The sequence below is a fragment of the Prunus dulcis genome, chromosome 2, assembly GCF_902201215.1.
Source record: "Prunus dulcis chromosome 2, ALMONDv2, whole genome shotgun sequence".
Lineage (NCBI taxonomy): Eukaryota > Viridiplantae > Streptophyta > Magnoliopsida > Rosales > Rosaceae > Prunus > Prunus dulcis.
The window spans coordinates 3701562-3760651 of record NC_047651.1 but is presented as its reverse complement, the minus strand read 5'-3'; the positions used below and the strand labels follow the sequence as shown (position 1 = coordinate 3760651).

Below are 59090 nucleotides of genomic sequence, written 5' to 3'. Positions count from 1 at the left end.
AGGGATATTTAAAAAAATATAAAATAAAAACATTTCACATTAATGTGTAGTCAAGCTCAAGCTCAGCTATGATAAGAGTCAACCAATAAATGTTTGATTTTTGTCTATTTGCTCATATATAACATTCATGTAAGGCAATTGCATGTGATTTTTTTTGTCTATTTCCTTATCAAACCCAATCCAAATTCTAACTTGGGGTATGGGTTCATCCTGTTTTTATCTCTACGATTCCAAATTCTAACTTGTGGCCGAGGTTTCTTATTGACTAGACTTGTCATCATGCTCAAACGCCAAAATAACTCTTCGAATAATGCAGTTTGGTAACGCATTCAAAAGAGATATTTAGGACTTCGAGTGTAAAAACAAATACTCGTAAAAGCATAAGAGCATTTTAATAATAAGAAGGATATCACAAATTCGGGACCCCATTTCCCATAAATCAAAAAAAAAAAACTAAATCTTATGTGGCACATTTAACGGGTAAAAAACCTAGCCGAAATTTACTACAACGGAAATGCTACATTTATGTGAAAAAGCATCTGAAACCTCTGCTGTCAAATTTAACGTAAGATGCTGGAGATGTCAATTGATTTTTTGATTTTTGATACGGTATGTGATTATTTGATTATTTCTTTGCAGATCATGTTTTTGCTTTTTCTTTTTGTTTAATACTTTTCTCTATTTTGTTTTTTTTTTCTTCATGTCACTTCACTTCATTTGGTTTCGTTTATTGTTTTTCTCTTTTCTTCTTCTTTCTTCATGTCACTTCACTTCATTATGGTGCTCTTTTTAAATGTCCTTTTCAGCCTTTTTTCCTTCTATTCACATTCAATTTTTGTTTATACATATATCTCTCTAATTGTAGTTTCTTAAATAAATAAAAAATTGTGCTCGAACAAAATTCCTAAATTTTTATTTTATTTTAACATAAGTCTAACCAACGTGGAGATGGATTGTTTTTAAATATATTATATGTGTGTGTACATTTTATAATTAATTTATAAGTATTTTTAAAAAGGTTGGTATTTGACATCTTCCTTTGAAGATGCTCTGAAATGATGTCATCTATGTTTAAAGAAAAAGTTGATGTGATATGGGTTAATTTTAAACACATTGGACTCCCTTTCAGAGATAAAGGGTCCTTGTATTGCTTATCCAAATCCTTTTCTCGGATTGTCTAGAAATCATTATGTATGGTTTAGTTCTCGTGAATCATGAAATATTTGTGTAAACACAGGAATAGTACTATTTTGCTATTCTGTCCGGTCATGACATACCACGCATAATAACTTTTTTATATGTTAGTTTATGATTGATTGAAGATAGCAAAACAGTGCTATTCCATTTTATGCGAGTTTTCTGATTGTGGATTAATTCATGATTCTATCACTTGGCAAAGGAAAAATTATAAACTCATTTAATAATAATTGATTATTAATTAAATGGTAAAGAGATAGTTTGATCCAACCAGGACTGACCATCAAACTATGGTTACTTCTTTCCTTTCTGTAATGCACTAACAATAAGTGACTAACAACGTGTGATGTTTTGAAAGAAAGTTAGCATATTGAGGCAAAACTTATTATAATTACAGATTCTTTCCTCTATTTTCTGTTTTTTTTTTTTTTCAAGTTTAAGAAACAACCATGTTCTCAATGAGGGAGAAGAATTTACATAACATATAAACCCCGTAGAACAAACAATAACCAAACAAAAAAAGGGACAAAAACTCTCCTTTTTCCTTATTTTCTTTTGCAGCTATTTTGTTTTTAATATATATGTTTTAAAACTTGTTCTTTATTTCCAGAAAGAAGGACAAACACTACCTAGAGCAATAATTTCCAGGAGAATTGGGAAAAGTGTGTGCAGAAATTTAAACAAGAAAAAAAAAAAAAAAAAAAAAAGCAGTACAGAATTCCCTAGCTCTGAAATTGAAGGTAAATGCCGAAGTGTTGGGGGGGGTGGTCCAGTGTAGGGTAAACAGCACAGCACTGTAGTAAATTAAGGTAAAAGCCAAAATCATAAGAAAATAAATACCACCAACTTCTGCAGAATTGCAGAGGCCCTTCTTTTTCTTCTTTCCCTTTGAGTATGTCACATTGTCACGGGCCTTCCTTCTTTTTTGCCGACACCGAGGGTGGAACTGGGTCGGGTCAACCAACTTTTAACCTGATTGAGCGGATTAAAATTAGGTAAAAAGTCGCTCGGGCAGATAAAAACTCACTCGAATTCAACCCAATTTCAATTCACAAGAAACTTGTAGCTCAAATGATTAAGAGTATTTATCTATGCATTTAAGGTCTTAAGTTTGATTCTCCCCAATTTCTAATATATTATATTTATATGGATATATGTACATTCTACACATATTTAATTCACTTCATAGAAGGAATAAGAATCTGTGAATGTGTATGGGGCTGTTGCTACTAGCAACGTTGTTTTAAGTGGTTGTCCATTTGTGTTTTCAATGTTTTTGAATTGGACTTTTAGGGCTCATTCGCTAACCTTTTTGGATAATGTTTTCTTAGAATATTTTTAGAGAATGAAAATAAGAAAATGAATTTGCATTTTTAGGATTTGAAAATACGTCTAATAGATTAATTAGAAAACAGATTCAGAAAACAAAGACAATGAAAATGTATATGGTAGTACAATTTGATAATAATAATATGTGAGTTATTTTTCAAGTGTATTTTAGCTAATTTATGTTCTAAAAAGACCACCATCATCACAGTCATGTGAACTATGATAATTGACTGTGATGGTTGATAATCGTTGTCTCTCTGCGCATGGCTTTTTTTTCAATCACGCCCGCTACGCTCGACTTACAAAGTTTCGTAAATATTTTTTCACAATTGTATTTATATAGATGTATGTTTCAACAGTTTCATATTTTAATCGCGCGTATGTGATAAATCGTCGTCTTAAAAATTTTCCTTTATCGCCCGTATTTTTCTAGACGTCCTTCTTAACAGTTTACACGCTATAAAAGAAAAAAAGAAACTGCTAAGATGGACTTCTAGAAAAATACGGGCGACAAAGGAAAACTTCTAAGACGACGATTTATCACACTCGCTCGATTAAAATATGAAACTGTTGAAACGGACATCTATATAAATACAATTGCCAAAAAAAATTTGCGAAACCTTGTAAGTCTCACGTAGCGCGCGTGATTAAAAAGAAGTCTCTCACATACACGAAAGCGCGTGCAAGAAGGCTAGTCTAATGAACTTTAAGAGCTAAGGGGATTCTTATTCAATTAATGACCAACACGTTAATATTATCCAAAGCAAATCCAACATTAATAGGAAAATCTCAAATAATTTAAGTAACATAATATTATCATCTACAGAACATCGCATGATTAGATTCTGGACATAAATATTTACATAATATGCACAAAGGAGGAAGATATGGAACGATCAAGACCACTTGCGCCACCCGTTCCTCTCTAAATGATCTTTCACTTTTTTATTGTCAATCTATACATAAATAACATGAGATGAGACCAAGTTTAAACACTCCCCTTTAAATTTGTAATTGACAAATTTTAGCATAATTTGGGAACACGTATACTCACCTTCACTTTTGATAGTTTATTCTTCGCTACATGCCTACTCCAATTATCGGAAGAAAATTGTACCAAAAATAGTGTCAATTTCAAAAGTCAAGAGACAAAGGGAAAATCCTTTCGTTTCTATATAAGAAGCCAAGTTTAACAATAAAACAATGAATAAGAAATTGGTAGAGGATTAACGGAACAGTTTCATGATTTGCTACCTTAATTTTCTAATTTCTCCACATAGCAACGGGTACGGTGTTTGTAAAACTGGTACAAAAATGAGTATAAAAATAAATTAAAGTGTAAACTCATTCACTTGAGATGCTAAAGTGATATAAAGTACCTGGCGTAGAAAGTCTTTATGTCTTTGATTAAGTTTTCTCCTATACAAAAAGAAAAATGTTGTTACAAAATTAGAGTATCATCATAAAAGTTATGATTTTTTTCTTTCTAATTTTAAATAAAAACAATACCTAATCCGACAAACTGTTTTGTAGGTCCAAATGATATGACGAATATTTGCATGTCTGAGCTGCTCAAGTGCACGATTTTAACGCCACCTATATTTGTCACTTGTCATCATTAACTTATAGGTAGGTAAAGTAAATATTTCTCCAATAAAACAATATTCACTGCTCTGTTTTCATTTTCATTTTTTTCCATTCTTTCAAAATTAGAAGACCAAGATCACTGTTGTTCATTGTAATTGAATAACTCCAACCCGGAGAGACAACTGAAACATGCCTATTACACTCTGCATCCTGGTATGAGATTTTGTCAAATACACTATTTTCATGTACAATCATATGCAATAGGAAGGTTACATACTCTTAAATAAAGATTTAAATAAATTACAGAAACATAATTTTTAATGTTGTATGTTTATACCGGAAATAAACGGCCTATGACCACCGAACAAGTGGACAGGATCGATATTTATCACAGAAACCCTTCGGCACATTGCCTACCGAAGCCGTCCATTTTGACCCTTTTGCTACAGGTCACGTGTCATGCTCACAATCCGCTTCTACAGTCCCACATCGGAAATATGAGCATAGTGCATGCCTCCCAAGGCCTATATAAGAAGACCCCTGTCCTCAAAAGGGGGAAGAAAAGAAACCAACGGTACGCTACCGCTTGATCTGTAATCTAATATTACTAAAATCGTACTTACTAAAGCATCGGAGAGCCTTCGACCGGTACCACACCGGTACCCCAAGGTCTTACCGAACGTGTCCTTCTTGCAGGTACTTACCCTTCCAAGGGTAGACACCTACCGAAGGTATAATATCACTAAGTTGGGCGAAACACGTGCCGAACCACTTTTTCGCATCAACAGTTTGGCGCCGTCTGTGGGAATCGAATAAAAACCATCAACCCACTATCCCCAAGACACATGGGGACCACCTCAGTACCCACGTTCCTATCGGAAGAAGGGGTACCGTTCGGAAGGCAAATCGGAGCTAGCCCAGCGCTACCCCCATGCACTCCCTTCGGAAACGCCCTCTCAACCCAAACAACTGCCGAAGCCGAGCTGGTAGTCCAAATCACGTCCCTACGGAAGGACATGGCGAGGCTTCAGGAACACAACCACCTTCTTTCGTCCAAAGTGGACGAAACCCAGCAGCTGCTGCACCAGCAGCACACGCAGAACATCTAGACAACTCACTCTTCCCAGAGCTTGCAGACCCCCCCATAGGAAGAGGAAATACGGAAAGGTAGCGAGGGCAACGCCCGCGCCTTCCAAACAATTGGTGGTGCCGACACCCAGGGATCAACCACACATCCCAAAGAAAGTCTACTCCGATTGCCGACATCAGATCAACGATCGGGAAGCAGAAAGGCGGAGGTCACCGATCAGGATTAACGCTCGACTAAGGGAATCACGGATGAACGTCTTAGGAAGTAAGTCGCCTATTCGGAGGGTCATAGAGCTGGACTCCTGTGGGGGTCTTTTTTCTCCCGGCAGCTGTAAATGGGCTGGGCTGCCAGAAGAGGGAAATCACTGAAATTGCCCCCTGTGCTGGAGTTCGAAGATTAAGCCCCAAAAGCACTTCGAAAGGGCAGCAAGACCTTAGGAAGTGTTCTGGTTACCTTCACCAATGAAAATGAGAGCTGCTTACAGGTGTTGTGTGCTTGATTTCAGATAAGATTTTGGCTTAGCATGAAGAGCTTGTGGCATGGGAGCAGGGTCAGCATGAGTTGAGCACCAAAGAGGGAAATAAGGCTTCTTAAGGAGAAATGTGAGTGTTTAAAATGAGGGAGACAAGGTTTGCAGGATGATCTTGGCTAAAAGGGGGCTAAAGGAAAGGCATTACCTCTTCCGGCAGCTTGACAGATTCTGAAAATAGTCTGTTAACAGAGACGAACGAAGAAGAAGAGTGAATAGGGCTACTGGACTTTGCTAGTAAGAGAGGAAGCTTGCTCTCTCAGCCTGGGTTGGTTCTTGCTAGGTGGAGGGGACCTCCTTTTATAGCTGCGGGAAACCATCCTTTCCCAAGAAACCCTAATGGTTTCTTCCCAATCTTGGCAAGTCTGTCCATCCCTTTTCTTCTCTTCTCTTGACTTTCCTATCTGGGTGAGATTTCCCCTCATCCATTTGCATAAAATCAGGAGTTTTGGAGCTCAAGACCCCCCTTTCCCGCGGCTGTTTCAGTAGGAAGCTCCACTCTTGGCTACCCTCTTCCTTCTCTTTCCTGGAGCAGTACTAATAAAGGAAAACAACTGGGTGTATATGCTGGTTTGAAAGGATACTCCCCCTTCCTGACAACTTATATGCTAATATCCATTGGTCTCTTTGGTGTTTTGTTTTGGAACTTGGTCCATTTCCATGTGCTGATATTTTCCAGCGGCTCTGTTTAGTGATTCTACAGACCTCTCCTTCATGGCTTCTATTTTTCTAGCAAAGGGCTGGGGCTTTTGTGGATTATTGTGAAATTTTGTATGGGCTAAGGTACTCTACTAAATAAGTGGGCTATTTAAACATTGGGCTTTTGGTTGGGCTATCCTTTGACTAGGCTAATTTTGGTTGAGTTATTTTTCCCTTTTTTGCTCACCCATATATTTGGGCCTAAGAAATGGGCTTGGGTCCCGAGGCTCCCAAGCAACCCGGAACCTCCATTTCTCGTCCCATCAATGGGCCTCATGACGACCTATTACCATCCATACCACAACCCACTCAAGCAAGCCCCGGGCATCTTGCGTGGCTTGGGCCCACTTAAGCTTGTAGCATGGCATGTTGTTTATTTGCTTGGCGTGGCATGTGTATAAGCGCATATGGCGAACTTTCGCGTGCCCAAATTGGGTTTCTTCTCGGTAAGATATCGCATTGGGCTGAGAATTTATTTGGGCCGAAGCGTGGATTTTTTGGGCCTCAACATTAGCCCCCTTGATTATTGGGGCCATGAATGTGTGTTGAAATGGTCCAAATAATCAATTTCCAGCCCAACAAAATGAGCAATTGACCAGTTAAGGAAATTGGCAATGGTCCTGCTTAAAACCCAATCCTTCTTAGACACCGAGGGTGTTGCCTTGAAGAACTTTCCTAGACACTGTAATTTTGGAGATTACTTACTAGAGTTACCAAGAGTTGACCTATTTTGTGGCATGATATAGGAGAAAATGCTTGGTGGATTAGCTCAAAATAACTTAGCTTGCATGATTTATTTCCTTGAGTGACTAGAGAGACTTGATTTTGCATGGTTGTGATTTGCAAGAGTTGTATTGATTTGCACGCTTGATGTTGGCATGTATTCTTGGTATCTGGCTTAACGCTTGGCATTGACATATATGCTTGGCTTTGACTTGTATGCTTGGATACTTGGCATTGGCATGTATGCTTGGATGCTTGGCATTGGCATGTATGCTTGATTTTTGCCTGTATGCTTGGTATTGCTTGGCTTTGGCTTGTGTTGAGTTTACAGCACCAGCCCTAGAACACTTGAATTTGGCAGACAAAACCTTAGTGAACGTGATAGTGTGCGACATGATGGCTAGATATTGGAAGAATGCTTGAAGTAGAGCATGTGCTGGGAGGGTATTTGGAATAGGGCATGTGCTAGAAGGATATTTGAAACAGGGCAGGTGCTGAAAAATATTTTAAATAGGGCATGTGTTGGAAGGATGTTTGAAGTAAGGCATGTGCTGGAAGGATGTTTGAAATAGAGCAGGTGCTGAAAAACGTTTTGTTTGAAATGGGATAGGGCATGTGCCTGAAGCACGTGACTTGTCTTGCCATGATTTATCTTCTGGTTTTCCCTCATTCTCTTCTTTCTTCTTCTTCTTCAGGACCCAAACCCGTGGGTATTGTGCATCAGTACATAAGTCATATTTCGGAAGCTCGGATCAGAAAACTTCCTTGATGAAAGTTGCTCATCTGCTCGAGTACTATGGCCTGTAAAATTTGTAGAATTTGTAGAATTGTTCTGATACCTCAAAGCTGGTCTGTAACTTCTGCATTCATCCATGGCTGGTGAGTTTTTGCAGATTCTGTTTTTGCATGTGTCTTTAACTTAAGATGCTTGGATGATTGCACTTGCTTCACAAAATTTGCTCGAAATTATGTTGTTTATAACATATCCAAAATTGAGAATCATCCACCCATCCTAGTGCTTTCTGCCTCCATTTTTCTGAAGCATGTTCATGAGTTGATGTTGATGCCTTTGTTGCATGCTTGTCTTCTATGCTTGAATGCTTGATGTTGATGCCTCTGTTGCATGCTTGTCTTCTATGTTGATGCCTTTGTGAACTAGAAATCGAATTCAGAGGTTGAGCTTTTGATTTAGGATTCTAGCTTGGTGATAAACAAGAGGCATACGAGTTCACTTGGCTATGCATGCCAAGTGTTTGTCAAAATATCTCAAAGTAGCTTGCTGGTTGTTTTTTGAACTTTTGAAATGTTTCTTTTCAAATCTGAGTTGGAGCTTTTGAGACATGAAAATGGACTTCTCAATGGTTATGTTGGAATTGGTTTTGCGTCACTTGAAGAAAAAATGAATTTTCGGTGGAATTTCAAAGTAAGGGTTAAGTTGCTGGAGCTGTACAGTTTCTGCTGCATGGGCTGTTTTAGAAATCTGTTTGACATGCTTTCCTAGCTCGAAATGCAGCAAAATTTTGGAAAAATGAAGCTTGATATGTCTAGTTCTAAGCTGGAAAGTCTGGGATTTGTTGGTTGTAAGCTTGATTTATAGTGATTTTCGAAAGGTGGGATGTTCTAGCTAGGATGGTTGGAAAGCTTGTGTATAAGTTTTGCTTGGCATGTTGCTTTTGCTTGGGAATTTAGCATGTCCTTTCTGTTGGCATTGAGTGGTGATCTGAGTATTGCTAGAGCATGTTCTTGAGCATGATGTTGAAAGGTATTGTCGTAAGAGCATGAGTTCTTCAAATTGCTTGAAATGCCCGAATTGCTTGGAATGCTTGAATGAAATGAAATTTTTTTTTTTTTTTAGCATGTGGATTGGTATCACGCCTTCTGAATTTAGTCAAATGCTTGATAGATGAGTTTGCTTGCACTTTGAGAAAATTATGCTTCCAGCGCCTCCCTTTGCGTATGAGTTCCTTTCCGGCGTCTGATTTTGGCTAACATATTCTCTTGTTTAGAATCTCCAAAGCATGAGAAAGCATGAGAAGTCTAATTTTCTAGGATTTTGATAGCATGAAAGTGAGTTTTGGTCTCTTGCAACTTGTCTTTGGAAAAATTTATGCTTCAACTGCGTATACCGTTCTATACCGGAACCGAGGACCCTTTAACCCACCTTCACTCATTTCAGTCCGCCATTGGATGCAAGGGCCTGAGCGATGAAGGGCAGTGTCTATTGTTCCCGTCTTCCCTAACCTAACCGAAGCAGCCCTGAACTGGTTATACCGGTTGGAGCCGAAAACGGTAGATTCCTTCAGATTCCTTCGACGAGCTGAAGTAAATTTTTCTTAATCACTTCATGATCCAAACGGACCGTCTGTACTCTGCCGATGATCTATACACGATTCGGCAATGAGAGGACGAACCGTTGAGAGAATACGCGGCCCGCTTCAGTCACGAATACTCAAGGTGTCCGAAAACAGACGATAGGGCAGCTTACGGCGCCTTCAAGAGTGGCCTTCGGTCCTCGCACTTCCGATACCTAGTACACAGCAGCAACTGGCGCACGTACGACGAACTGATGAAGCAGGCAGCAGTCCACGCTAAAGCCGAATACTTTAACTCGAAACCCAGTGTTCCGGCACGCCGAGAAGATACAGAACCAAGTGCTTATCCGGCAAAGACGCCATTCTACGAGGGGGTCGACTCATATTCGGCAGGTCATAAGAGGAAAGACAATCGTGCCGATCGAAGAGACCAGCCGAAGAAGGGAAAAGGGCGGTACGATCGCAACGACAACCGAGCTCCCCTGCCTAATCGTGACCACGGCAACAAGGTCTTTACCCTATTGAATACCACCTATGAGGCCGTTCTGATGAACGAACAAGAAATAATACCAAAACCGAATCTGCGAAGACCCAATGGGCAAGACAACCGGGATACCGGTAAATTCTGCCGATACCATCAGCACAACAGCCATAATACGGAAGACTGTATAAGCCTGAGAAAGATTGTCGAACGGTTGATCAGAGAGGGGAGGCTAGATCAGTATATCCCCCGGCAGCCACCGGCGTTGGTGCCGAACTAAACTCGGCAGATAAACATGATAAGCACTATCAGCAGTGGCCCCACCGTTGAGGGAATGAGCAACCGTTCAATGAAGCAATACATGCACGCCGCACAGTTTCCTCAGGTATTTGGCATAGAGGTGAATCGGCACCATGAAGTACCAAAAGTTCATTGGGAACCGATCACATTTTGCGAAGAGGAGGAAGAGGGAGTCCTCTATCCCCACGACGACCCGATGATCATCCGAGCAGAAATTGCCGACTACGATGTAGGACGAGTACTGATCGATACCGGGAGTTCCGTAAGCGTGATTTTTGCCGAAGCTTTCCGAGAAATGGGAATAAACTACAACTAGGTCAACCGGCAGTTGACACCTTTGTTAAGTTTCTCTGGGGACCTGGTCCAACCGATCGGCAGTGTAAAACTGCCAATTACCTTCGGTACCGCACCAAGGAAAACAACGGTATACGATCAGTTCCTCATCGTTGATTGCCCGACAGCGTACAACGTCATAGTTGGACGAACGGCACTCACCAGGGTTAAGGCACATCTTTCCCCTCACATGCTATTGATGAAGTTCCCGACCCCCAACGGCACAGGAGCTGTCCGGGGAAATCAGCTAAGTGCGCGGACTTGCTACGCCACGGCTCTCAAGGCAACCTCTTTCAAACTCCCCGACGAGACCATGTCTGTGCAGGGGTTACTGAACGGTACGGGACCAGTTGACTACCCAAGAGACGAGTCCCCGACTCCTCACGCACAACCCGCCGAGGAACTGGAGACGGTAACCTTGAGCGATGAACAGCCGGATCGTCAGGTTAGAATCGGCACAAGACTCACTCCTGCCCTCCGAACGCAATTCATAAATTTCTTGCGGCACCATTCGAAAGTGTTCGCATGGTCGTATGAAGATATGCCCGGCATCGCCCCGGAGGTCATCAGCCATAAACTCAGCATTTCCCCCGCTTATAAGCCCGTAAGGAAGAAGCGCCGATCGTACGATGCCGAACGATACGAAGCCATGCGTACAGAGGTCGACAAACTTCAAACCATCGGCTTCATCAGAGAAGCTACGTATCCGGTATGGCTGACAAATTCCGTGATGGTGAGAAAGGCTACAGGCGGGTGGCGAATGTGCCAAGACTATACCGATCTCAACAAGGCCTGTCCGAAGGACAGCTTTCCGTTGCCACGGATAGACCAGCTTGTGGACGCTACTGCCGGCCACGAACTACTCAGCTTCATGGACGCCTATTCCGGCTACAATCAGATATTCATGCACCCTTCCGACAGCGAACACACCGCATTCATAACGGACAAAGGGCTGTACTGTTACAATGTCATGCCGTTCGGCTTGAAGAACGCCGGGGCAACATATCAGAGGCTTGTCAACAAAATCTTCGCTGGATACATCGGCAACATCATGGAGGTTTACGTTGACGACATGTTGGTAAAAAGCAGAACTGCCGAAGAACACCTGCACAATTTATCAATCATGTTCGGCATACTGAAAGACTACCGGATGAGACTGAACCCGACGAAATGCGCCTTCGGTGTATCTTCCAGAAATTCCTCGGATTCATGATTAGTCAGAGGGGGATCGAAGCGAATCCCTAAAAAATAAAAGCAATCATCGACATGGAGAGGCCGAAGACGACGAAGGACATTCAAAGCCTTACCGGACGCATGGCCGCCTTGACCCGCTTCATATCGAAAGCTACCGATAAATGTGTACCGTTCTTTAAAGCCTTGAAAGGGGGCAAACAGAATATCATATGGACTGCCGAATGTGATAAAGCATTTCAAGACTTAAAGAACTACATGAGCAAAGCCCCCCTGTTATCAAAACCTCTGCCTGGGGAAATTCTCTCCCTATACCGTTCGGTATCTAGCACTGCTGTGAGTTCGGTATTGATACGAGTACCGGAGAAAGCAGAGTTATCGATTTTCTATGGCAGTAAGGCACTCCAAAATGCTGAACTTCGGTATCCCCCATTGGAGCAGCTTGCACTAGCCCTTGTTGTCTCGGTACGAAGACTTCGGACATACTTTCAAGCGCACGGAATCAAAGTCCTGACCAACCAACCGCTCCGGCAAGTGCTCCAAAAATCAGAAATTTCTGGCCGATTAATCAAGTGGGCGATCGAACTCAGAGAATTCGACATACAGTTCGTTCCGAGGCCCGCCGAAAAGGGCCAGGCTGTTGCCGATTTCATCTCCGAACTTACCCCATCAACAGCACGGTCGACGCCCGAGACGGTGACCGAGACTGGATTACCGGCGGAGTTAGACGCCGAACGCTTTGACACCTCAACTCCCGTATGGATTCTGCACGTCGACGGTTCGGCAAACCAACAAGGATGCGGAGCAGGCTTGGTACTGACAACACCGGACGGACTCCAGATTGAGTACGCCCTCCGATTCGACTTCCAAACCTCCAACAATGAAGCAGAATATGAAGCTCTCCTGGCCGGCCTCCGGTTAGCCAAGAGCATGAATGCAAAACAAATAAGAATTCACAGCGACTTCCAGCTCATCGTGAACCAGGTAACGGCAGACTTCGCCGCCAAGGATGCCTCCATGTACGCCTACCTTTTGACCGCCCAACAGCTGCTCCAAAGCTTCCGAGCCTACGAGATCAAGCAGATCCCCAGAAGCGAAAACAGCCACGCCGATGCCTTGGCGCGTCTGGCTTCGGCAATCAACGACAAAGTCGGACGAAAGGTGCCGGTGAAAATTCTTGCCCAACCGAGCACGGTAGCATCCGAAACGTGTACCGTACGGTATGAGGATACATGGATGTCTCCTATTTACTTGTACCTGACCAACGGCACCCTTCTTGAAGACAAGGCCCAGGCCTGGAAGCTTAGATACCGATCAGCAAGGTACACCGTCATCAACAATGTGCTTTACAAGCGTGGCTACACCACTCCATATCTCAATTGTCTTACGGCAGAACAGGGGGACTACGTCCTTCGAGAGATCCATAACGGTGTGTGTGGCGACTATTCCGGGTCCCGGTCCCTCGCCTACAAAGCCTTTCGGCAGGGATACTTTTGGCCGACCATGCATCAGGAGGCTAATTCACTTGTGAAAAGATGTGATAAATGCCAGCGCTTCGGTAACGTTCCGCATATCCCTGTCGAATCTCTGACACCGATTGTAAGCCCTTGGCCTTTCGCACAATGGGGACTAGACCTGATCGGTCCGATGCCGCAAGGTAAAGGGCAGGTAAAATATGCAGTGGTCGCCGTCGACTACTTCACCAAATGGGTAGAAGCCGAACCTCTGGCAACCATAAAGGCAGCAAAGATGGAGGATTTCGTCTGGACTCACATTTGTTGCAGGTTCGGCATCCTATATGCGATCATTACCGATAACGGCAGGCAGTTCGATTCAGAACTCTTCAGGCAATTTTGCACCCGCCTGAAAATCAACTTGTTTTTCGCATCACCAGCCCATCCCCAATCAAACGGTCAAGTCGAAGCAATAAAAAAAGTCATCAAGAAATTACTGAAACGGAAGTTGGACAAGGCCAAAGGTGCTTGGCCGGAGAAGCTTCCCGAAGCTCTATGGGCCATTCAGACATCTTACCGAACGTCCACTGGAGAAACCCCTTTTTCCCTGGCTTTCGGTTCGGAGGCTGTGGTGCCTGTAAAAATTGGTGAACCTTCCTACCGAACGGAAAACTTCGCACCGAAGCCTAATGAAGAAGCGATTTCTCTAAGCCTCGACCTACTTGAAGAGCACCGGGCACATGCCAACCTTCGAAACGAAGCCTACAAACAACGTGTCTCTCGGTATTACGACTCTAGGATCAGACACCGCTCATTCCGAATCGGAGACTGGGTCATGCGTAAGGTATCGCTAGCAACCAAGGATGCCACGGAAGGAACCCTCAGACCTTCCTGGGAAGGACCCTATGAGATCATCGGTATTCTTCGATCAGGAACCTACCAACTAAGAGACTTCAACGGCAAAACCCTCGGTCACCCTTGGAACGTGGAGCATCTCAAATACAATTTTAAGTAACCTAGCCTACGGCAGGACCAATTGTAACCGCTTAGTATTCGCCCTTTGGCAGAAATGAATAAAAAGCCATCGGCACTATTACTTCGGAAAACCTTTTAATTACTCCATTAGCCCATGGCTACCAATAGTATTTAAGCTAACGTTCTACGGCGTCTTTATTAGCCTACGGCAATAAACAATGGTCGAAATTTTTTACGCTACAGATTCCATCGGAACTTGTATCAATTTCAAATTATCCCTTTAACGTTATAAGACGCATAATCCAATCGGCAACAAAAGGCATGTTCAGATTGTTCAAACAGTAGATAAAAACATGCATTTGAATTAAAGATGCCCTCGGCATCAATACGTTCGGTACACAAAATAAAAATAGAAAATATAATTCCACTATTACAAATAAACGGCAAGGAGCCTCAAGTTTCATCGGCTGCGGCAGCCTCTGCAGATCCGGAGCCCTCGGCGGCATCTTCTCCCTCGTATTGTTCGATCATGTCCTCCGTCAGCCCTTCCGATAGTGGGGGGGATCAGCGTTGAAATTCAGATTCAGCTTCTTCCTGGGGTTGTACCGTTTAAACCGGTACAACAGGTCCGCCATCTCTGAGCCCACTTCCCTATCCAGGAGAACAGTGAACTCTTCAGACGAGCGGTATCCCCGGATGGCTGACCCTACGACAGCCTCGATCTCCGCAGCCTTGGTCCGCTCCGACTCCTCCAAAGCCACCTGCACCCCCTCTTTGGCCGTCTCGGCATCCATCGCTGCCGCCAGCGATGCCTCCAGGAGACCATTCATCTCATCCACCTTAGCCTCCGAAGCAATTGCCTGCCGTTCGACAGCCTCTTTCTCCTTGAGCAGGTGGGCGTGGTCCTGGAGCGTCTTGCCCGCCTCGGCAACCTTGGCCCTGCTGTCCTCATAGGCTTTCTTAGCGCGCTCGGCAGCAGTAATGGCTCGCTTGACGCAAAGCCACATATCCATGGACGCCTGTGTGGAAAGAAGACGGTCAGGTGGTGGCCCCGACAACAAAAAAAAAAAAAAGAGCTTACCGAGGCTTGAAGATGGAAGGCGCGTCCGGCCTGCTCCCGAAGAAGCTTCTTCCGTAGCTCGTCGATCTCCGGCAGCTCCATTTGGGAGGCGAGGATCATGTGGTTGACGAATTGGACAGTCTTCGAGGGGCAGGCGATGGTGACGGCTTCGGTAGGCCCCTCCTCATCCTCCACCGCCAAGACGGCCCTCGGAACCTCCGACTGGCCGCACCGCTTGGAAGCCGGCGAGGCTTCCAGATCCACCGTCACTGGCCGCTTCCCGGCAGCCCTGGAAGCGGCGACTTCGGTATCCGATGGGCTCGGTGCCCAGCTGTCGTAGGCGCTCCGCGAGGGTCACGTCCTCTGGATCCGACGCCTGCCTAACGGAAAGCGCCTCGGGCTGTTTCTTCTTCTTTTTACCCTCCAGGCCCATCATGAGGCGCCTCCGGGAGAATTCGTTCATTTTCCTCGCCTCGGCAGCCTTCTTTGCTTCTGTCACTAGTCAAAACCATTCAGTCAGTCGAATAATAAAAATAATATGCAAAAAGTAGAGGGAGAAAGATATACACTTACTCTCGGCAAGGTTGACGAGGCCGGCTCTGACGAGGTTGTCGGTGAAGAGGAAGCGTGGATAAACTCGCTCGGCAACAGGTACTCTTAGCCTCACTTTGTCGAGCTGCTGGATCTCACTCTGCTTGGGGCTCGGCTGCTTGAGTTTACCTGTCAGAAGAGGGAAAATTAGTAAAGTAAAACAAGAAAAAGAAGAAAGAGGAGAAGCCCAGCCTATCAATGGGTATGTTAGAAACTTACCGGCAATCTGAAATGTCATGGGGACGGGGAATCTGGGGGGTGTTCCCGATGGCGATTCCCAATCGCCGAAGAGTAGCACCCGCCGATTCCTCCACGACTTCTGAGAAGTCGGCACCGACTTAATGAAGTGCCCCCGATCGGAAGCCTTTAGGCAGTTCGCCTGAACCCAGCCGCCGTGATCGGCGCTCTTGGACTTGGTGATGCTGTATAGGTACGAGAACTGCTCGTAGGAAGGCTCCCTCTCCTCAGCAATCCCGAACGCAGCAATCACCCCCATCAAGGCCACCCAGAAGTTGGGATTGTACTGGCCAGGAGCGTACCCGATCTGGGCAAGGATCTTCTGCACGGCAGGTTGCAACGGCAACTGAACCCCTTGCAGAAGCACGTCGGTGAAGAAGGTGACTTCACCATTCCTTGGGTCGCTGAGGGACTCGGTAGGACCCGGAATCCTCATCTTCACCGAGTCTGGAATGAGATACTCGGCCCTAATCCTCTCTAGCTCTCGTTCGGTAATCTTGTTGGGCTCCAAGTAGTCGACCCCAGAACAGAGTCTTCTTGGGCACACCCACCGGTATCCTAGACTGCTCCCGGTGGATGATCGTCACCCTCGGCCTAGAGGAACCGGCAATGCCCTCACCACGACCGGAGGTGGAGGCCTCCGGCTGATGCTCAAAGGTGCCGGTGCGGGTACCGTCCTTATAAACCACGGCCAAGGGAAGCGGTTGCCCCGTCATAAGCCCCTTCCCAATACCATGGATGGAAATGGAGTTCACCTCCTCACCGAGTCTCAACATCGGTGTCCTCTCCACCCTCGGCATCGAGGCTCGCAGCCCCGCTGGACGTGTCCCAGTCCGATGACTCCCCATCGAACGCGTTGGGCTCATTGCCGAACACCGACTCGCTATCGGACATCTACAAAACAAAGGAAGGGAAGCTAAGGCCGTGTCACAAACTACCCTACCGATGCCTACAGCACTACCTATGGCCACTAGACTACCGAAAGAAAATCCTACCTACCGTTCGGCTAGCCTATGCCATGAGAAGACGTACAATTAAATAAAGAGAAAGTATTTTGGGGGTACCGAACGGTATCTTACCTTGAGTAGTGTGGGATGATTTGATTGCTGAATAGAGACTTCGGAAATTGCCTTGTATGCCGAGAACTGCTGTGAAAATCGCCTGGATTGCCGTTCACTCTCTTCGGAAATCGCCCACACAGAGCTCTCGCGTCAACTCACAATTGCAAAGTGAGCTTTGCGTCCGGAGCAACCTCTATTTATAGGGAGAGAGCTGCAACGGTACGCCTCGGGAAACCAAACGGCTCATAAATGCGACCGTCGGGCGTGGCTTCGCAAGCCACGTGTCGCCCGGTGAATGGCGATGTTGACTGCACGCCAGGCACGGAAGACGAAGCGTCTCCGCACGTCAGGCACGGAAGACGAAGCGTCTCTCTGCCCTCACACCTCTTAGCATCGGCGACCCCTCGGGTCCCAGGGGAACCTTTTCCGAACGATGGTTCCCGAAAGGATCAACATAAGCATCTCTCTCCCCCCGAAACGATCTCACCGAACGGTAGGGCATCTTCGAACTGCCATAGAGAACGAAATTCCCTTCCGAAGGACCTTCGGAAGAGAACTTGGGGGACTACTGTTTATACCGGAAATAAACGGCCTATGACCACCGAACACGTGGACAGGATCGATATTTATCACAGAAACCCTTCGGCACATTGCCTACCGAAGCCGTCCATTTTGACCCTTTTGCTACAGGTCACGTGTCATGCTCACAATCCGCTTCTACAGTCCCACATCGGAAATATGAGCATAGTGCACGCCTCCCAAGGCCTGTATAAGAAGACCCCTGTCCTCAAAAGGGGGAAGAAAAGAAGCCAACGGTACGCTACCGCTTGATCTGTAATCTAATATTACTAAAATCGTACTTACTAAAGCATCGGAGAGCCTTCGGCCGGTACCACACCGGTACCCCAAGGTCTTACCGAACGTGTCCTTCTTGCAGGTACTTACCCTTCCAAGGACAGACACCTACCGAAGGTATAATATCACTAAGTTGGGCGAAACACGTGCCGAACCACTTTTTCGCATCAACGTTGTACTAGCTGAAAAGTAAAAAAAAGGTTTACCTTGTTATCATCATTTGTTGTATTAACACGCTGAACCAAACCACCACGAACTCTATTTATAAGCCCATGACGCTCCCCTTTTCCTATCAATATTGGAATACAAAATGACTTATGTACATGAAAATTAAAATTAAATAAATTTAACGACCAAAGCATGCACAAACCATCACATTTATCTTAAGGTTCTAAACAAGAAGGGCCTTATGTGCATTGTACTTTCTTTTTCTTTTTTCTCATCTTCCTTTCTTTCTTCCTCTTCTCTCCGTTCTCTTTTCTTCTTCCTTCCTCGCCTGATATTTTTTTTTATCTCTCTCTCTCTCACCCCCACCCCCCCAGGAGTTTCCTAAGTGGGTGGTAGGGTTGATTGGGTTCGACTGGGTGGTGGTGCAATTAGCAGGTGACTGGTCTATTGTGGTGATTGTGGTTTGATTGGCCTGTAGTGGCTATTGGGTGGTGGCTGATGGGTCGAGAAAAGGGGAGAGAAGAGAATGGTGAGCGAGGGGGAGAGAAGATTTTTATTTTTTGGTCAGATGAGGAGAGAAGATTGAGCGAGAGATTGACGATAGTGAGCAGCGGCAACTGTTCTTTTTCAACCTCCCCTGTTTTGAGCATTTCTCGTGAGAATGAAAACATCTTTTGTCTGTTTTCTACAAGTACACGTGAACTTGTTTTCATTTTATGAAAACATTCTCAGTGCTTTCTGCTTTTGGCCCACCAAACAGGTTCTTGCTGTGTTTTTTTTCTATGAAAATGAAAACAACCCCTTAAAACTTAACTGAACGAGCCCTTAAGTTTTGTATACATAATTTCATTTGTCATTGTAGTAGATTATTATCAATTTTTTAAAACAAAAATATTTACAAAACAAGCTATGTAAATATTGTAAAATATGTCAATATGGAGTTAGAATCAACCCCATAAAATTGGGCAGCCTAGACCTAGTCCAAATTAACCCGAATTCATGATGAATTTGATTGGACTAACATTTTTTTCCGCTAAAACCTGAGCCCAAATTATAAAGGATGAGTTATGATTGGGTTGACCATCCTGCTTTCTGTTATTAAATAGAAATTAAAATCGAAAAGGTGTGACTATCCAAGTTTGAAACAATACATCTTTTAAGTGAAGAGATGCATTACTTGCCTCTTCAAATTAAGTCACATACTTTGGGGAATGGCTCTTCATCATCTATAAATAGAAAAGCCCATTACATCAGTTTGGATTCAATCAATTCATTGATATCTAGTTTTCTAGAGCATTTTATACATTAGTTTCTTAGAATTTTAAGAGTGATTTAAGAGAAAGTTCAAACACACGTTCGTTATTCTTGTGGTTTGGAGTGCTACTACCACAAGGAGGCTAATGTATCATGGGAGACATTTGCCATTGGAACCTTGAAGCACGAGTGAGGAGCAATTTTGTCTTAAAGAGATAGAACGAAGTTCTAGACTAGACCGTGTTCTAGTTTTTCTAAACTTTTATTTCTATTTCATTTTGATGATTTTATGCTTTAAATTGTGTCATTAATAGGATGACTAAATTTTGATTTTCTATAAACCCTAAATCCCAAATGCTAGAATTCTAAAATCTCCATGAAAGTCCTTCCAAATTTTTTTGCACCTTGTCTAAACCCAAAGCAATGAGCTTATAGTTCAAGTGGTTAAGAGTATTCACCCTGCATTTTAGGCTCTAGGTTCGATTCCGTCCTTCAATATCACTTGTATATAAAATAAAAAGAGTGCTATTAAACGAACCCTAAAATTAACTAAGTATACCATACTACCAAACTATTTATTGAATTACTAATTTACCCTAATATAAAATGACCAAAAAGGATATATTGAATTGTTAAACACATATAATTTTAGTAAGTACACCCTATTCACCATATTCAAATCTAATCAAATGTAGAGAAATTTTCGTATTACTTGGTGTTCACGAACAACGCAGCTAGCACTGATGGAGACGCAATGAGGTGTCGTTGAATGTCTGAAGGTGCAAGGAAGTGGGTTGTAATACCGATGCTCATTTCAAGGCCACAAAAAAGAACAAAACCCGCTGAGGTTGACTTCCGATTCCTATGCTCTGAGATTCTTATAGTTTCAAGTTTTGTTAGTTATAACATCTTCAATAATAGTAATAATCTGATTAATCTGTTTACTCATGGGATGACGAAACAGTCATCCAAGATTTCAATCTGTAAAAGACAAATATTCTTTTGGAGTTTTGACCACAAAGCTTTACAAACAATCAATGGATGGTTTCTTGCTTTGTAAAAGAAGTGCGAAACACTTTCATTTTACCCAGAAAAAAGAAAAGGAACTCATAAAACTTTCATAAGATGATAGAACATATTTGGAGGGCAATAAGTTCAATCCAAAAATAAGAAATAAATAAAGAAAATCACAAGGATTTATAAGAATCAAGCTTTGAATTGAAGGAGCTAGCAAATCTACTGTACACGAGCTTACAAAATTAAAGATTTTGATACAAACTCAAAATCTAAAAAAAGGGCACGAATTCATGTTAAAAGAGAAACCTGTTTTAAGATTGGTATTAAGGTGTTATGTGATAGAACTTGTATTAGGGTGTACCAGAGGTATTTTTGGTAATTAAATAAGATGTATTTAGTTAATTTTATATTTTGATTACAATATTTGGATATACTTAAATCATAGAGTGTACTCAATTAATTTTAAAGTTTGTTTAGCAGCTAACGGTGCTCAAACTTTAACAGGGTATAAATGGCCCAAGATATTATATATTGTGGTGCAAAGTGTGAAATTCCCAACATGGGAATTTTAATATGTTGTGTAAAACATAGTATTAGCCACTGAGTGGCAAAGTATCTTCTACATCATTTACAAAATCATTCCGTATTTAACTACACACTGTAAATAATGTACACAACACTGTGATGTAGCCTTCATCAATCTTTCCATCCAATAGATCATGCAGAATGCCTACGCTGTCCATACGTCAACATTAACACACCTGAATTTGGAAATTGTAAAGTAAATGTATGAGAGTCTATACGTAGACTACAATTTATTATTCTACAGTATGCTGTAAATTGGACAAAAAATACTGTTGAAGTAATAACTCTGACAAATGTGGATAACATGATTGAAGAATGCCAATACAACCTCAAACCTCCAAATGAACAGCAGACTCAAGCTTCACACGGTTGAGTCGAACAGTCCCAAGAATATACTCAGGCAACTCTGCTTCCTCCTTTGCCTCTATCAAAATTGCAAGGTCAACCACTATGTTCGTGACATATCCAAGAACAAGTCCGATGATACTCCTCGCCACGGATGAGGATCCAATATCCACATCAATTTCTAGAAAATTATCTTGTCTGAGATATTTGCAGGATACAGCTTTCCCCAGTAGGCAAGCTTTTGTTCCAACAGCTCGCTTGACCATCCAATATCCTTCAGCAATACTTGGAATTAATTTTAATCTTGCATCGCGAAACATGTCACTCCCATCCACAAACTTAGCAAACAAAGAATTTGGATTGGGAGGTCTGTCAGCAGCATAGTAAAGTACCAAACTATAGTTTGGTTTTGCTGGAACCTGGAGATTAAAGATTAGCACAAAAGGAAGCTTCTTTCCAGCTTCTGACTGAATAAGGCACCTGGGATGCAGTGCAAACCTATCTATGGCTTTATCAACTTTGAACCAATCTACTGCTATGAGCTTGAGAAGTGGATCTCCTCCCTTTACCTTCGAATTGTCCTCTAGGTAAGTCTTTCCTCTGATCATAAATCCCATACCACTTGGAGATGTCCAACAGTTTGTGTCGGCCTCATCATTCCCTTTGCAGAAGGAACCATGGAACTGCTTTGTGTCAATTGTGATAGGAGCTGCTTTGGGATCCAGTTCTTTATTAGCATTTGCAATTGAAGCTCGCTTCAAAGCTAAGCTCGAGATGGCCCATGCAACATTCTTCAGTTTCACTTTTGCATCCTTCTGGTCAAGCTCATCACTCTCACTTTCTTCATCAGAAGATGAAGAGCCCGCTGAAATTGCATCATAAAACTCATCCTGCACTGCCTCAGCCTCATATTCAGCATTGGAAACGGGACCGTCAGGTACTTTTGATTTGATAACAGAAGCAGCAGATTTGAATTTGAGTGCAGGATTTGCTCCAATATAATCCTTCAGACCTGCCACTTGGCACAACAATGCATAAGGTACACTCTTTTCAAAGTTTGAGAAGTGATTTTTCTTCCATCTCCACCAGCCCTTAGAAGGTATCTCCACCATTTGTGTGACAAGACATCGTGGAGTATTTGAACCCATGGATGCGTTCAAATTTCTAATCTCCCAACTAGATGGATTTATTTTTGTACGATGATATCCAGACCTCTTAGGCTTCTTCTTATGAATTGCTGGGAATTGCAAGATTGTATACGTTCCATCTTGTCCTCGGAACCATTGCCTAGAAAACAGAAAATCTTTCTTGGAATGCCACCGAGAAAGATACATAGGATCAAATGTCCCATAGACAACATCAAAGTATCCATCATAAGAATCTATCAGCTCTAAGTCACCCGTCAGCGTATCCCACTCATATCTCTGATGTCGAGCAGTGTTCAAAATCACTTCAAAAGCAGTATCTGCAGTTGCTTCAATAACACCAACAGCCTTGACGATAACACCTTTACCACTCTCAGTGTTAGCAACATCTTGAAATATTCTAACACCATTAACTGTTCTCACGCATTTCCACTCATACGCCTCAACTGCATCTCCAAAGTCCGTTTGAAAGTACCCCTCTGAGCTATTTGGGCCCAAGCTTGAGGATTGACGCAAGAGCGTCTCCGGGCCTTGCCCAATTTTTATTAGCCTTTTCAATCCATGTGCATAGTGCCTAACTCTAGGTCGATGCCCTTCAAGATCAATCTCCTCTTCCATGTTCAGTTTGTTTCTGGCACTAGCTCCTCTTGCAAGCTCATACTCAGCCTGTTGCTTGGCCTGATCAAATGCCTCCATCCATTTTTGGGCTTCTCCAGCCGTAGCACAAGCAATTTCTCCCTTTTTTGTTTCATCCAATCGATTGTAAAACCGAAGAACATAAATATCCCCACCCTTGCCTCCATGCTGGACCTTTCGGCGCCCGAGCTCCTCTACCATCAGTGTAGGCCCAACAGCACCCCGCCGGATGGGTCTAATGCCGGGGTTCTCGTGAGGATCACGCTTGTACATCTCCACATACTTGCCCCGGATGAAGAGAAACCGGAGGTGACAATACTCATGCCCTAACTTATTCAAACCCAGATGATACACCCACCCAAAATACTCAAACATCCCTCCTCCAACTCCACTTCTGCAGGAGCTGTGCTCCGACCCATCCCCCTCAGACCGTTGTTCACTCCCCACGTTATTAAAAAACGCCGCATCCATCTGCAAAAATCTAAGATGTTCTAATTCGGAGCTAAATAATCACAAGGCCTCAAAATAAGTAGCAAATTCAACAAATTGAGCTGCGTGCGATATGCTTATTCCGAGCTATAATGATGCAAAGAGATCTAATCCAAATCCAATTCCAATTCTACAATAACAACCTACCCAAATTCAATAACATAATCGGCATTCAGAATTTAATGCACACAAAGAAAACGGTCAAAGAAAACAACTTTCAAGAGAAACATAACGGTACATTAAGATCAAAGTTCCATTCCTATTTTCTTCAAAGAAATAAACAAACTTACTTCAATTTTCCGAGAAACCAAACAGAGCATAATAGAACGAAATGTTAGCGTACCTGATCTTCTCGTCTGGTCGTCTTGGAGTTGATTGACAGACTGTATTTACTGTAAGTCCACTGGAGTCTGGACAACTGGAGCCACGCGTTTACCGACAGCGCCCTTTTATACTTACGTATGGTTCATCAAGTAATTATTTCCGAACAGTAGGGTTGATTCCGTCAATTTAAAAACAATAAACTTTTCTTCTTTCTTCTTTGTTCGTCTGAAAGCAAAACAAGGGTTTATGAGGGGCTTTGAGACACAAAAATGGCGGTTTCGTTAAATTGAAGTTCCGATTTTTAACGACAGTCTCAATCCATTTGCTGCCTTAAGCAAATGCTGAAGCTTCTCTCGTCTTCCTCGTCGTCATGCCTTCATGGCAAGCTCTACAGCCTCCGCCCCGGGCCCACCGTGCTGGCCTCGCCGGTTCTCCGTGTTCTCGGCTCGCTCACTGGGTTGACTCGGCCGAGCCCTAACTCGGCTCGCCGAGCTTTTTTTTGCTCGGACGCCAGCGACGGGTCTGATCAGGTGGTGGAAATTGAGTTCAAGGGGGCGGGGGCCGAGGCCGAGGCCGAAGCAGAGTCCAAGTCTTCGTCAGCCATTGTGTCCACTAATCCTAGACCCGAAGATTATCTTACGGTTGGTTGGCTTTGGAATCTGGTTTTGCTAAGTGGTCTGTTCGGATTCCGAGAAAACATAAGAAAATGTCTTGGCTTTTTTCTATGTATAAATTGCGTGATGGTTTCTTCCATAGCCATCGTGCTAACATGTTTGTTTTTTGGCTATTGTTATATGGGGCAGGTTTTAGCTTTGCCATTGCCGCATAGACCACTCTTTCCTGGGTTCTACATGCCAATTTATGTGAAGGTATATGAGATTCTCGAGTAAAGTGAAAATCAGATTGTTCTTTTGGTTATCTCATTGTTGGGTCAATTTTTTAGCTACTGTTACTTCAAGGTTTATGCACTTATAAATTACTTAAGTATATCAATAACCACCTTTGACCATGCACTCGTAGAAATAACTCTGAGGTAATATGAAGGGGATTGAAAATAAATAATGTAAAATAGTGAATTGCTTTTCATGTAGGATCCTAAATTGTTAGCAGCTTTACAAGAAAGTCGAAAGCGACAAGCTCCTTATGCAGGTGCGTTTCTTCTCAAGGATGAACCGGGGACTGATCCTAGTTTGGTGTCAGGTTCCGAAACAGATAAAAACATACATGACTTGAAAGGAAAAGAGTTGTTCAATCGTCTGCATGAAGTTGGCACGCTTGCCCAGGTATCTAACTTTGCTTTCATGTTTCGTGCATCTTTAGTTTTGTGGTTTAACTTGACATACATCTGTTAGAATTTCCTTTCAATTTTTTATGTTGTAGTTACTTGTATCTTCGTGTCTCAGATTTCAAGCATCCAAGGAGACCAAGTAGTCCTTATTGGTCATAGAAGACTTCGAATTACAGAGATGGTGAGTGGAAATAATCAGTAATCTTGAAAATCCATCTTAAGGCACCATTTTCCATGACCTTCCTCATATTCATTTACAGATTTTTCCCTGAACTGATTAAAACAGTTGGCTCTTGTAGACATTTTAGAATTGAATGCCTCAAGATTTATGACACTCAATTACATGTATATTAATACAAATTAGTATAAACATTTTGGGATAAAGATTGTTAAACTGAGAAAAGTTATGGTTCCTCTACAGGTTGACGAGGATCCCCTGACTGTAAAAGTTGACCATCTGAAGGCATGTTTATTTTATCTTATCCCATATAAAATATTAATTTTTGAAGGTTCCACATATATTTTTCTTTCTTATTTTTGGGCCATATACTTATATTGCAGGATAAACCATATAACAAAGATGATGATGTCATAAAGGCAACATCATTTGAGGTTATATCAACCTTAAGAGATGTCCTCAAGACTAGTTCCCTTTGGAGAGATCATGTTCAAACATACACACAGGTTTGTTCTGTTTGTGTGCTTATTTGCTTCATCACCAATCTCTTTCCTTGCAACTTCTGTGAAACTTTCTGTCCATTCTAATTGGTTTTCCCTATTTTTAAATGAGTTGATGAAGTTATAGCATGTGATGATAGCTTTATGATAACAGTTGGCCTAGTGAGAAAAAAAAGTGTTTTACATACATCTCTGTGTATTGAAATCACTTGGATATATAATTTTGTTCATGATAAACTTTTCATTTTATTCCATTTTTGCAGCATATAGGTGATTTTAATTTTCCAAGGTTAGCAGATTTTGGAGCTGCAATATCTGGTGCAAACAAATTGCAATGCCAGAAAGTTCTTGAAGAGTTAGATGTGAGTATCACTCTATCTTGATTACAGTAGAGTGGCTTATAATTAGAGAGCTCAATTGTTATGTTGCCTATTTTTAAAAATAGAACTTTGTCAAGCCTTTATATTCAAGTTTCTTATGTCAAAAAATGTTTTTCAACTCTTCCATTATTCCTCAGGTGTATAAACGTTTAGAACTCACTCTGGAATTAGTAAAGAAAGAGATAGAAATCAGCAAGATTCAGGTATGAAATGCCAATATGCCATTGTTTTTGTACTTGGCATGTGTTCTCCATTACAATTTAATTGTCTTTTGAACTTTCCTTATGGATCATACTTAGGAGTCTATTGCAAAAGCAATTGAAGAGAAGATAAGTGGTGAACAGCGTCGATACTTGTTGAATGAACAGCTTAAAGCCATAAAGAAGGTATTCGCCTCCACCGTCGAGAGATATTATTGTATATCATGAATTACTGCTGCTTCACTGACAGTAGTTTATTAAATAATCTTCACTTTGTGGTGGCTTTGTATCAGTTTCTTTATTTCAACCCTGGGCCTTTATGGAATTTATTTCGCTTGATATAATGCAGGAACTGGGATTAGAGACAGATGACAAAACGGCACTTTCTGGTTTGTTTTTATTTGTTTTTTGTGTGTGTGTGTGTGTGTCTATGTATACTTGTATGTATGCAAAGCGTCTAAATTTTGTAAGTAGCTTGGTTGTAATCTGTGTCCATCATGGTTGTATGTTCTCGGTGTTTTCTGTCCATTAGTTCTAAGTATGACTTAAGCATTTATGTGGCAAACATTAATTATTCTGAATATTGATTGTTCATGTACATAAAGGTAATTGTTGCATCACTTTTCTGATCTTCTGCAGAAAAGTTTAGGGAGAGGCTTGAACCAAACAGGGAAAACTGCCCACCTCATGTTTTGCAAGTTATAGAAGAAGAACTTACAAAACTGCAGCTGTTGGAGGCCAGTTCAAGTGAATTTAATGTGACACGCAATTACCTAGATTGGTTGACTTCAATTCCCTGGGGAAACTACAGGTCTTTGCAATACTTCAAATCTTATTTTGGGGCAGTCTTTGAGATTCAAATATATTGAACTCCTATCTGTGACTGAGTTGCTGAAAGATTTTAATAATTTGTTGAGGCTATACCATAAGCATTGTTTGGTTAGAATAGATGACCATTTATTAACACTGTTGCCACACGTGATTTTTATTTTTATTTTTCATAATGCTTTAGGATTTCATCTTGTCAATGTGTCCTTAGTTTTATATATTTTAGGGTAGATGATATGGGTAGTAAGAAACTGATGTGGTGCAAACGATTTTGGAGGACCATGGTACTAGCATGACTATGAATTCCAGGGTCAAAGAGGAATGTGTAATAAGCAATATATATATATATTAGAAAATAGTTAAACATAACTACTAATTGTAATGTAAGCATAATATCAATCACAGCACATAAAATATTCATTTTTTTTTTCACACAACATTCATACAATAATCAATCCTACGGGCTTATCATATTTGGTTTTGGGAGTTGACATGGATCGGTAGGACTTGGGAGGAGAAGCTATGGTTTTGCTGGAGGAAATATAGGGCTAGGAGTTTATTTTGGGGCTGTAGTATGGGCTAGGTTTGGCGTTGAGATGGAAGAGGGAACAAAACACAGCGTTTGGAGGGGTTTTGTAATTCTTTATTTATTTTCTACCATTTCAAGTGAAACTTGCTATTTCACTTTAAAATATCTTGGGCTACTAGGACGAAACGACGGGGTTTGCATAAAAACATTAAGGAAAATAGGGCATGAAGTTATCTCTCTCTTCCCTTTTTACACCTTGGCCGACATTGCAGGGCCTCATAACGGCACAACAGTTTCTTGTACCCCTAATGGTAAACAAAGTTTGTGTCAAAGCGATTCATAATGCCTTGCCTCAAGGCGTTCCTACGCAACGTCTTTTAAAACCTTGGTAATAAGGAGATATCTAGTATATAATCTAAAATGGGGTGTACTATTTTGTTAAGTTAGTGCATTATTTTATTGAAGAAATGTGCCCTATTATTGCAATTTTACATTTCTATACAATTTTCAATATAATAATATTTCTTATCTCAATCGTAATGCAGTGATGAGAACTTTGATGTTCTTCGGGCGCAAAAAATTCTTGATGAAGATCATTATGGATTAAATGATGTAAAGGAAAGGATATTGGAATTTATAGCAGTTGGAAAACTCAGAGGAATCTCACAAGGTCATTATAGTTTGATACTTTTGTAATTGTGTGTCTTGATTCATGGGCATTGCTCACTGCATGCCATGGGTTGGTCCTGTTTTTCAGACACTGATCTTGGCTCTTATCTTATTTTTGTTTCTCTTTGGTTTTAACCAATGCTGCAGACTGCTAGTTCTCATTACACCCGAATTATTGATGTTTTGATTATATATCACAGGGAAAATCATCTGTCTCTCTGGCCCACCTGGAGTGGGCAAAACCAGCATTGGTCGTTCAATTGCACGTGCCTTGAACCGTAACTTCTTTCGGTTTTCTGTAGGAGGGTTGTCTGATGTTGCTGAAATTAAGGTATTTGGAAACCTTTTTACTCTGAAATATTGATAAACATCTGTGTATCATGCAGCTATATCTTATACAATTAACTTTGAAAATTACATCCAGGGGCATCGCCGAACCTATATTGGTGCTATGCCAGGGAAGATGGTACAATGCCTTAAAAATGTGGGAACAGCCAACCCTTTAGTTCTGATTGATGAGATTGACAAGGTATATAAATGGCGGGTTGGCTTTCTTCATATTGTATTTGAAACACATCCTATTTGTTGGTTTTTTTTTTATAGTCCAGAGTGAGTAGTTTTATAAAATACTTATTTACATAGATTATTGATAGTTTAATCTGAAATTTGTGTTGTTTTGTTTCAGTTGGGAAGGGGACATGCTGGTGATCCAGCAAGTGCTTTGTTAGAGCTTCTTGATCCAGAGCAAAATGCTAATTTTCTAGACCATTATCTTGATGTTCCAATCGACCTGTCAAAGGTTAACAAAATGCTAATTCTACTTTTTGCAGAGCAAAATGCTATTTTATTGTTATATGCAATAAATTTTGTTTCTTAAAAACAATTAGGTTGCCATATCCAAGCCATCTGGTGTATGTGTGTATGATTGTTAAATTGGTATAATCTTAACTTTACAATATGGAAAGGAAACGGGATGTTTTGGGTTCCCAATTCCTTTACTCTCTCTACCTAGTGCAGATAAATGGATGCATCATATCTCTAGTAATTTAAAGTTTAAACATTGTAACATGGAATTGATCATAAAGTAGTTGAAGAAATTGGTTGTATTTGGAACATTATTTTTTCGTGTGATAGATGTCTGGTTGTAGTCAACACCATAGGGCTGATGTTCTTTCCTCACACATTCAGTTTTTACATGATGCATCTGAGAAGTGTCCATGTAAGTTGTAGCATGGATGAAATGTAATAAGAATCAAGGATGGTTTATTTTGAATCCTTATTACTAAGTTGAGGAATCATACTTTGAAATTTTTATTGTAGGTTCTCTTTGTTTGTACAGCAAATGTTGTGGAGATGATACCTAGTCCCCTCTTGGATAGAATGGAGGTGATTTCAATCGCTGGATATATCACTGATGAGAAAATGCACATTGCTAGGGACTATTTGGAGAAGACCACACGTGAAGCTTGTGGAATCAAACCTGAACAGGTACTGGTATCTGTCTGTGTGTGTAGGTGTGTGGACATGCACGCATGTTTGTATGCTATATTTCAGTTAGCTTAATGTGTTAAAATTACTATCTTTTCAGGTTGAAGTGACCGATGCAGCTCTTCTTGCTCTCATTGAAAATTATTGCCGAGAAGCAGGTGTTAGGAACCTCCAAAAGCACATAGAGAAGATCTACCGCAAGGTTTGTAAAAATATCTAAATCTTGATCATCATCACAAACTTGAAAACATTTTTTCCACATGATTTAAAAGTTTCCCCATGGTTTTCTTAGGTCCAAGGAACTACTTCTGAAATGCTGAACAAATTTATGACTTTGTTAAACAATGATATGGGTCCTTGAACAGTAATATGCTTTAACCTACGTTTTATGCTGTGGCAGATAGCTCTGCAACTTGTTAGACAAGGAGCATCAGATGAAGCAGCAGTTGCTGATCAAATACAATCTCTCCCAGATAGGCCTGCTGCTGTTGAAGTTCAGCTTGTGGATACTGATGAAACCCAAGTAGAAGATGATAAGTTGGATCAAGAAGTAGTTTCTAGCAAGAACCAGACTGCAGCTGAATCATTGGAGGGCAATGATCATGACCATAGTTCTGAAACCTCTGCAGAAGAAGTCACTATTCAGATGGCTCTCCCTGATGAACCTGCAGTTGTTGAAGTTCAGGTTCAAGATACTGATGAACCCGTGGATTCAAAGGTATGTAACAAACTATAAAGTCTGGGTACTGATTTACTCTGCATCAGAAATTTCTTGAATGCAGTTGATATAATTCTCTTTTGTAAACTTACTATGCAGCTAGGTATTTATTGAGAGGTAATTAACATTTTATGGATCCCCAAGATGAGAGAGTTTAGAAAGATTCTTTTAGTTCATTTTACATATGTTAAATGAAGGAAAAGACTTATATGATTTTTGGCCACATTTTTTTGGAAAATAATATATTCTCTCCTCCCCACCTTTTTTTTGGGTAAAAGAAACTATATAGACACCATGGATGATATGCAAGTTCCACATAATATTAAAGCTTGTTAAATTTTCCTTTTTGGTGCTCATCTTTTTCCTCGTGACATACTTTCCCTTCAATGTTTTCATGCCATCTGTATTGATGTCTGAATTTATGTGTTTACCCACTAAAAATTTGTTGTAGCTATATTTACAGGATGCAAAAGAAACTGAGAAAATTCAGGAGGGTGAAGCAACAAAAACAGTTGAGAAAGTTTTGGTTGACTCATCAAACTTGGCTGATTTTGTTGGCAAACCTGTCTTCCATGCTGAACGTATCTATGATCAGACTCCAATTGGAGTTGTTATGGGTCTTGCTTGGACTGCCATGGGTGGCTCCACCTTGTATATAGAAACCACTCAGATTGAGGAAGCAGAGGGGAAAGGAGCCCTTCATGTCACTGGTCAACTTGGAGATGTTATGAAAGAAAGTGCCCAAATTGCTCACACTGTTGCCAGAGCAATATTGCTCGATAAAGATCCAGATAACCACACTTTCTTTGCCAATTCCAAGCTTCATCTCCATGTTCCTGCAGGGGCCACGCCGAAGGATGGGCCTAGTGCTGGTTGCACCATGATCACATCCATGTTGTCCGTTGCCATGAAGAAGCCTATCAAGAGGGATTTAGCAATGACAGGGGAAGTAACATTAACTGGGAGGATACTTCCAATTGGTGGGGTATGTTAAATGACTCTCTCTCTCTCTCTCTCTCTCTCTCTCTCTCTCTCTCTCTCTCTCTCTCTCTCTCCATATGTATATATATGTATGTAGGTATGTATGTATTTGTATGTATATGTATACATATAGTAACAAGGTCTTGTCCAACAAACTAAAAATCAGAGGTGGCCAATGAAGTATTGATTTGATGGCATATGCCAGGCTATATATTTCCAGGGTATGTTCTTTTGCGAGGCAGTCTAACAACGTGAAGTGCATATGTTGTCAGACTGTCATCTAGGCCACACATTCAAGCAAAATCGACGTAAATGCTCTGGAAACCTAAGCATCTTATGTAGCCAGTGTCAGGCAAGAGAATGTTTCCATGTATTGCTAATAGAAGTGTTATATATTTCTTATGACTTAAATTACGCGATTTACTTTTATTTTCTATATTTAGGAAACTTCAGTACATCTGATGTTATGCTTCAGGGTGTACTTTTGGTTTCCTCACGATGAATTTTCAAGCTCCATGTTTGCGTATTTTTGGTGTTTGTGATTTTGACTTCATGAAAGCTTTGTAAAAATGATTTCCAATTGACATGCATAGTCCTGTAGGTTTTGATTGATGCCTGGTTTTTATTTCTCTGTCTCGTTATCTTTGTGTTTGAGTACATCGTGTTGCATCTCAAACTTGTAAAAATTACATTTTTGTCAACAATATAGGTTAAGGAGAAAACGATAGCAGCAAGGAGGAGCGATGTGAAGACCATCATATTCCCTTTAGCTAACAAAAGGGATTTCGATGAGCTTGCCCCTAATGTAAAAGAAGGTCTTGACGTTCATTTTGTGGATGACTACAATCAGATATTTGATTTGGCTTTCAGTGATGGTCAAAATGAGAAAAAATGAGCCATTCTTCCTCACTAATTCTCAATAGAACTTCAATTTTCTGCAAAAGCGAGTGAGAGTTTGCTGCGACGTCCAAATCAAGACCATGTCCATTTTCGAGAGGACGGTCCTAGGTAAAATTAGAAGAATTGTGATAGTTCAGTTGGTGGGGGAACGATGTACATTTTCTTTATTTATTCACTTATATTTTCCCATTATTCTTGTAAAATTGAAGCACCCATTGGCCCCATTTTGTAACCCGCAGGCCGTTATTTTTTCACAGATTGGTGGTCGGAGTCTGATAGAAATGAGATAATACGAGTTTCTGAAATTAGTCTGTTTATTTAATAGATCTGGAATTAAGCCTTTCATTCCCCTCTTGGGGCTAGCTGGATATGAATGATTCAGACTTGTGGTTGCCATGTATGTGTGGTCTACCATCTTAGGTGTTGGTTGCCATGTCTATGTGTTTACCATGGAGAAATGGGAACGGAAGGGAAATGGAAATAAAAATGAGAATGGGAAAGAAACATATGTGAGATTTGGGTCATCGGACCAAAAAGAAAAAAGAAAAAAGAATTTTTTTTTTTTGATTTGGGTCGTAGTTTTTGGGGGCACTTAAGCTAACCCCCCGACTACTTTTGGTAATCAAATCAATATGTACTTCAACAATTAGGCATGCGATGCATTGATTATAGATTGAGTCATGTGCACGTAAAATGAGTGAATGTATGATCATGTGCATGGAAAATGAGTGAATTTATTTGTCATTCTTCTCTCATGACCATTTTGATTGGCATGAAAATATTTGTTTTCAATGGCAAATCGCAAAGTATGGGTGTGTTTCGTGATAATTAAGAACGAGTTTTCTTGACAGGTTGAGAAAAATGTGAGAATTTGATAAGTTCGGAGGGAGAAAAAGCATGTCATGTATTTGAGGGGTAGAAAAATGGGATATTGGAGAAAACCAAATTGAATAGCAAGTGATTAATATCTTGGTTTTTCATTAGGTACAAATATGATGTGTCCAAGAAGAGTACATGCTAGCTATAAAGATTCTCAAGTTTACCGCTAAAGGAAATACGAATGGATGATTTAAGGCAACTTTTACGGTTGGATTCACCACAAAAGTATTATATGCGGCTTGTTTGGTCAAGTTTACCATCTATTTGGGCTATCCGATGATTTCGTTTTTTTTGGACTGGGGATATTTTGGCAAATTCTGGCGCCTTTTCTAACTGAGTTATATGTCAACTTTGTTATGTTCTTCCTTTCTGGTTGTATTTATACACACATATTTGACATTTGCTGGTTACTATTTATAATGCCCTTGCTTTTTTTATTTAAAGAGAAAAACATATGGACTTAATTACTCGATCAAAGAAATTATCATATATATTTTTTTATAAATAAATTTGTTACTCTACATATGTGTTATTCTTAACCTATATAATAGTATAAACCCCTTTTATTACTCGCATATTATTCATTTTTTAAGTTATTGCGTTTGTTAGCTCACACTATACGCAACTTAAATCATAAAAACCATCATACAACGTATTTTCTTCAATTTTTGTGTGTCAAAACAATAAAAAATTGACTAAATGAACATCTTCTAAAGTTTTATAAAATTTCCATGTTTTTCTAACAATTTCTGTCGTTTTTATTCAATTTTTACCGATATCGACATTTTGTAAGTACTTTCATCGATATTTCCGTGTTTTTGAATCGCTAATATTTCCGAAACCTTTGATATTTAATACCTTGGTTGGGAGAATACCGGACTAGTTATGTTTTTTATATTTCTTTTATTAGTTCTGTTTCTGTTCGTATTAAAAGACTCATAACTTAGCAGAGTCACGAGGGATGTACATTAAAACAAAACAATAACTAACAAGAACAATTTCGACATATACTGATTGCAATCATCAAGTAATTCAGCTAAAATATCTTTTACTGCAATTATTTTTGGATCATGGCTGGAGTTGATACATCTGCCAAACATACCTTCATCCTAAATAACACGTTACACACATCGAAAGACAGCCAAGATAGAATTAAGTCCAAATAGAATGGTTCATCCAATGCACGCAATACTTGGTGGTTCAACTATTACTTTAATACCAATTTAATCTCTTACACCAGTTACTGTAACAAATTAGGTACAGTAATATAGTTTTGGCTGTGTCACACCCATTTTGTCAAAGTGAATAACAAAAGGAACTGAAACATTGTCGCTATATCGTCCACAATTTGAAGTACCAATGTTCAAATGCTTTGAAACGAGATTAAAAGAAAACAAAGCTCCTTTCCTTCCGAGGAAATTAAACAGAATCTCAACGACGGGATGTGTTAATCCAAAATTAAAGCCAGTTCCCCCTCTAAGGCTGGATCCTGTTGGCTCAGGGATTACAATGAATGATTGCATATAATCAACTCGAAATAATCCACATTGCAGCAATCACAAAATCCTAAACTATGCCGCTCAGCAGCTTAACCTCTACCCTTCAAACACCCTGAGTTTCCCCTAAAATCCAAGTGTAACCCAGATATACATTTGAGACATCAGAACCTTCTTATTTTCAATTTACGATCTGGGATTTGTGTATATTCCTATTTCTAAGAGGCTACACTTGAATCACGATTTTCCTTCTCTAAACATCGGTGTATCATAATCTATCTTGAATGGAATGCAGCTGATATCTATTGTGTGTCCCAATTAGGAATGTTAGCAGTAGCTTCATTCACCATCTTTACAAGGGTGACCTGCACACAAAATGAGCATGAGAGAGAGAGAGAGAGAGAGAGAGAGAGAGAGAGAGAGAGATATTTAAAAAATACTCATAAAACATGTCATATACTATGAAAACTTCAATCCAAAAATCAGTTAAAAAATGGTTGCCAACGGTTTACAGTTCACTAGTACACTACACCTCCACATTTCTAAACATTTCTCCCACAAAAGGAATCCAAATTTGTAAGTGAGGAAATTACAAGTATTTTGTAAGTCAGTCAGTCAGTCTGTCCAGAAAGTAAACTGGTTGCAGAAAAAATCTTAAAGCTATTCCCAGCACCAACACAAGCCATGACGTGAACATATCACCTCAGCATGAGTCTGTCACAAACCCCGGCCCTCCCCCTCCCTCGTCTCCAGTTCACCTTACTGTGACTTTCCCTTTACCCATCAACTACAACTGCTGGCTTTCCACTCCCCACATGGGCTGAGTAAATTAAAGCTTCTCATGGTTAAGAAAGTACCCAATCTTATAAGGTTTATGATCACTAGGCATACAAGGGGTTTTCTGCTTGTTTACTAATTTTATTTTCATCGGAGTAGGGGATTTCTGAAGCAGATTACTCTTCATTCTTCATTTAAGAATGTACGGTTTGGATTTCTGCCTTTCAGACTACATCCATGATGCCATACCCAGATGACAAATATTTAAAACAAAAAAGTAAAGACAAGGCAGCCCTTTGTCTTAAGGGGAAATAACTTCTCTGCGTGCAGCATTCAAAGAAACATAATGCTACCAACTTTCTTGTATAAATGAAGAGAACTAGGGCACACAAATAAATAAAAATACAAGGTACACCAAATCATCTAAAACAGAAGACACAAATTGTAATTTGTAACAATAACATTCCTTGACATACCACACTCTTAGGAACCCCGGGAGGGGGTAAGGGAAGGTTTCTCGGTGGTGGTCCACGTAGATATGATCTCTTGTCGAATCTCCACTCCCCGATTTTGCCGTATGTTAGCTCACCCTAAAAAGTTGGAAACTTCAGATAACTAGGGAACTAACAATGGGATATATATTATCTATATTCCATCTGTTTAGTGCAAAACAAGAAACAAAAAGGAAGAAGAAGGTGGCTCTCAGTAATGGCTAACCCGAAAGCACGTCCAAACTTTAACATTGTACTTATAAGCACAAATTCATAACAGGAATCGACAAATAGGGGAAGGGCCACACATACCTTTAAGTTGTAGTCACACCCGTACGTATAATGAATAATAAACTTTTTACCAATTTCCAAATCCCATGGGGGCTGAAAATTTAAAGACACAAGGACATTATTAACCACAATGTATACATAAAATAAAAATGCAAATCAACTTTGATATGAAGAGCTTCTCTAAGTATGATTCCAAACCTGCAGCATGAAGTCCTTCCGAAGAACATGCTGCACTCCATGCAAAGCAGATGCTACAGCATATGCATACCTTAGTTCATCAAAGAAAATCAGAAGCAGAGAGACACGTCAAAGCTGGTACCTCTAATTGCTAGAACTCAATTTAGTTAAAACTAAAGTCAGTCAAACTTACATTTCTAGCACCCATCCGAAAGCTTTATCCGTCTCTACGTCTTCTTTCATTCTCAAAGAAACATTCATCCATGTTGGAGCAATCTTTTCCAGTAAATCCTGAATAATTATATTGATTCATTCATCACATTGCTCAAATTTTCCCAACAAAACAAGATCAATTGATATAAATCAGAAATATTATTTTTATCAAATCCTAAATGGTTACATTTATTCATTCATCACATGGCTCAATTTTGCCCTACAAAACTAAATCAATAAAAATCAGCAATAGTGGTTCCAGCAAATCCTGAATGATTACATTTATTCGGTCATAACATGGTTCACTTTACCCAACAAAAGAAGATAGTTTGATATAGATCAGCAATAGTAGTTCCAGGAGTTATATATGATGACAATGAGTAATTTCAAGAGGACAAAATTACAGAAAACTAGAAACACCATTACAGTTCAGAAACTCAAAATAAATTGGCACATCAACATTTTTAAATGTCTCAAACATAATAAGGGCCATCACAAATACTAAATAAGGCCAAACAAAGTACAGTTTACCAAAAGATACTACCTTTCTGATAATTACAGGAGAATTGCCAATTGGATCAACATTTGTGACTGGGCCATTCTCCTCAGGATAAAACTTTCTTATGATCTTCTCATTCTGCGAAGGTTTAATGTAGAAAAATGGGAAGCCAGCTGGATATCCTCCATGAGCCAAATTAGGAAGAGGATTTATAAAAATGTGATCAGGCTCTGCCATCAAAATATATCTGCAACAACAAAAGTAGAAGGATTTAATACTCAAGTATAAGGTTAAACATAAGAAAACTTAAGATCATCAAATATGCAGAAGCTCACTCTTCCTCAATTGTAGCTTTTTCAAGCCATTGAACAAAAGCCCATGGTCTGTTCAAGACAATATATCCCTGTATAAAAAAATTTCAATTATGTCAGGAAATATATATATCGATAAAATGCACAAAGTATAAATTATCAGAATGATAATAACTACTTAAACTTCCTTTATAATTGTATAAAATTTATTAAACTTATTTGATAATCATATAAAAGTTAGTGAAAAATCACCTAAGGGGTGCTACTCTTAAACATATTTGATTGATAGATAAGGAAACAGAACCCAATCAACAACATCATATGGACAGATTGTGATAGGAGATAGGTAGAGATATATACTCTGACTCTGAAAAAGGCTTCAATCAAAACAGTTTACACAGGATTAGCAAAAATCTTCAACTACAGAGTTACAAGGTCTAAGATTTACACATCAATCAAGTTACAGTTAAACCCATTTATTCATAAGAAATACCATATACGTCATCATTAAGGAAAGATCCAAGAAGTTAAAATGGCTGCATTTCTGCAAGTATTTCATAACAGTAACCTAAATATCTTTTCGTAAAGGATATAATAATTAGATGCGGAACTTAAATTAATAAGTTTCACATGTCATCCAGTGAGTAGCAAATCGTTGAAATATCAATAACCTGGATCAGCTTGAACCGTGAAAATCAAAATACATGCTATTCTTCTAATGATTCATTGCTTTTCCCATACTCAACATCAGTCTTAGCTTGAGCTCCAAAAAAGAATAAAAAAGGCATAATCTTAGCTTTTTCTTTATGGCTCTTTTCCTTTACTCTCCTTTATTTTCAGCAAATTCTAAAACATATCTAATATTGCCAAGCCCCCTTATTTTGACTTTAGATTAGACATAGAATTGTGCAAACAGACATAATCACATCCAACTGATATAATGAAGTTACTCCCTGAGGGAAGAAGTAAGAATTCACAACTAAAAGGCTGAAAAGAAAGAACAAATGAATGAAACATACAAAGACATGGAATATAGTCACCAAAAGGTTATAGTGCAAGAAGCCTAACCCGATCAAGACCTGCAGGAAGAGGATCAACGACCATAGTTGGGATCTCATCCATCAAGTTGTCAGGATTTCCTGAATGCAAAATTCGGGTAAAACCTCCCATCTCCGATCCAGGCAAGTCCTTATTCTTCTTATACCAATAGTACATAATGCGACACTGCCATTTGCTGTAAGGAGCATCAGTGGCTGTTAAGGCAACATGGAATGGTGACTTGGAATTCTTGAATTTCTTCACATTCTCAGGCATCCCAATAATGGGGTCAGACAGTAACCCACCATTCAAATTATCACCTACCCACTTCCCAACAGATCTATAGTGGATTATCGTAGTTAAAAAATTATAAGTGGCAAAGAAAAACCCAAGAACCAAAAGAACCAGAAGTACGGGTGAAGCTCGTCCCATGTTCTTCCTCCCAATCATTGTTTATTACAAATGAATAAAAATCTCAGCTTTCCCAAATGAATAACACAGTAATTTTCCTATTCCATCACAGCATAGAATGAGAATTTTCAAATTCAGCTGTTCAGAACATAATTTAGCAGCAACATTAAACCCTTCTTTTATCTTGTACAACTTCCGAAAAAGTTTCTGGAGATACCTACATTAAGCAACTCCAAATAATTAGCCCAAAAGAATTGATATGATGACCAAATTAAGGCCACTGGTTCACAAGAGATCACCAGTAAATAAAATTTTTTAAAAAAAATTATGCAAGAACTTTTCAATGAATTCGATCCAAACACATTTATGAATTGAAATAACCCACACTCTACCAAACCCATTCTAATTAATAATTCATAGGTTGTTTACGTGATAGAGTAGCAATCAGTATTTAACAGCTGTTATCATAGAATTTCAAGAGAACTTTCAGGAGATAACCCACAAATTCTGAGCACTAATGAGCAGTTTATATCAAATTGAGGACAACATATCAATCTTAAGATTACTAAAGAATGGAGATGGGGACCACTTTGGATCAAAATTTAAACAAGTATGATGACAAATGCCATTAAGAATAAGTGAACCAGTAAACTCATATAATCAATTTCAAATTCCTCTGCTTTCCACTAATTCGGACTCCGGAGTATCTTTAACCGACAACGTCCTTAAGAAAAGGAGGGTGGGAAAAGCAGCATCCACAATTCAAGACATACAAACAAAAATTCAAGGGGAACTCAGTTGACACCCTTTCAAATGCTCTCTACACCTGCTCATTTTGGGGCCTGTCAATGGAATTCCCCAAAATTTAACTCTTGCATGCCAATGTGAATTGGATACCATCATAAGCATATGGATCAGACACACTCAAAGCTTCAAATTTTTTCAAACTTTTCCAAATTCATATTATAAGAACAGTTAACATACTCTAATCAGTAAAACCAGAACATAAGAATTTAAATATTCAATGTACAAAGAACTGAGAAACCAACTACAAGTTCATACCTTTAGAAACCAACCCAGAACCCAGAAAAAACCCAAAAGAAAAATGATAGATTAAAGGAAGTAAAAAAAAATGTAGAAGTCGTCTCAGTTATTAAGGTATAGAGCTCAAACAATACGGGTTTTGGAGATCAGATACATACAGACATACAGAGAGAGAGAGAGAGAGAGAGAGAGAGAGAGAGAGAGAGGACCTTGACCTGCGCGCAGGTGGAGAAGGATAAGAGATTGGAAAACGGGTGTTCGGATCAGAGAAATAATAAAGTAAGGATTTTGTCGATTTGACAAAAGTGCGGGTTATGGAGATTCCGACTCCTCCTTGTCTGTCTTTTTCGGTTGGTATTTGAGCAACCTTTTTATAACATCATGTCAAAACTATTATTGGATTAATTTTCATATCTTAGGGTTTTTTAAAAATAATTAGTACATAGATTATAGTATACACCAATGTCCAATGCTAAATTTTCTTTTTCTTTTCTTTTTGGTCGGACGTCAAATGCTTTGATGTTAAAGCATCTCTTGCCAAAAATAAATAAATAAATAAAAAATGCTAATTGATGTAAGAAAATCATTAGAATGCATTTCTGTAAGAAGATAAATATATATAATCAGTCCTACTTACCTTTTTTCTTTCTTTTCTTTTTTTGTCTTATTGGCAGGTTCTTGTTTCCTTGCTTTTGTTTTACGGTTTATTCCTATGACATCAATCTATTTGACATTTAAAAGGAAATCAACAGAAAATCCCAAAATCGAGGAATTACATACCCAAACTCGGTTTATTCCTATGATGGATCGACAATTGGGATAATGAAAACAAAAAATATGGAATAAGGAGAAGTCTAAAAGTTTGCACAAATAGAACATAATGTGGTAGGGTTAGTTCAAAACTACGGAATCAATCAGTAAGTATTACACGGTTCGTATTAAAAAATGAATCAAATGCAATAAACTAGTTTGGTTCGATTTGGTTTTAATAAAAATTATTTCAGGCAATTTAGGTCCAAGCTAATCTATTTTTCTTTTACATTTTTAAACTTTGTTAGCCCAATTATAACAAAAATGTCTATAACATGCTATACATTTTTTATTTAACACATTAAAATCTAATATGCCATTATAGTTTAGATTAATTAGAGTAGTTTAGACAATAGCTTGTATTTAATATAAAAATAAAAATAAAAAACATGCCATCAAATTTTCAAAGTTGATTACAACCCAAATATCTGGTTGATTCGGTTTAGGCCTATTTATAAAAGCGTAACTGTAGATGGGCATAACAACTTGGGAGGGTTCAGTGTTGACCATGTCGGTGTGAAGAATCGTTGGTCACATGCCGACCCAGGCATGACAAAACAATTTTGTCCACCATTTGCAGTTGGATTGCGGTTGGTTTCCTCCACATCGATGAGCGGGAGGAGATCTTTGACATTGGGTGCAAATCTACGATGATAGGTAGGAGATCTACAACGATGGCGAATATCTACACCGACTTTTAAGAGATGTTCGAAGATGGCGAACGATGAGGATTTCTCCTACAATGGCAAAGACATTGACGAAGACTGAAGGAATTCCCACAATATCCTTTGAGTGTGATGTGGGTGGAGGCTAAGAGATTGCTAATTGTAGAAATTGATTTTCACTTAATCATTCACAAGACCATTATACAAGATATATATATACAAATCTATAGAGAACAACCTACAGTTACAATAAGCCATTATCATAAACATAAATATGGAGTTATGGCCTAATAACAATGTAATTGATAACTGACCATTTTCTATCATTAGTATGATTAACTATTGTATTGTAACTCCCTAATACTCCCCCCACAAACTTGACATTGCTAAGGAGATAAGTTTGGAAATATGTCGGGCAAAACGTTCTGTAGGCAATTCTTTAGTGAAGGCATCTGCAAGTCGATAAGTAAAAGGTATGAAACAAACCCGTTGACTTCTCGAGGCAACACGTTCCCAACAAAGTGATAATCGATAGCTATGTGTTTGGTCTGGGCATGAAAAACCGGATTGGCCACAAGATATGTGGGTGAAAGATTATCACAATTAAGAATAACATGATGTGGAATAGGATGCCGAAGTTCATTTAATAGACCTCGAATCCATATAGTGTCTGCACAAGCTAAGCTAGGACGCGATACTCAGCTTCGACACTTGAAAAAGAAATTGTGAATTATTTCTTTGTACTCTAGGAAATTAGATTTGGTCATAAAAAGACACAGTATCCAATGGTGGACCAACGAGTATCCCGACTATCTGCCCAATCGGCATTCAAATAGGCAACAAGGAATGAGGAGTCCGTAGAATGACGAATAGGAAGGCCAATATCGAGGGTGCTTTTGAGATAAAGCATAATGCGTTTCACTACTTGATGACGAACATCAGTGGGGGAACCAAAGAACTAGAAAACGTGTTATACGGCATAGAAAATGTCAAGACGAGTCATGGTTAGGTATTGTAGATCACCGACAAGTTGTCTATACACAGTGGGTTCGAGCAAGGCCGTGCCATGAGTGCGAGAAAGGTTGTCTTTAGAAGCCATTAATGTAAAGATCGGTTTACAATCTTGCATAATCAAAGTGATAGGTGACTGCGATGCCAAGGAAATAATGTAACCTGCCAAGGTCTTTAACATCAAATTCGGCGCCCAACATATCAATAAAAGGCATGTAAATGTGACTGACTGCTCCTCGTGAGTATGATGTCGTCAACGTAGACAAGTAAAATCATATTATAAGATTGATCCTAATAAACAAACATATAATCATCAAAGTGACTTTAAGTAAAACCAACAAGGAGCAAGAATGAACTAAAACATTGGAATCAAGGAAGTGATGTTTGCTTAAGGCTGTAGATAGCCTTGTGAAGTTTGCAGACATGTTGAGATTGGCTAGGATCCATAAACCCATAGGGTTGCTACATATAGACCTCTTCAGATAGAGGGCCAAGGAGGAAGGTGTACTTGACGTTGAGCTTTCGAGGCCACCCAGAACTACTGTAATACTGAGCACAATCCGAATTGTTGTGGGTTTAAAAACCGAGCTAAACGTATCAAAATAGTCTACCCCATACTGTTGATGAAAACCTTTAGCCATAAATCGATCTTTGTAGCACTCGACAGTATCATCGGATCGCCGTTTTACCTTGAATACCAATTTTCACCCAACAATGTTATGTGTAGAAGGAGGAACCTAGGACCAAGTGCTCTATTTGAGAAGGGTGTTGAATTCATCGTGCATGGCTTGTCTCAATTCAAAAGATCAAGCAGCTTGTGTGAAACAGTTTGGTTCAACATCAGTGTCGAGTAAAGTAGCCAAAGCATGAGGTAGGGGTATCGGATAGAGACTGATTTTCACTTAATCATGTACTCCCTAATACTAATCATGGACTTCTATGTTTATGCAAATATTTTCACGGGAGAATATCCATTTGAAGATCCTTCATCTCTAGAACTTCCTTATCTTTCTTCCTCAATTCTTATGAAAAAGATCGGAGTAAATAGACCACACCGAGGGTGTTGGCCAAAAGGCCTCCGATGCCTAAGTTAGATCGATTGAATTTAGGTGAAATAATAGCTAAAAAAGGATACGAAGTCTTCTCTAGGGTCTGAATCGGGTGGCCGTAGCCATGTATGGTGGTCGGAGCCGTGTATGAAAATATGGAGAGATGAGGGAGGCGTGGCCTGGGGCAATGGTAGTGTCGTTGGCTAGGAGAGAGAGAGAGAGAGAGAGAGAGAGAGAGAGAGTCGAGAATTTTAGGTGTTTTAGAGCTAGGTTTCATATTGAGTTTCAGATTACCTTGTGTTTTGAATGAAGCCATGTATTTATAAGGCTCTAGGCATCTAGGGTTTTTCAAAGAATAATTCCTATTTAGAAGGGTTTATTCTGTCCCTAAATTGTAGATATTGAGTCCATTAGGGATTTTATTCTATCCCCATAGAAGGCACAATATCTTTTGGCATCCCTCTTATCCGGGTCTCTTTTCAAGGGTTGTGGTCTATTTACCCAAGGCTTATCCTTCACTTGGGCAAAGATATGATGTATGGGGATGGAGAACTTGATGTAGTTCTCTTACACCAGAGCGTCTTCTCGGTGGTGCCACTTGCGCTTTCCATTATTCATGCTATTGAACCTATCACTCTTCTGACCTACCTATTTGGTCGGTTGATTAGCCTGCTTAATAGACTTTTTTTGTGAAGATTCGATCGTTATCCCATAGTGCATAGTATTTTGCGGTCGCAAAGACCTCTGCCAGAGTCTGGCTGGGAGCAATAGTCAGCTCTCGGTATAAGTCGTGCTTAGCTGGCAAGCCTTTCTTGAAGGCATAGGACTTGATTTGGTCATTTATGTTTGCCTTTTCTGCTTTGAATCTCTTAACGTAATTTTAGAGGGATTCATCAGACTTCTTGCGCAGATTGAACATGTGGTCAGGGGTTTTCTTGATCATTCAGTAAGAAATGCATTCTTTGGTGAACACAAAAGCTAGCTCCTTGAAGCTGCCCTGCATAAAGTCATGACAAACACTTTGCATATTAGCGCATCTTTGGCCTTGTGGAGAATCATTACACTTTTGAAGTATTTTAGATGGCTCTTGAGATCAGAATCCCCTTTGAAGTGTGTGAAAGAAGACGTTGAAAATCGCTTTAGGAGAGTAGCCTGCTCGATTTCGGGGGTGAATGGTGCGGAGTTTGCTTAGTCCACCTCTCTGCACAGAGCATCTTTGAAATCTCCTCCGATCTTTAGGTATTAAAGTCGGTTATTCACAAGCTTCTTGACGTCTTCTGCGCACATGGCCTGCGGGTCACGCTAGTGATCTTCATGATATGGACGGCGCTGATTGACTTTCTCATTGGTTGGCAAGGGCCAACCTTCTGGGTTGTCCTGCCTGTGTAGCGTATTGGTGGACCACGTTTACGGGGGATTCCTTATGGCTTGTCAACGGGAATTGGTTCTTTTAGAATAGGCTGCGGAGAGTTATTCTTCGCGAATCTCATTGTGAGGATCGTTAGGTTGACCCCCCTAAAGGTCTAGCCTTTCATGAACATTTCCTTGTGGGCCTAGGCGGGAGCGAATGTCAGGTCGCGAGCCTAACCTTTTAGGCACATTGGTCCCTGAACTCAATCTAGATTGGAGACTTCGCTTGCTTTGAGCGTGGCTCACAAATGCTTGTGACATGCTAGCATGCTGGTCACGTTCTTGTCATTCTCCTTATTTGCTTGCTCATGCTTGACCTGCATTTGACCTCTTGAAACGCCTGCCGGTGCATTTGTCCATCCTTCTCTTTTCGACCTACGGTCTAAGGACAAGGTTTTAGACCAAGTATACTTGGTTAAGGATTTGCCTCACCAAGTCCTTTTGGTCATCTATTCTCTAGGTCAGCTGGTCAACTATAAGATTAAGGCCTACTTGACTTCATGAAATGAGATAAGAGAATTGTGTGGAGTCCAATTATATACGGCTAGGGTTTTCATTGGAGGTGTACGCATGAGCATATGTCGAGTCCGGCGACAAATGAGGGAATGAGTGAAGTTGCTCCCCGATTAGGCCAAAATTGGTGATGATGCCAAGTTGGCTGCGGGCGGCGATATGGTGATGGAGAGCATTAAATCCTGTATCAAGGTCGCGTGGTGGAGGATTGCTCGAGCCAGGCCCGTGGTGGCAAAGCAGCGAGGTAGCGACGATGTCACTATGGAGAGGCGTACTATTTTTGACCGCAGGGCCGTTCAATGGCGTGGTGGCTTTAGCCGTAAAGCCTAGTGGTTGTGGTGTTTCTTCCATTGTGAGGTCATGAGATAACGCAACGGTGCGTGCAAAGCTGATCATCTTGGTCACAGGACCTAGAGGAGAAGTTGCGACAGCAACAGGGGCCGAGGTGGTAGTTGCGACATCGTGAGGGCTAGCCACTGCTTCGGCTACAACATAGGACTGTCTAGGAGCCGCAACATCATGGTGGCCTAAGCCCTTCGTGGATTAGGCCATTGGGTCAGTCTTGCCCCTCTTGTGCTTGCTTCCGGCCATGGTTGTTCGGAAGGCTTTGGTTGAGTGAAAAATAGAGGAAAGAAATTCCTTTGATTCAAGACCACGCAATTGAATATAACTCGTGCTCTCAATGAAAGCACCAAATGTTTGTGCAAATATTCTCACAGGAGAATATCCCCTTGAAGATCCTTCGTCTCTCTCTCTTCCTCGATTCCTACGAAAAAGACCAGAGTAAATAGACCACACTCGAGGGGTTGGCCAAAGACCCTCCGATGCTTCAGTTAGTTCGATTGAATCTAGGTGAAACAATAGCTAAAAAAGGGTATAAGTTTTCTCTAGGGTAAGAATTGGGTAGCCGTAACTATGTGTGGTTGTCGGAGCTGTGTAAGAAAATACGGAGAGATGTGGGAGGAGTGGCCAGAGTCAGCGGTAGAGTGATCGGCTAGGACAGAGAAAGTGGAGAATTTCGGGTATTTTAGAGCTAGTTTTCAAATTGAGTTTCAGATTATCTTGTGTGCTGAATGAAGCCATATAAAGCTCTAGGCATCTAGGGTTTTTCAAAGAATAATTTCTATATGAAAGGAATTTATTCTATCCCCAAATTGTAGATATTGAGTCCATTAGGGATTTGATTGGGATTCGATCTCCTAATTTGATGATGATATCTCCAAATTAGGATAATATCATAATTGGTGATATTATCTTTTTAAATAAAGATAATATCCCTATTTTTAGTATTAATTAATTTGCCAAATACATTAGCTCAATTAATTGACTTAAGAGATATTCTTCTTGTCCACGTAGCGCTTTGTGATTTGAAGCCAAAATAATAAATATTTGTTCCCGTATCCTCAACCCCACAAGGAAGCCAAATGTGCCAACAAAAAAAAGAAAAAAAAGAATATATATATATATATATATATATATGTCTTCCTCTTGATTTTCCATTCAAATCTTTGAAGTTGATAGGAACCTCTCATATTAACTACCAACTATTTTTCATAGGTATCATCATTCAGCCTTGTTCTTGATGGCATAACCAGATAATAATACCAAATTTCTTAATGTTCTCATATGTTTGGAGAGGTCTATTTACAGCTTATTGGATTCTAATGGGAATATCGATATGCAGATAATAATATCACGAGAAAGACTTCCATGAAAAAGGGGTAACACTATTTTGTTATCCAAGACTAATAATACTATAACACACGTGATAACACTTCTACGTGGCATAACATTTTTGATCGGGGATAGCAAAATAGTGTTATCCCTGTTGCAACTAAGTTTTTCTCCAATATCACATGAATTAATAAACAAAGGCTATGACAATGCATGCATGCACAAAGTATTGTCAATTTACCCTCTCCTTTTGGAATAGGACTGGTGGTTGCGGTCCTACTCTGAAATTACTGGTAGGATGACTAATAGTGCCTAGAGAGGGGTGAATAGGCCAATTTAAAATTATAATCAATAAATAACAATAAACTTCGGTGGCAAGATTGATATGACTTATCAATCCTGAAGTGTGCAGAACATAAAATAAAGGAACACAAAGAGAGGTAATTTACATGGTAAAACCCCACCTCTCGAGACTCCTCAATCCAAAACAAATCCACTATAGAACGATGATTACAAGAAGGACTCACACACTTATCCTAGACACATTCTAGATAATGTTTACCGACTTCTTCGTAACTCAACTTCTATCATGGAATGACCTTCCAACTCTCCTTATGTGGAACCCGATATTGGTCGAGATCGATTCAAACTCATAGGAGAAAAATCGTCACCACGGTCTTAGTGCCCTCAACCATATGAGTCACCGAACTTTGCAAATGTATGCAATATGAATGATAAAGTGTTTGATAAATCACCAAGTAAACATGGAACACTTGATGATTTATCTAAAATAAAAACGCAGCTTTCTTAAACGTTTAAGCACACAAAATTATTATTAAAAACCTGTACAAGATGAAGAAGACAACGGTCTTCTTTTATATGCTTTTTGCTCCACCAAAAAAATAAAACCACGTTAAAAAAGATGAGGGACAACTAAATTCAATCACCAAAGATTTTTGTCCTATTCTAAAGTTAAGGAACGTATAGTCCAATCAATAGGAAAATAAAAACCCAACAAAGAAAATTTATGATAATCCCACCATTAAGAAGTCCTAATATTCTTAGGTCAACTACCAAGAATATCTCAACACCTTTGATAATGTGATCTGATTAAAACTTAATTTCCAAGTAAATTACTTAAAAGATAAGTAACAAATCATGGATGAGAGAAAGAAAGAATAAGTAAAAAGATATTGCAAAATATGCCTAAATGAGATGCACTCTTAAATGGATTCTAATTGATTAAAATAAAGGAAGATCAAAGAAATAAAATCATATCTAACTCCAGAAAAATGTTCTTATTATGAGTGCATGAAAAATGACATGTCTTACCCTTAAGATCAAATGTCTCATAGGTGTTAAGTCACAATTCTGAAGCTAAATGACACTTCCAAACCTATACTAAGTTCAAGGAAATGTCAATACAATTTTATACTGACATACTCCTTGTCATCCCCTCATGGAATTTGATGACTGTCTTCTTCTGAATCTTCAATATAAAAAAAAGATTGTATATCATGGCCTGCCTTGGTACTTAGTCTTTTCGATTTGTCTATGGTATCTATGGAAATGGAGATGTAAGCTGATTTTTTAGCAAAGTTTTATTATGCCTTATGAGCCTTTGCACCTAGTTTACCATGCGTTGGATTGATATAATACAATGCTTGTAAACCAATTATAGGCACTCCGGAGTACACTGTGGTTCATATCCAATGGAAAACTCCCAGACTGGTGCGTGCAAAGTTAACACAGATGAAAGTAGAATCAATGCTACTGGTTTTAGTGGTACTGGAGGATTATCACTGGTTCCGAGGTTAATCCCTTTGCACACATCTTCCTTGTCAGTCTTAAAGCTTCCAATCTAAGTTGCTTTAAGTTTCAAAAAGTAGCTAACGACCACATCATTCCTTTTGCTCTTTGTGTGGCATTCTGTTCGAGGTAAGTAATGTGATACCTTTTTCTAACTCGGTACTTGCAATTTTACTCGGCCAAGGAACAAATCTCCAAGCTTTGACTTTGGGCAAGGTTCATCGTGAAATATGGTTTGGCCGAGGGTTTTAGTCATTATCGTGATTCTTGGGTCGAGATCGAGGCCCATAAATTTTTGGATCATGGAGATGATTTTAGTCTTGGCAATTTGGACCTAGCTTTGAATATTGGGCTGAGCCCTTTGTGTCAGAACCGTGGGCTTTTGATCTCGATCCTTCAGTTTTGTTTTGAATTTGGACATTTCATCCTTTTGGGCCCAACACTAGACTTCACTAGGTTATTGTCATGTCCTTTTTTTGTAGGTCCAAGGGGAAAAAATTCAGGTATAAACAGAGCGAATGTACTCCTCACTCTGTGTCTGAGTTCGAATCCTCTTTCCAACGTTTAGATTAAAGTATGCTTGTATTAAAAATAAAAAAAATAAAAAGCCTGCATTAAAAAAAAAAAAATTAAAAACAGAGTTTTTATATGTGAGAAGGACGTATTTGTCCACGGTGAATGAACACAGACGTGTTCCAAGGCATTGGGCGCAACAAATTCAAAAATTCAAAATTGCTTTTTCCCCTCCTACCTCATTGCACACGTACCACATCCATCTCACCACCTCACTGCTGACGTAAGAAGTCAATATGACGACCACCACAGGCACACATCACCAACTTAGACCGTTGATTCTCCAAGATCAATTCGCCACCGTCAGATCTCGACCCCACAATTTGTCGTAGCTTCATTTCCTGATCGTACTCAAACTACGCCCATTTCCAACGCTATATATATATCATACCCACTCGGCCTGCTCTTGTTGAGAGACGGAGCTTCTGATTTTCCATTTTGCCCAAAAAAAAAAAAAAAAAACTTAACAACGGGAAAGTAACAGAACATGGCGGCGGCAGTTGGAGCGGAAACAAAATCATTGATTAAAGTAGCAGCTATTTGTGGGTCCCTGCGTGAAGGTTCATATAACCGCGGTCTGATTCGTTCTGGTTAGTTGCATCTGATCTGGCATCTGTTTTTGCTTGTTAATTTTTCAATGTAAGTTTGGGTTGTGATGTGGTGCCGATTGTAGCGATTGAGATAAGCAAGTCGTCAATCCCCGGCGTGGAAATAGAGCACGTGGAGATCGCAGAGCTGCCACTGCTGAACACAGATCTGGAGGGCGAGGGGAGCTTTCCACCGGTCGTTGAAGCATTTCGTCAGAAGATTCTAGCAGCTGATAGCATTCTCTTTGCCTCCCCTGAATACAATTACTCTGTCTCAGGTATTTTTCTGAATTTCCTTTTTTATTTTACAATTATATTTTCAACTTGAGGTTCAAGTTTCATTGTTTTCTATTGCGTCTGGTCACTTTATTCCCCATAGCTTTAGCTAAAGTAACACCATCATGGTTTTTATTTTTCTTTGGCACAAACTCAATTCTTATCGTGTTGTACAACAACAAAAAAATAAATAAATAAATAAAAGAGTTTCTTCGCATGCTTGTTTCGATTTTCCATGGACTAGAAAACTTGTTGACTTGCAGTTTCTGTTATTTGCTGACCAATTTGACCCCCTCTAATGCAGCACCTCTAAAGAATGCACTTGACTGGGCATCAAGACCCCCAAATGTTTGGGGTGATAAGGCTGCCGCAATTGTAAGTGCTTCCGGAGGCTCTGGTGGTTCACGATCCCAATACCATCTTCGCCAAATTGGAGTGTTTCTTGACCTCCATTTCATCAACAAGCCAGAGTTTTTCTTAAATGCATTTGGGCCTCCTGCAAAGTTTGACAAAAATAGCAACTTGATTGATGCAAAGACCAGGGAGAATCTGAAGCAAGTTCTTCTGTCCTTGCGGGCTTTTACTTTGAGACTCCAAGGAAGATAGTTGCTCAAGTTATGTGTGATTCATTTCTCATGCTATTTCAATTGTTATCAGAGAATGCGAGGCAATTAAAGTGACAAAATAAAGAGAGAGATGTCCTCTTTCGAAGATAAATTAAAATGGCTCGTTCAGTTTTTTCCTTTTTTCCTTTTGACATCCTATCTTTAATTTTTACTTTTCTTACTGTGTTTCCTGTTTTTAACTATGACTAAACAAAGGAAAGGATATCCCGGATGTCCAGTATGTGTATGTTCGTTTCATGCATTACATGTTCATAACAGGCATCCTAGAAATTTGGCTTTCAGAATAACCTTCATTTGCATTTAGGAAATTGCTTGTTTAAACACTTAAAATTACAGTACATACCTTGCCTGACAAGTTGGAAAAGATAGGGTGACCGGTTGAAAATGCTTGGAGAACTTAGAATTCAACAAATTAGTGGGCGACTGGTCAGTTTTGGCAGAGAACAGTTAATTAAGAAATTCACAAAACAACTGGTCGGTACTTGTTCGGACTACGCAGCAGAAGTCAAAGTCACCTTTTTGGCTGGTGCATTTTTCTACTCATATCCCTTATTTCTGCCCTAGCTCATATTCCGCCCCATTTTCTGATGAGATGGGATGATTTTCAGCTGCTCCGACCTCCATTGTCTCGATCACCTTTAATACATTATTTATGGAACAATAGAAAATATGAATTTAAAGATAATAATTCTCATTCAAAATGTAACAACTAAATACGATATTAAACTTACACGAAATTAATGTAAAACAACAAACACAAACTAGAAGAAATACTAACAAATTTAACAGTTGAGGCTTGCAAGACAGATTTTACCCCTGCCTTTGTGCTCGCAGTGTGATAACTTTGTTATGTGTGAATGACATGTAGGTGTTGCTAGATTGGGGATTACCAATCCTTTTGATTCTAGGGTGTCATATGCATGTGTTTGATTCACACATAATTGCATTGTTATCTTTGTGGATAGTTTTTAGAGATAAACTGTAAAATACACCTATTCACTCGATGGGACTCTCAAAATACAAGTTTTTAATATTCTTGATTTTTTGTTCAAAAGTTTTTAATATTCTTTTAGAGGCTTTTTTGGTATAAATTTGACTTAATAATGATAATTTCACTTTAAGTTACATTTTTATTCTCATCATTTAGAATTTTGAACGTTCTATACTTAATTTGGTGAACTTATTAATTATGTGATTTTAGGTTTTGTAGGAGGTCTTTGGGTTCTCCAAATCATGGTTTATTCCCCACAGCTTTAGCTAAAGCAACATCAGCATGGTTCATAGCTTTAGCTAAAGCAACATCAGCATGGTTTATTCCCCATAGCTTTAGCTAAAGTAACACCATCATGGTTTTTATTTTTCTTTGGCACAAACTCTATTCTTATTGTGTTGTACAAAACAAAACAAAAAACAAAAAAAAGAGTTTCTTTGAATGCGTGTTTCCATTTTCCATGGACTAGAAAACTTGTTGACTAGTAGTTTCTGCTATTTGCTGACCAATTTGAGCCCCTCTAATGCAGCACCTCTAAAGAATGCACTTGACTGGGCATCAAGACCTCAAAATGTTTGGGTTGATAAGGCTGCTGCAATTATAAGTGCTTCCGGAGCTCTGGTGGTTCATGATCCCAATACCATCTTCGCCAAATTGGACTGTTTCTTGACCTCCATTTCATCAACAAGCCAGAGTTTTTCTTAAGGCATTTGAGCCTCTTGCAAAGTTTGACAAAAATAGCAACTTGATTGATGCACAGACCAGGGAGAATTTGAAGCAAGTTCTTCTGTCCTTGCATCCTTTACTTTCCAAGGAAGATAGTTGCTCAAGTTATGTGTGATTCATTTCTCATACTATTTCAATTGTTATCAGAGATTGCGAGGCTATTAAAGTGACAAAATAAAGAGAGAGATGTCCTCACCTTTCGAAGATAAATTAAAATGGCTTGTTCAGTTCTTTCCTTTTTTCAAGCCAAATGTAAAGAAAATTGTTTGACTAATTATATTGAAGAATTAATTTTGGGATTATTTATAATTAGAGGAGACAAAAGTAGAGAGAAAGAAAAAGAAGACAAAATCTTTGATGCCAAAACAGCCTCTTCTATGTCATTCATATCCACTACCTCACAAATTCATTTCCATTAACTCTCCATCATCAACACCTCCACTATGCCAATATTGTAAAATCACGGCACTTGAAAGACGTATGATTTTCATCTAAGACGTGGTTGTAAAATATGCTACAAACCACGTTGGTTGTTAGACAAGCGCCGTAGTAGAGTGTCTAACGCGATGGTGAAATAAAATACATTTTAAAAGCATAACGGTTTTAAGAAACAATACCCTGGATCCAAAAACACGCTAAACTTGTGAGAATGTGAAGGTAAAAAGTCTCACATTGGAAAGTTGATAAACCTAGTAAGGGCTTATAAGGAGTTGGGCTACTCTCCCCATTGTCAATTGGATGGGGGGAGTAGCCCTACTCCTTATAAGCCCTTGCTAGGTTTATCAACTTTCTAATGTGGGACTTTTTACCTTCACATTCTCACACGCCCCTGCACGTGTGGCGAATTTTCAAGCCTAACACGTGGACAACACATTTTGGGTGGATTAGTAAAGTATCTCCTAATTAAACAATGATTTATCAACTATATAAAAAATAGGAAAGTAAATCCCTCCCACTCAATCTTCTAACTTCCCTCTCGATGAAAAGTCCAATTTCTTCTCTCTCTCTCTATCACATCTCTGAAGTCTTCGAGTTCACTCTTGTTGGTGCTGTCGGTTTCGAGTTGTGTTGCCGTCAACATTCATGTTCACTTCCCTTGGCTACCGTCGATTTCTCATTCCTTGGGCTTCCTTGTATTGCATATGCCATCCTTGTTGCTTAGAGATCAACTACAAAAGGATATAACAGAAGCTCTTGAAAATGATAATCCTCCAACATGGCGAGGCTTAAATCAAGAAACTTCTCTTAAACTTGCCAGTGATACACATTGGAACTCACATTATGGTACATTATTTAGTATCATTTCCATGTTCAAATGTATGGTGAAAGTGCTTAAATTGATTATTGAGGATGGATCCACTGATAATATAGGTGAAGCAAATAGGTCATTGAGAGAAATACAATCTTTTGAGTTTGTATTTCACCTATTTTTTATGAGATCTTTATTGGGAGCCACAAATGATTTGTCACAAGAATTACAAAAGAAAAACCAAGATATTGGGAATGCAATGTGTTAGTATTGATTTTGTGATTGGCATTTCCTAGAGACAAATTAGACTAAGTATAGGTGGTAAATTAGTTGTGATGGTGGCGGTCAAAATTCCAAGATATGAAGGCTTATATGTCAACCAACGATCACTAAGGTAAATTCTTCATTCAATCATGCATCCTGATTGTGGTATTTCAAGCATTATTTCAAACTCACAATCTGATTAACATTTGGATTAAGAAGACCTTTTATTTTTGGAAAGATTAATTTATTTTATAAATTGCTTTCCAGTTTTGAACATTAAAAGTCTTCTTTGATTGGAAGTCCATTAATCTGATTTTGGAAAATTAATATGTTGATTAGGAAGTAATTGGTCTTGTTTCCAGTTTTGAAAACCATTATAAAAAGCAAGATTTGGTTTTCATTCGTTTAACAACTTTCAACAACTAGAGTATTTCTTGAGTTTTCATATACACAAAAGAAAGTTGTTGTGCTTTATTTTCCAGAAGGATAAATCATCAAGAGTAAGATTATCTTGGTGATTTATCTTTGTATTCATATTGCATTCATTTGCATGTTCGGTGACTCATATGGTTGAGGGCACCAAGACCGTTGTAGCGGTTTTTCTCCAGTGAGCTTGAATCGATCGTGACTAGTATCAGATTCAACATAAGGAGAGTTGGAAGAACTCTTGCGAGCTTGAAGCAATCGTGACCAGTATTGCGTTCAACATAAAAAGTGTCGAAAGATCATCCCGCGAGAAGTTGAGTTATGAAGAAGTTGGTACGTTGTCTAGGTTGTCTAGGACAAGTTTGTATACTTCTTGTAATCATCGTTCTGTAGTGGATTTGCCTTGGACTATCAGGTCCCGTGGATTTTCCCTAGATGTGAGGTTTTACCACGTAAAATTACTTCTGTGTTTTTATCTGTTTTTGCATTCTATACTGTAGAGGATTGATACATCATATCAATCCCTTTGGCGTGTTTTTATATATTACTGTATTACTCTTGACTACTCAAAACGTTGACTTTACTTTTTTAGTGTTTTAAGCCATCCTATAGGTATTTTCACAATGTCTTTAGTCAAAGATTGCAAGGACACACTACAAGATGTGAGAGATAATGGATTTGAAGCCTTGCTTGATCAAGTATTTTCCTTTTATGGCAAACATGATATTGAGGTTCCAAACATGGATGATGCATATGTAGCTCAGTGGAGATCACATCGCAGAGCTCATAGAATAACACAAATCCATCATTATTGTGTGGACATTTTTATTCAAATCATTGAGTGGCAACTTGCCGAATTAAATCATCGCTTTAGTGAGGTAAATACTGAGTTGCTTATTTGTTTGGCATGTTTGAGTCCAAATGATTCAATCATAGCTTTTGACAAACAAAAGCTTCTTTGTTTTCCTGAATTTTATCCTCAAGAATTTACTCCCCAAGACCTCTTGGCACTTGAAGATCAACTTGGGATTTATATTCATCATATGCGTACGAGAAGTGATTTTTCTCAATTGAAAGGGATTGGTGCCCTTGCAAGAAAAATGGTGGAGAAATGGTTGCATAGAACATTTAATTATGTCTATTTGTTTCTGACATTAGCCTTAACTTTACCAGTTGCAACTGCTTCGGTGGAGAGAGCATTTTCTGCTATGAATGTTGTCAAAGGTCCACTTTGTAACCGAATGGGAGATCAATGGTTGTTTGTATTGATAATGAAACTATAATGGGACGTTTTTCTATTAATTATGAATTATAAATTATTGTTTCATTTTTATGGGTTTATTTTTGTATAGAAAGTTTTTACCCTTTTAGACGTTGACCCCTATAAGAAAAATTCCTGGATCCATCCTTGTATCGATATACATATGTTGTGTAAGCTTGTTTGGATAATATGAAATATTGGGCTGCTGTGTTCAGTTTTCATTCAAGACAATTACATAAGCATGAGGAATTAAATATAGAAAATAGAATAATATGATAATCAGCCCCACAAATCGTATTTTACAAGGACAAATTATAAAATTAAAATACACATTCAAATCAAAGTGCATCCTTCTAAAATTTTAAAAGTAATATATGTATGGGGACTGGTGGGATTAATTATTGAATAATTTCTTTATTTTTTTTCACTTTACTTTTGAACACTGGCTTATTCTTGAATAAATTCTTTATCTTTTGAAAATGTATTTGGAAGATGGATAAGTCATGGATGTATGTTGATAGAAAATCGAAAGCATATGAGTTAGGGGTTGAAGGATTTTTAAGGTTTGCCCTTGAAAATGCTGAAAATTATGAACAGTTTCATTGTCCTTGTGCTAAATGTGGGAATATTCTGCAATTTGGAGTTGAAATTATAAGGGACCACCTATAGTTTAATGGAGTAAATCAAAGTTATCATATTTGGGTAATGCCCGAGGAAAGTAACCAAACAATTACAAATACTAGTAGAGATGTGGAAGCTAGTCCTAAAGGAAGATATAGTTTTGTTTATGAAGAAATAGGTATGAAGGAAAATGATTTGGAAAACATTGGATATGATCCTTATGAGTTTTCCAATGTAATTGGGGATGGCGATCAACCATTAGACCCAGGTTGTAGTAAGTATACTAAGTTATCGGCTTTAATTAAAGTATACAATTTGAAAGCAAAACATGGTATGAGTGATGCATGTTTTACGAAGTTGTTAATACTCGAAGGAGATTTTCTTACAGAAGGAAACAAAATACCTTCCTCTATGTATGAGGCAAAAAACACTTTGTGTGCCTTAGGATTGATTATGAGAAAATTCATGTTTGCCTTAATGATTGCACCTTGTACAAAAAGGATACTTCTAGTAATTGTCTTACTTGTGGTATCTCAAGGTGGAAGATGGGCAAAGATGATATAGTGAAAGATGGCATGCCTGCAAAGGTCTTGTGATATTTTCCCCCATATCCCAAAGTTTAAAAAGATGTTCTTCTCTCGTAGGACAGTGAAGAATTTGGCTTGGCATGCTGAAAAAAAAAAGTCGATTAACGGCCATATGTGTCACCCGACAGATTTCCCATCTTGGAAACTTATTGATGATAAGTGGGTCAAATTCGATAAAGAGCCAAGAAACTTGAGACTAGCCCTCTCAGCTAATGGCTTCAATCCTCATAGCTCTCTAAGTAGTAGATACAGTTGTTGGCCTGTTATTCTAGTTACTTATAATCTCCCTCCATGGTTGTGCATGAAACGAAAGTTCATGATGTTAACGTTGTTGATTTCGGGCTCTACACAACCCGACAATGATATAGACATCTACTTAGATCCATTGATTCATGTAAAGTATTTATGGGATGGAATTCGTGGAGTCTATGATGCACATAAAGGAGAATACTTTACATTAAAGGTTGTATTATTGTGGACAATTAATGATTTTTCAGCATATGGAAATTTATCCAGTTGTGTTGTTAAATGATATAAAGCTTGTCCAATATACAACGATGAGACACCAACTCATAGGCTGAAAGATGGGCACAAAAGCTGTTACGTTGGGCATACAAAATGGCTACCAAGGCATCATCCATACCAAAAGCAACGCACAGATCTATCTCGGCGAACTTTTCCCAAACTAGACCTCTCCCGACGACCGTTCATCAGCAAAGGTGAGTTTTGTTTGGAGAGGTCTAATCCGGCAAATATTGCCGGCATGCCAACAACATTTTGTCGGGAGAGATTTTCTTACTTTAAAAAATATATATTATTTATAAATTTTAAACATCTCAAATTACTTTCTTTACTTTTATTTTTTTGGCCAACATCTTTAATTTAATATATGTAGTTAAGTAATATATTAGTCTTTTTTTAAATTACTTCAAGTAGTAATTATGCTTTAATTATGATTTAATTAGTGAGTATTTTAATATTTTAAATATTTCATAAATTACCTAATAATAGTAATTAATTATTTTAAATTATTTTGTAGACTATTTTTTAATTTTATTTCTATGCAAAATTAGTTTGGGTAAATCAAAGCAAATGCCAACAAGTAATTGATATTATCGAATCACGTTGTGACTTGGATTTAAGTTTCAAGTAGGGGTGGGCATATGAACCGAAAAACCGGAAAACCGAACCGGACCGGACGAAAAAAAACCGGAAAAAACCGAGTTGACTAAAAAGTCAACAAAACCGGACCGAACCGGACCGGACCGGTTCAAACCGGTTCCGGTTCCGGTTTTACACAAGACAGCACCGGACCGGACCGAACCGGACCGGTCCAGTATTAAATATATATTTTTTAATATATTATATATAATATACAATATAAAAAATATTATTTTATTAGGCCAGTTCTATTTTGTTAGAATAGAACTGGCCATATCTGATTACAAAGAAACAGTTTACACAAATTAGGTTTTCTTTTCCCTCTCAGTCGCGACCAAGCTGCCGCAGTGCCGCTCCTCTTCTCCGTCTCTCTGTGTGACTGTGTCTGCTTCTCTTCTCTCAGACCAAGCTGCCGGCCGCTCCTCTTCTCCGTCTCTCTCTGTGACTGTGTCTGCTTCTCTTCTCTCAGACCAAGCTGCCGCTCCTCTTCTCCGTCTCGCTCTGTGACTGTCTGCTTCTCTTCCATTGCTAGCTTTAGCAGGTATGTA

The 59090-nt window shown here is 39.4% G+C and overlaps 6 protein-coding genes across 13 annotated transcripts; 4 read left to right on the top strand and 2 right to left on the bottom strand.

The window, feature by feature from the left end:
• The first annotated feature begins 10242 nt into the window (after positions 1-10242).
• LOC117617509 lies at positions 10243-11734 on the top strand. Its single transcript, XM_034346908.1, has 3 exons — positions 10243-10509; positions 10564-11637; positions 11723-11734. The coding sequence occupies exons 1-3, from the start codon at positions 10243-10245 to the stop codon at positions 11732-11734; spliced, it is 1353 nt and encodes a 450-aa protein (XP_034202799.1).
• A 112-nt stretch (positions 11735-11846) lies between these two features.
• Positions 11847-14240, top strand: LOC117617508. The gene has a single exon (XM_034346907.1). It carries the CDS (start codon positions 11847-11849, stop codon positions 14238-14240), a length of 2394 nt encoding a protein of 797 aa, XP_034202798.1.
• A 6699-nt stretch (positions 14241-20939) lies between these two features.
• On the bottom strand, positions 20940-24103 carry LOC117617313 (protein ENHANCED DISEASE RESISTANCE 2-like). Of its 3 annotated transcripts, XM_034346650.1 has the most exons (3): positions 23934-23986; positions 21357-23625; positions 20940-21204 (listed from the first exon to the last, which is right to left on the bottom strand). In XM_034346650.1, exons 1-2 carry the CDS (start codon positions 23961-23963, stop codon positions 21358-21360), a joined length of 2298 nt encoding a protein of 765 aa, XP_034202541.1. In that variant the 5' UTR covers positions 23964-23986; the 3' UTR covers positions 20940-21204; position 21357. The 3 variants fall into 3 exon arrangements, with proteins under 3 accessions (XP_034202541.1, XP_034202542.1, XP_034202540.1); XM_034346651.1 differs by lacking the exon at positions 23934-23986 and adding an exon at positions 23987-24103 and having other exon boundaries at positions 20940-23625; XM_034346649.1 differs by having other exon boundaries at positions 20940-23625.
• A 95-nt stretch (positions 24104-24198) lies between these two features.
• LOC117617312 (lon protease homolog, mitochondrial-like) lies at positions 24199-32969 on the top strand. Of its 5 annotated transcripts, none has more exons than XM_034346645.1 (20): positions 24199-24608; positions 24771-24836; positions 25059-25250; positions 25371-25436; positions 25677-25718; positions 25817-25939; positions 26197-26295; positions 26451-26516; positions 26613-26699; positions 26863-26902; positions 27153-27324; positions 28416-28540; positions 28740-28870; positions 28964-29068; positions 29225-29338; positions 29860-30027; positions 30128-30229; positions 30428-30745; positions 31209-31730; positions 32436-32969. In XM_034346645.1, exons 1-20 carry the CDS (start codon positions 24306-24308, stop codon positions 32619-32621), a joined length of 3027 nt encoding a protein of 1008 aa, XP_034202536.1. In that variant the 5' UTR covers positions 24199-24305; the 3' UTR covers positions 32622-32969. The 5 variants fall into 5 exon arrangements, with proteins under 5 accessions (XP_034202536.1, XP_034202535.1, XP_034202537.1 ...); XM_034346644.1 differs by having other exon boundaries at positions 31197-31730; XM_034346647.1 differs by having other exon boundaries at positions 24491-24642; positions 31197-31730.
• A 1876-nt stretch (positions 32970-34845) lies between these two features.
• Positions 34846-40655, bottom strand: LOC117619809 (hydroxyproline O-arabinosyltransferase 3). 2 transcript variants are annotated; one of them, XM_034349846.1, is made up of 9 exons: positions 40463-40655; positions 38829-39426; positions 37785-37852; positions 37495-37696; positions 36931-37028; positions 36759-36828; positions 36582-36653; positions 36255-36368; positions 34846-35366 (listed from the first exon to the last, which is right to left on the bottom strand). In XM_034349846.1, the coding sequence occupies exons 2-9, from the start codon at positions 39246-39248 to the stop codon at positions 35304-35306; spliced, it is 1107 nt and encodes a 368-aa protein (XP_034205737.1). In that variant the 5' UTR covers positions 39249-39426; positions 40463-40655; the 3' UTR covers positions 34846-35303. The 2 variants fall into 2 exon arrangements, with proteins under 2 accessions (XP_034205737.1, XP_034205738.1); XM_034349847.1 differs by having other exon boundaries at positions 40469-40591.
• Positions 40656-50195: 9540 nt separating this feature from the next.
• Positions 50196-51416, top strand: LOC117617197 (NADPH:quinone oxidoreductase-like). The gene is made up of 3 exons (XM_034346478.1): positions 50196-50357; positions 50441-50632; positions 50935-51416. The coding sequence occupies exons 1-3, from the start codon at positions 50255-50257 to the stop codon at positions 51234-51236; spliced, it is 597 nt and encodes a 198-aa protein (XP_034202369.1). The 5' UTR covers positions 50196-50254; the 3' UTR covers positions 51237-51416.
• Positions 51417-59090: the final 7674 nt, after the last annotated feature.

What these genes read in the sequence shown, in the direction of transcription:
- LOC117617509 (XM_034346908.1), top strand. Translation starts at nt 10,243, where the DNA reads ATGATAAGCACTATCAGCAGTGGCCCCACCGTTGAGGGAATGAGCAAC. An exon ending in TGATCGATACCGGGAGTTCC is followed by an intron (nt 10,510 to 10,563) that starts GTAAGCGTGATT and finishes AACTACAACTAG; the next exon opens with GTCAACCGGCAGTTGACACC.
- LOC117617508 (XM_034346907.1), top strand. Translation starts at nt 11,847, where the DNA reads ATGGAGAGGCCGAAGACGACGAAGGACATTCAAAGCCTTACCGGACGC.
- LOC117617313 (XM_034346649.1), bottom strand. Translation starts at nt 23,963, where the DNA reads ATGCTCTGTTTGGTTTCTCGGAAAATTGAA. An exon ending in TGGTTTCTCGGAAAATTGAA is followed by an intron (nt 23,626 to 23,933) that starts GTAAGTTTGTTT and finishes AGATTTTTGCAG; the next exon opens with ATGGATGCGGCGTTTTTTAA.
- LOC117617312 (XM_034346644.1), top strand. Translation starts at nt 24,306, where the DNA reads ATGCTGAAGCTTCTCTCGTCTTCCTCGTCGTCATGCCTTCATGGCAAG. An exon ending in TAAAAGTTGACCATCTGAAG is followed by an intron (nt 25,719 to 25,816) that starts GCATGTTTATTT and finishes CTTATATTGCAG; the next exon opens with GATAAACCATATAACAAAGA. An exon ending in AAGTTCTTGAAGAGTTAGAT is followed by an intron (nt 26,296 to 26,450) that starts GTGAGTATCACT and finishes ATTATTCCTCAG; the next exon opens with GTGTATAAACGTTTAGAACT.
- LOC117619809 (XM_034349846.1), bottom strand. Translation starts at nt 39,248, where the DNA reads ATGATTGGGAGGAAGAACATGGGACGAGCTTCACCCGTACTTCTGGTT. An exon ending in CTCCTGTAATTATCAGAAAG is followed by an intron (nt 37,029 to 37,494) that starts GTAGTATCTTTT and finishes ATAATTATTCAG; the next exon opens with GATTTACTGGAAAAGATTGC. An exon ending in GGTGTGACTACAACTTAAAG is followed by an intron (nt 36,369 to 36,581) that starts GTATGTGTGGCC and finishes CCAACTTTTTAG; the next exon opens with GGTGAGCTAACATACGGCAA.
- LOC117617197 (XM_034346478.1), top strand. Translation starts at nt 50,255, where the DNA reads ATGGCGGCGGCAGTTGGAGCGGAAACAAAATCATTGATTAAAGTAGCA. An exon ending in CCGCGGTCTGATTCGTTCTG is followed by an intron (nt 50,358 to 50,440) that starts GTTAGTTGCATC and finishes TGCCGATTGTAG; the next exon opens with CGATTGAGATAAGCAAGTCG. An exon ending in ATACAATTACTCTGTCTCAG is followed by an intron (nt 50,633 to 50,934) that starts GTATTTTTCTGA and finishes CCTCTAATGCAG; the next exon opens with CACCTCTAAAGAATGCACTT.